This window comes from Pezoporus flaviventris, unplaced genomic scaffold (genome assembly GCF_033815535.1).
Source record: "Pezoporus flaviventris isolate CSIRO_AGI_PZ_B2104156 unplaced genomic scaffold, CSIRO_AGI_Pfla_v1 ptg000013l, whole genome shotgun sequence".
In the NCBI taxonomy this organism is placed as follows: Eukaryota; Metazoa; Chordata; class Aves; order Psittaciformes; family Psittacidae; genus Pezoporus; species Pezoporus flaviventris.
Window position 1 is genome coordinate 20882389 of NW_026892561.1, and position 59936 is coordinate 20942324.

Genomic DNA, 59936 nt, shown 5'->3' on the forward strand with positions numbered 1-59936 from the left:
TCTGGGATGGCCATCGTGCTTCAAGCAGATGGCTTCAGACTTGCCACTCGTAAAACAACATCGTAGGAGGAAGCAAGAGGGCTTGTCAGAAAGGAATGACCCAGGCTGTGTGTGGTGGTCTGCAGCAGACCTGCTCCCTACAAGGATGCTGGAGAGAGACTTTCCACTAGGGACTGCAGTGATAGAACAAGGGGTAATGGGTTAAAACTTAAACAGGGGAAGTTTAGATTGGATATAAGGAGGAAGTTCTTTACTGTGAGGGTGGTCAGGCACTGTAATGGGTTGCCCAGGAAAGCTGTGAATGCTCCAATCCCTGGCAGTGTTTAAGGCCAAGTTGGACAGAGCCTTGGGTGAGATGGTTTAGTGTGAGGTGTCCCTGCCCATGGCAGAGGGGTTGGAACCACATGACCTTAAGGTCCTTTCCAACCCTAACTATTCTATGATTCTATGGTTCGTACTCACCATGGCGTATGGGCACCTGCTCCAGCCTGGACAGCAGAAGGAACATGGCTTCCAGGTGGTAGCTGTGGAGCAGGCACATTTATACAGCCAGTGACTCCATGGCAGAGTGACACAGATGCAAAACTCCTGAGCTGGCCTTCCTTGCCAGGGCTACTCTCACCCAATGAAGAATACACAGCTGCTCATCTTGCACCAGGTTCTATGTATTATCACACTGGCTGACAGGTAGTAACACATCTTCTTTAGTAGGAAGCACAACACTGACCACTAATTATTGAAAACATAAAAAAGCCAAACACCACCACCATCACCACCAAAACCCAGCCAACCCAACCCAACCCAGCTGCTGCAACAGCAGCCTGTAGCTTGAGCTCTGTGCCTAATAGAGCTGCAGTGCACAATTCTATCACAGCTGTTGAGAACAGTACAGTTGACAATACAAACACTTCTGCAGGTTGATTTGTTTTTATAAGGATAGTGCAAGCAGCTTGTAAACAAACTGTTTAGATCCTAGAAGTCCTGTGCTTGGCTTTATGGCCTAATTAAACAGGCCTGCAAAGAGGTTGTTTTCCAGGCTTTGTTTTCCTGAATAAATTGAGATGGGGAAAGAAGCAGGACATGACACAGACTAGCTCCACCTGTGCTCCCTTCAGGCAGTGCAGAGATAAACCCTCCGCTTTCCCATCCAGCTTCCAAGATTTTAGACACGCCAAGACATCAGTTCTGGGCTGGGAGGCCTGTTTCGATGGGATCTAGCAAGTTTTGAAGTCTGCGGAGGGGAAGCTAGCAACACCTTTCTTTTGAGAGGTGATGAGGGAGCAGAGGCTACAGAGGAGCGCTGCTCCAGAGCACTCAACATTTCTGGAAACCATCTTGATTCTGACCCGGATCAGTTTCAAAACCAAAACCAAATAACCCAAATACTTGCCTGCAGCTTCTCTCAGTGCACACAGCTATAAAAGCCTGCAAACCTACAAGAAGTTGTAGTGATACAGCAGCCCAGTTACAGCTACCCAGAAAGGTATTAACACTTGTACACCTCTATATATTAATCTTTATAAATACAGTGTTCTGCATGAAGAACTATAGGAAGACGTCGTTCAAGGCTGGGGATTTTTACAAAAGCCTGTGAGGGCTTTTGTTCACATCTCTGCCTTTTTTCTGCCACTCTGGAACACTTGTTCTTTTTCCTCCTTCATCTCCCACCCAGTCCTAAGTGGCTCGGTTAGTTGAAGGGTCCAACCTCTGTGCTTTGCCATTCAAAGCAGTGGGAAGGAGGCCACGCAAAAAGCTGCTCTACAACTTTCAAGGGTGAAAAGCTAAAGTGTGAGGCAGGTTCAGCTGTCAACAGAGTCCCAGGGGAAGGGGACAGTCATAGCTCATCCCTGGAGGATGGCGCGTTGAGAGGTGACTGGGAAGGCAGAGCACCCTTGCTCTGGGCATCGCTGTGGATCTTGCCCTGCTGACGGGCTTTCCAGGAGTGTGCTCTGTCCCAGTCTGTTGACACAGTCTCATTGTCCCAGATTGTAGAGGTCTCTGTGTCACTGAGGTAGCCTGGCTGCCCGGTGTAGTGTGTAGGGTAAACAAGAAGGGGTTCTGCTGAAAAGGCTTTCAAGTCTCTGGACTCATAGTACTCCATGTACTTCGCTCTAAAGAGGAGAGAAAAATCACCCCAGTAACAGAGTTCACCAGTGCCACTGCTTATGACTGAGAGATACAAGCCAACCCACCAAGCAAACTGATCCCAGGGAGTGGAGGTAGTTGCTGGGTGGCGTTCTAGTAGAGAGTTCTGACTCTCTACAGCCAGAACCTCCCATCTTACAACCACACACAACATATGCACCCAACACCTTCATTACCAGAGATAGCCAAGTGTCTCAGGACCAGTTCTTACTCAGTTCAGGGCCTGTGGACAATAACTCCTCTGCAGCAGGTCTGTCACCTCCTTTGACCTCTGTCAGGAGCTCTGCTCTAGAGAGCCAAAAAACCAAGTAGCCCTGTCTCCCACCAGCCAGGCTACAGAAGTGAGACACACCAATATGATCTGGCTTAAGGGTATTAGAAAGATCCAGCTCACGTCAACATAAGCAACAAAGACTTACTACTTACACAGGGTGCTTGTTGTACATAACTGGCAGAAATTCATCTACAGGCAGCATCTTGCTGAAAGGCTCAGCTCCAATGAGTTTCTGAGCCCCTTGGAAAGAGATTGCATACCCCAGGGTCCAATATGAGTAATCAGCTTCCACCAAATTCATGACATTGGGAACTGCTTTCTCAGGCTCTTGCACCTGCATCCTTTTCCGGCCAATGTAGCTTAAAGGGTGAAAAAAACAAGGAAACTGAAACCAAAGTGAATCTGAAGCAACTAAGACCAGAAGACTATTCATGTCAACCAAAGAAGGGCAACGGAGCAACCCAAGAAGTAATCCCTGACCAGGCCCACAGATTTCTATCCTGCACCCCTCCCAGACATCCAAGCCTTAACCCACTGAGTGCCAAAACTGTGAAAGACTTCACAAGGGAGCAAAGATGACATGGTCCAAACCTCAGGACTGAACTAACACCACCATTTCCAGCCTGCCCCAGAAGGCAGATCTGTCCTGATGGCAAGAGCCACTGAGAAGTCTCTGCCACCTTCCCCTGAACTCCAGCATTAACCTGCATCTCCACCATGACACAGCAGGTGCTGCTGACCTCCACTGTGTGCCCAGCAGTTCCCAGGTGGCTGAGGGACAGTTACTTACATAAGCTCCCAGTCTAGCTGGGCTTGTTGAACGTCACCCATCAGCTTCATGAGCTTCCTCTTAAACTGGTGTTCAAAGCGTACATCGTCCTCAATAACAAGCGTCTTCTCCAGTTCTCTGTTCACCACCTGAAAACAAAAGGTTCAGAAGCAATCACAGTGGCACATCCCCATCTGAAGTCGCACACACCATCTAGAAGCCAAGAGCTGCCACCTCGTATGAGCACAGCAACCACCTCCCCAGAGGAACATGCAGCAGCCTTTGATGCCAAAGCTGCTGTTCAGAAAACACTCCTTCTTAGGAGAAAGTGTTTGTGAAGTCTGAAGGAGGACAGTCGAGCATATCCAGTCTGGCCCTGACAACCTGAAGAACACACGTGCAAAGACATCCTGTACCTGGGTTCCCACATTATCATATGATTGCTGCACTGCCCGACTTCTCAGCACTGAAGTCACTCCTGCTGGCTCTACACTCTTTGGAGCAGTGCCCTGCCCTGCTGAGAAGTGCTGCAACTAACACCTCCCAAGGCAGAGGGCTGTCTACATCTGAGTAACCACTGCCATTGCCCAGTCTTCTTTCAGTACCAAGTCTTTCCCCCTGTCTCTGCCACACCATACATGAAATAATCCCTCCCGCTGATGTGGGGCTGTGTAACTGCAGCATCTATGACCAGCACAGCCCAGATCCTCTCAAGCTTTCCTCTTCAGGTGACCAGGGACAGATGGAAGCTTTTATCACCCAAGCAAGATCTCTTAGCTCAGGTAACTGAGGTGCCTACTATTAAGCATTTTCATGACATGCCAACTCAAAAAAGCCAGTCAGCAGAGTCACTGGAGCTTGCTTCAGTCTACATGCAGAGCAAGAGATAAAAAGAGGAAGTTTTTGAAACACCATTTGTTCTTCAAAACCTTCTTGCCTTTCTCCTAAACAAACTTGCTCCAAGCAGGCTACTGGATGGTTTGCAAACAGTCATGAAAATACTCTGATAAAAATCATTCATCTCTGCTGCCAAATGGAAAGCAGAGACAAGAAAGCTGAATACTGTGTTCAAGAAAATGCCCATGCCTGATCCCCTACAAACCAAGGAAAACTGTTCCATCCTACAATTCCAGAAACCAGCATCGTACTTAATGCTCTGCCTAGGACTGGCTGTGTGCCTTCCTCCTGCACCTACCTTCAGGAACACCAAGGCACCTGCAAACTCCTTACCTCCTTCCAGATGTAATAGTGACTAAGGAAGCAGCCAATCTCTCCTCTGGTTAGTGGCCTGGAAGAGTATGGGTCCCGGTATCCTGGGAGCATATCAATGCTGAGAGCTTTGAGCTGACTTGCGTTAAGTGCTCTGAGAAAAGAGAAAACATCTATCACCGTTTAAAAGAAAAGCGAATTCAAGTCAGGCACGGACACAACATGGGAAATGCTGCTGATGTTCAAAGAAAACCTCTATCTTGAGAAATGCCTGCACTGGTTTCACTCACAAACCCCGAGAAAAATTAACTTACTGATTTACATTTCTAAATCGATCCAACAAATCATAGCCTTAACTCTGCTAACAGCTTCTTGAGGAACCATCAATGTGGCAGGTGCTTGGCTCAGACCGTTTTCCTAAGAGGTCTTGATGGGTGCTGAAGTCTTCAAGACCGCTAGATGGCACGTGGGTTCCTATCTCCCTGAGGCCTTTTGCAACTCCCAGACCAAAAGCTGCTGCTTCGGTTTCTCATTGTAAAAAGGCCTTAACACACCTTAGAGTAAACTCGGAAAGGGATGTGTCAGGGTTAACGCTGTAACATAGCAGCTCTGCAGCGCTAGGGTGGACAGCCTTTCCCAGGAGATAATTGCTCTCACTTTTACTGCTGACTCCTTTGAACTGTGTGCAAGCGTTACAGTTCACAGAAATCAGCATGATTTTAACCCAATTTTTGCCTTAGTCTGAACCACCCTGCCCTGGCTCTCTCATGGAAACTGACTAATTGCAAAAGAAGAAAGAAAGAGAGCAAAACTGCCCCAAACAGACTGTTGCGTAGGTAAAAGCGATATTCACCTCTCCCCTCAGCCCAGCCTTCCCCACCAGAAAGGAGGCGCCAGGGCATCCAAGGAGATGGTGTTAAGCAGTTTTGCACAACCCGCTCCTTGCAAACACCAGCCCCAGCCTAAACTCACTTTCCATCCACAGCCTCCACTATCTTGACTGCAATCTCCTGCTCATAGAGGGTCCGCAGCATCCGATCCCGCCTGTCTTTCCGACGCTTCAGATTGATCATGAAAATCTGCATAGAAGAGAAAGCCATCAGCCTCCCAGTTTGGCACCGAGGAAGAAAAGGGAGTCCTGATCCACTCTTCTCCAGCAGCCCCACTGGAAAAGCACATCTTTTGAAAATATTGGGGGTGTTTTCATCCAGGTTACTTAGAATTTGCAACAAAAGATTGAGTTGGTTTTGAGTTGAAAGCTTAGAGGCTACTTCTCAATCTTAAAACCATTTTTTATGGACGCTCACAGGGGAAACTTGCTCTTTCAGGGTCAATAAAGTTGAGGGGGTACCAGTCACAGCAAAGTCTGTAACTTACAAAGATATAGGATGCTTTGATTCATATTAAACACAGAGTATCACGGTCATCTCCAGCCTCAGTCCTAGGGGAACACTGACCCACACGTTTCTCCACAATGCTGCCACTGCCTCTATTGAGTACTATCAGTGGGGCCACCTTTCAAGTACAAGGACACAGTAAAGAAAGGATTTTTGTCATTACTTCAGACACTGAAAATCCACTGCTACCCCTGCCAGAGCAGAAAGCCTAGCAGAGAGCCAACACTGGGTATAGACTCTCTGGTGGAGGGCAGAGGACTTAAACCCTCATTTGCAGGTACACTGAAGAGGGTCAGAGATATTTTTCAGTCCCCAGCAAGCAAGTGCAGCCCACTAAGGAGCAGATCAAATTCCAGCCCAGTACAAATGCAAAAATAATAAATTGGATAAATAAAGTGCAGCCACAAAGGACAACATGGAAAAAACTACACCAGCTGTGTCCTCAACACAGACACTCAAACACACAGAGCCAAATCAGGTTCAGACTTTATGATTCCTATAAACAGATGGAGCAGGATACACCATGAAAACAAAGGCTCCCCTGATCACCACAACTCCCTGGGCCACAGTGCCACTGCCACCCTGGAAGAAGCATACGCAGGGGCTGCTGGCTCTGTGAATAACACAAGCACTGGTTAATTAAAGCACAGCAGAGCCCTATCCAGTCTGTTCTCAATGCCTGCCCTCTTCACAACATGAGCCAGAGCTGGGAGAGGAATTTCTGCAGCTTTTTGGGGCACTACCAGTGTCAGCAACCGTCTTTGTAGTTCACTGCTACTTAAGGCCATAGCAGAAAAATGTGGCAACCAAGAAGGGCAGGGGGAGGAGCTGCCCCAGTAAAGAGACAGCATGCATGCTTTTCATCACTCCTGACCATACCCAGCTTGGGCTAGAATCCAGGTGGCAGCCTGCATCCCACAGCTGCTCCAGAGGTCCAGTGTTTCTCTCAGGTGAGAGAAATCACTCCCTTCTGTCACTGGAAAGCAGGAGAGTTTTCCCAAAAGACTGCATCTTGGCACAGAATGGAAGGACTGCCAAGCTGCTCCGCAGAGTCACATGTAGAGGAAACACACAAGAACTGGGGAAATAACCTGCACTTCAGCCCAACTTCTCCATCTCCCCCTGGCTGGATTCAAACATCCATACCTTCAAGACAGGAGGTCCAAAGATTTGCTGGGCATGGCCCTTGCACACAAGTCTACACTTCTAAACATGGCTCTCGTAGCAGGTACTAAATGCCCACAGACCTGGCTGTCCTTGTGTCTCTAGAGCAAACACCAGAGGGAAAGAGCACGTCCTGAGCCCTTTCCATTCTGCTCCCCTGAGCTCAGCACTTCTCTCCAAAGAAAAAAAAATGGCTATTTTCTCCTTGCAAAATGTTTAAGACCAAAAGAGGAGTGATCAGGAAAGAGCTAACTACGTGAAAAGATAATATACTTTGAGGGAAATAGCTAGAAGCTCAGCAGCAGGGAGAACCCAGGTCCTCTAGGTGATGAATGGGAAGACAGTAACAGTAAAGTAAGTTCCTTACTTCATCAAATCCCATCTTGTCGGGGTGCTTTGGAGGAACAGAGACATACTGAGAGGGTTCAATGGGAGGACGATCGACTGAAAGAGATGAGAGATCCCAAGCATTACCTTCACATACATGTTGCATCGATACAAGGTACCGCCACGTGTTTTCATCATTGGGCCAAAAGCCCCAAGGAGCCGGGATGTGAAGTCAGGCCAGGAGCGAGTACAGCAGAAAGCATCCATGGTGCAAAGCAGAAGCCAGCAGCCATGTGCCAGACAGACATCATGACAAAAAACTGAGTTCTGCAGCATCTGCTCCACATTAAAGATGCATCTTTGCTTTTGATCTGGGGAAGCTGAGGGATTTTGTGAATGGGGTTGACCTGACTGTGAAGTGATTACATCCCCGGGGAGAAAATGGAAAACCACATATCAAAATCGCATGAGAACAATCAGATCAGGATGCAGGCTCCCAAGGGGAAGAAAGCTGGGCTGCTGGCAAGAGAGTTCCACAAACATCAACTGGGGGTACTGGGAGTGAGGGCTGGCATCTGTGGTGTCCATCATGGCAGGGCACAGCAACTTACTCATAGCCTCTATTAGCGTGTGCACAAAGTTCTCAGTTTCTTCTTGCAGTGTCTGCTGTGATTTCAGGGGCATGGGAAGGAAACCATAGTGTTCACGGTTGCAGATGAACATCTGTATTCCTGGGGATCATACAAAAAAAGGAAATTAGAGTCAGACCTTTACCAGCACCTCAGTCCCAAGAAGATCTGCTTCATAAGCAACCAATCAAAAGCACCACAGTGATATTTTTGGCTTATTCGGCCAGCAGCAAGTGACCTCCCCTACAAAATCAGTTTTTACTTGCTCCCTAACAGCAGGTATTTTTACCCTGCAATCAGTTTCCCTCTAGGAGAGACTGGAAACCCTCCTCTTAGAACAGATACAGGGTCTTTTGCAGCCTTTGCCTTCATGCTACAGAAACAATCATACAGCAGAGGCATAACTGCCCATAGCAAAAGCAGTGTCTGATACACAGGCACATACAGAAGGATTCCTGAGGGTACCTGGGGAGTACCACAGGAACCCTCATCCCCAAAACCCCACCTGCACTGCTCAGACCTGGCACCTCACCTGACAATCCCTTCATAAACCCAGAGCCAAAAGCAGCAACAGGTTTTCAGCCTCTGAGTAAGCCAGCCTCAAGTGATGCAATGGGCTTTCACCTGCAGCTATGATGAAGGAGATGCAGCAGCGATCCTAGGACATGGGGCCTCTCTCCGTGCTCAGGGAGAGCTCAGGGAGACCCAGTGCTCAGCATCGGCCTCCAAAAAGGGGGTGAGGGGCGGAATGTGACAGGACAAGGGGGAATAGCGTTAACACAGAAGAGATTTAGACATTAGGAACAAGTTCTTCACTATGAGGGTGGTGAGATACTGCCACAGGTTGCCCAGAGAAGCTGTGGCTGCTGCATCCCTGGAAGTGTTTAAGGCCAGGTTGGATGGCGCTTTGAGCAACCTGATGTAGTGGAAGGTGTCCCTGCCCGTGCCAAGGGGGTTGCAACTAGGTGGATCTTTAAGGTACCTTACAACACAAATCAGCCTATGATTCTATAAATGGGGCTCAAAGGTAGGGGAAACACACAGGTTTCAAAGTTCAGAGTGAAGGGTGGAGGCAGTTTTCTTCAGCTGCAATTTAGGTAGATGGCATAATAAAAAATACTACCTGCTGACATTCATGGATTTGGCACTGACCTCATCAACTAACCTTACCTGGCTCACTGAGCTCTGTTCTTATCCTCTGCTGGCTTAAAACACAGTTGATCTGTACAGATTCGCACCACTATTTCTTTTCCTTCTGGGATAAAAGCTGTTTTAGAATGGTAAAGCTACCTTAAAATGGGGAGGTGGACTTGTTCTTGGGCTCTGTTTTTGTAATCAAGTAAAGCATTGCTACCAGGGACAGAAAAGGTATAGCCAGTTGTGTAATGATCAGCCTTTGTCAGGCAGTGATGAGCATTCACAGCTATGCCCTAAACCCACAGCCACATTTAGGCAACTTCTATTTCCCCCAGGGCCCTGTGAGCAGACCTTCCTGCTGGCTGGCTCCAGTTCTTCAGAGCCTCAGGCTGAAAGGAAGCTCAGGACATCTGGCTGGCTAAATGCTATCTTGCATAGAGTGCAAGGGGCCCTACAGAGCCCAGCCACACTGAGATTTTGGTCTGAGTCAGTACTCCCACCACAGGCCACATCCTCCCAGCAGAGGTGGGATGGTCTCTTCGGAGCATCACAAAACAGTTGCTTTGAGCAGTAGATCCACTGTGGAAAATCCATGGTTTGACCCGAGGCGTTTTCCCATCTCTGAACTTGGATGTCATCCTTTTACCCTGGGTGACAAAACTCAGCCCAGGACAACAATCTGAGCAGATCAGTGGGCCAGGGTGTTGAAGCAAAGCCTTTGATGTCATGGGTCAATCCTGGGAAAAGCTAAAGTGCTCCAGGATGGAAGGGGAAAATGATGGATTTCAATCCCTAACGTATTTCTTACACAGATGGGGCTAACGCAGTGCAGTTACCACACTCACTGGATGCTGTGTTTCTGGGAGAGCTGTCAGAGGGAACAAGTGGGGCAAGTAGATTGGAGGGAGCCTGCTTTGCTAGCCAGGCTTGAACTTCAGTTCTCCTCTGGAGCCAATATTTCCGTGTCCTGACCATGAAAGTCAGGACCCCACCTCACCTCTGCCTCCCAAGGCTCCAGTTTCAGCTCTTGCTGCCTCTGCCATTTGTCTCTCTGATTTGATGCCCCTCATGCTCTCATAGCTGAGTTTTAAAATGCCTTGCTTAGTCAGCCAAGACAATGCCATCTTTTTCAGTACTGTCAAGAACTTCACACCAGAAACATACCTAAAGGAAAGCTACAGACATCTGGTGTCTGCTGTGCTGGTCTGGAAATGGTGGGAAAGGCAGTTTTCTCAGCCCGTCTCTTCTGCAGAAGCAACTGCCAAATCCAACCAGCTACACTGCTGCACCTTCTCTCTGCTTGCCTGAGGGACAGCCCTTCTTGCTCACCTTAACTTTGCCTCCTTTACGAACAGCACAGGTAACACCGAATGCGCATCACTCGGAGGACCCACAAGCCATTTTTCTCCACTACTTCACTTCAGTAAGTCAGAAAACCACTCATGAAGCTCTAAACAGAAGTGCATTTCATTGGTGCCAGTGAGCTTTCATCAGTCCCTTTTGCCTTATAAGGCCCCAAACTTTCACTTTTTCAACACAGCAGGGCAAAGAACAATATAGATGGCCATTACAACCATATCCTTCCCAGGAGCTCCTTTCAGCTCTGACACTGCTATACACACGTCTGCTAGCCAGGACTTCACAGGAGACACAATACCCACCAGATACACGCTCCGAAAACAAATGGGACTGAACATCTTCACCAGAAGTACAGCAAGATCAGCCCTTAAATTTTTGACAGTGATTTCTCAGACACAGCTGGAGCTCTCAGCAAACACCAACAGCCATTCCAGACAAGGAAAGAGGGCACTGAGGTTGTGACTTGGCCTGAAGGGACCCTTGTATTTCACATCTAACAGAAATCCTCCCATGGCCAAGGTGAAACCAATCATGGTATCAGCCAAAACATCACCCATTTTCTCTCTGCTATGCCCCAAGGGTCTCAAGGCAGCACAGTGCTCACCTGGTTCTCCCAAAGTACCAGTAATACAATGGCAATCATGCAGCGATTTTACTGCTCACACACCAGCTCTGACCCACTTTTGCCTGCAAGAGATTTCCTCTCAGCACAGCCCACAGGCTCCACATCATTCCCCTATAAGTTGCACTTTTGAGATGCTGCTTTCAAGAAAACCCAACCAACAAAAAAAAAAACACCCCAAAAAACCCCAAACCGAAACCCACCTCCCTCAGACAATTCTTGCTGAGCTGCCACGAAGCAAAACCTCATAAACACTGTGGATGATCATCTTGGGCTTTGTTTTCCACAAAGGCTGCTACATTTAAAGAGCCTCTGGCCTTCACCCCTTCCTCATGGATCTCCTACAAGTGGTGACTTTAAATACCTTGCCTTCAGTCTTCAGAATACTCACAGTATTCACCTTTGTTCACTACTCTCTTGCTGTGACACAAATTAATGGTGGATGCCACAAATTTTGTCTCTGAAACACTGCCCCTATCCCAAGAACAGCTCCTATTTCCTTTGAAGCTAGCTGTGAATCAAAAGTCCATTGCCAGTCCTGTGCTGCTGGCTATCCCTGAACAGGTCCAAAAGAGGAAAGAGAACAGGGTCTTAACTCACTACTGAAGTCACACAGGACTTCTGGCCTGTGAATTCAATGTAGAGGTCTGCATGCCTCTGCAAGTGAATCCTGCAAAGCGAAGGCTCCAGACATACCTGCTTGGCGACTGGAGAAGGCAAAGACCATGATATCATCAAAGCTCCAGGTGTAGTCCTGGTGGGGGGGATAAAACATCAGCTTGGTGCAGGCCTCCTTCCTCAAGTCGATGAGGAATGTGGAATGAATCATTGGGACAGCAAAACAGCCTGTCCTCTTCCATTCCCGTATCAGGGGATAATCCAGGGTCCTTTTGTAATAGCCCTGAAATCACAGCAAGGGGGCAGCTTGTTACAAGACATTAGCAAAAACTCTCACCCTTAGCCCTCCCTCAGCAGAGATTGATCAGCTTAATTCTCAGATTTGTAAATGTCTCCCATTTGGAAAGGGCTCAGTCAAGTATTTAGAAACTATCTCCATCCCAAAAGTTTAAGCTTGACCTTCTCTTTCCTTTTTTAATAGCTATTGGAAATCCAGGCCTTTCCATTGCAAAATTCCCTTGCAATAGTGCTTCAAACCTTGGACTATTTTCTCCTGACTCTTCAAAAAGCTTTTTTGCACATACATCTCAGGTCTGATCCTGGAAGCTACTGAGCATCCATGACATCCCCCATATTCAACAGGCACACAGAAGACATTCATTCAGTATCTCACAGAATAGGACCTGCAGATTATTTGCTTCACTGCATCAAAGGCATCATCTCAGTCTCCATCTTCTCCATAAGAATTCCCGCTTCCTCCACCCCAGGGCAAGCAGGTTTAATACTCACACCTGAGCTCTCCCCACACACTCTGGAGGAGGCACTTCAGCCAGCACATTTCTCTGTAGCCATGATCTTTGCTAGACTTCCAGTACTCACATTGTGTGGCTCACAGCTGGTTTTGCAGGTACAGTATGTCTAAAGCTACCACATTTGGAAATAAATACACTGAATTACTCCAGAAAGAAAATCCTAACAGACCAATATGACATCTGGTTGGATCCAGAGCAGATTCTGGTTTTTACAGAAATGATGAGTCACTAAAGTAAGTTACTTTTACATCATATTTTCCATGAGCATCCTAGCAACAGCTAAGCAAATCACTGCAGAACCACTTTACCCTGGTTTTGTGTAGAAACACGGTATGATGCATTTGTCTGATTATGTATCTGTCAATCCTCCCCTCTGCCCTTCAGATGCTTTCTCACCATACTGTGAGGACTAGGTATCACAGCTGGTCTGATTTTCATGAAAAGGAGTGAGTAGGCAGAGATCTTACTAACATTCCTACTGAAGGAGGGGTTAAGATATTCAACCTTTAACAGACATCCGAGAATGCCCACAGGTGAAAGGTGCTGGAAATCAATCTTACCTCCTCCAGAGGTAAGATTGATTTACTTAGTGAGTACCTCCAGAGGTACTCACTAAGGGGTATGGGGGGTTTTCACTGCTCATAAATCCTGTGTAGTCAAGAAAGACTCCAACTTGTCAGCACTGTTGCTGTGCTCTCCTAAGGTTAGCTTCATGACAACTCAATGTCAAGCAGTCAGTTTCTCAGTGCCAGAAGCTGTGTTTCAGGCCATGCTCCAGCTGTTACCCCTCTCACCAACTTCCCAGGGAGAGCAAGGCTGACAGCATGAAGCTGTGGGACTGAAAGCACAGAAACAAGAAGCAGCAACCAAGAATAAAAAAATCAAGTGGGAACTTTCCATTTGAGTAGCTTTTCACCCAGAATTCAGCAAGATGCATTTGCTGCTATGTTCCCCACACACACTTTCCTTTTTTCAGTTAATGCTGGTAATGACAGAAAATAGTTAACACTAGGGGCCAGGGCCAAGGCTGGTGCACTCAGGCAGAATCTACTTCAGCCTGTGGAACAATGCAGATTTATATCAGTGGAAAACCTGGCTGTCTCAGAACTTAACCTTAAAAACTTAAAGGACAATGCCTTCGCTATGAAATTTTTATCTCCATTTCAAAACAAAAACTGAAACAAGTAAACACCCCCCCTTTCCTATATATTTACTTCCAAGAATCTGGAAAGTTCAGGGACTATTCCTGCTATTTTTAGCTAGTTTGAACTGTGGAACTCCTCGCCATAAGATGGCGTGGGTACCAAAAAAAGAAAACAAAAAAAAAAAAAAAAGAGAGAAAGTAAAAAAAAAAAAAAAAAAAAAAATCACTGAGGGCTTTAAAGACAAAGACCTTCCTCAAGATCTCATGAAGGAGATTCCCAGAGGATGGAAAAATATTTTGGGAAAGTATCATTCACTTGTTTGCTGTGTTCTTATACTGTTCCTTAGGAATCTGCTAGGAACTGCTGCTAACAGATGGACCTTTGGTCTGACCCAGTACAACTGTTATATTTTCACCCTACGTGTGGTCGCTAGTTGTGTCCTTGATAACACTGGGAAGGAAGAATGATTTAATTTTTTTTTTTTTAATGCCAGGTAAATAGAAGGAAGGGGGAATGGAGCTTGCTTCTTCTTTCACTCCAGTGATGATGACAACAATTAGTATCTGGTTAGCTCTCTAGAACAAAGCAAGAGGGTAGGGAACAGCAGGACAATGGAGCCTCTCTAAAGTACTCCTACTCACATGGCTCAGGGAGGGCTCAAAGATCTATATGCAGCTCAGGCTTGAACTCACTTGTCTAAGCAGTAGGGCAAGCTTGTATTTATGAACAAGGAAATACAAGACTCAGGCTTGGGTGTAAAAAGGAAACCCTGAAGCTTTGCAGGGCCAATGTGGGCAAAAAGGGAAAATTTTCAAGAGAATAAAAGCCTTCTTGCTGTTCTAGGACACATGCAGATTAGGAACCCACTTCCTCAAAGGATGCCAAAACACATGCCAGGAGCAGACTGGCCAACAGGTCAAAAAGCTGATCTCATTATTGAGGCTTAGCTGGGATAAAAGAAAAGCATTAACTACAGTCCTCATTTCAGCTTGAATGTCTTGTGAAGTCCATCTACAGCTTACTTAAGAACATTTCAAAGGCTGAGAATGAAAAGGAGCAAAAAATTACTGTGACAATAGATCTGCCCTTCTATACCTTAGATTCTGCTGCTGAAATCTTTTTATGGACAAGGTGATTGTAATGGGTTTGGTTGGGATACAGTTAATTTTCTTCATAGCAGCCCACATAGTGCTGTGTTTTAGACTGGTGACCAAAGCAGTATTAATAACATGTCGATGCTGTAGCTGCTGCTGCTGAATAGTGTTTCCACAGCAGTAGGCCTTCTCTGTTTCTCACTCTTGTTCACACTTGCCCCCCACAGCAAGAGGTTCATAGAATCACAGAATCATAGAATAGTTAGGGTTGGAAAGGACCTTAAGATCATCAAGTTCCAGCCCCCCTGCCATGGGCAGGGACATCTCACACTAGACCATCTCACCCAAGGCCTTGTCCAACTTGGCCTTGAACACCACCAGGGATGGAGCATTCACAACCTCCCTGGGCAACCTATTCCAGTGCCTCACCACCCTCACAGGAAAGAATTTTCTCCTTATATCCAATCTAAACTTCCCCTGTTTAAGTTTTAACCCATTACCCCTTGTCCTATCACTACAGTCCCTAATGAAGAGTTCCTCCCCAGCATCCCTACAGGCCCCCTTCAGATACTGGAAGGCTGCTATGAGGTCTCCACGCAGCCTTCTCTTCTCCAGGCTTAACAGCCCCAACTTTCTCAGCCTGTCTTCATATGGGAGGTGCTCCAGTCCCCTGAGCATCCTCGTGGCCCTTCTCTGGACTTGTTCCAACAGTTCCATGTCTTTTTTTATGTTGAGGACACCAGAACTGCACACAATACTCCAAGTGAGATTTCACAAGAGCAGAGTAGAGGGGCAGGATCACCTCCTTCTACCTGCTGGTCACGCTCCTTTTGATGCAGCCCAGGATACGGTTGACTTTCTGGGCTGCAAGCGCACACTGCAGCCAGCTCACGTTCATTTTCTCATCAACCAATACCCCCAAGTCTTTCTCCACAGCGCTGCTCTGAATCTCTTCTCTGCCCAACCTGTAGCTGTGCCTGGGATTGCTCTGACCCAGGTGTAGGACCTTGCACTTGGCTTGGTTAAACTTCATGAGGTTGGCATCAGCCCACCTCACAAGCGTGTCAAGGTCCCTCTGGATGGCATTCCTTCCCTCCAGCGTATCAACCGAACCACACAGCTTGGTGTCATCGGCAAACTTGCTGAGGGCGCACTCAATCTCACTGTCCATGTCAGCAACAAAGATGTTAAACAAGACCGGTCCCAACACCGATCCCTGAGGGACACCACTCGTTACTGGTGTCCAGCTGGACGTTGAGCCATTGACCACAACTCTTTGCGTGCGGCCATCCAGCCAGTTCTTTATCCACTGAGTGGTCCATCCATCAAATTGATGTCTCTCCAATTTAGAGACAAGGATGTCGTGTGGGACAGTGTCAAACGCTTTACACAAGTCCAGGTAGATGACATCAACTGCACTACCCTTGTCCATCAGTTCTGTAGCCCCATCATAGAAGGCCACCAAATTGGTCAGGCAGGATTTCCCCTTAGGTTGGGAGGAGACAGCTGGCATAGCTGACCCAAAGTGACCAAAGTTATTTTCTGTGCTCTGTAACATCATGTTCAGCAATAACACTGACATGAGCAAGGACAGAGAGGGAGGGTGTTTGGGATCCAAAGAAACTGGTGCTGGGGGAATGGCTGGCCATCCAACTGGTGATAGTGACTTGTTTGTTTGGGGCTTTTCTTCCCCTATTCACTTATTAACCTGTCCATATCTCAGCCACTGAGAGCTACTTTTAGGCTTGGTCTTGGCTTTTTCCCATCTGGTTTTTGCCATTCCAGTTTTTTTCCCCATCCCACCAGGTGGTAGCAAGCAACTCGGTGGGGACTTACCTACCAGCCAGGGTCAACACACCACAGTAATGTGGAACAATTTATAAAGCAATAGCTCAGTCTCATTCTGGCTCTAAAAATAATGCTATTTCTACTATACAACATTTTTTATATCTGATACTTACTGCATTATATGTGATGTGAGAACGTAACATTAAATTTCTAGGCTCAGCACTTCTGTCCTTTACAGCAGTACCCTTTACATACACAATTCAGAGCACACACTCCCGACAAAGCAAAGGGTGCTGCCCCACTACATAAATCTTGTTCATGTGTGAGAAAAATAGCCTATCCATAATGGAGAGCTATAGAGAGAAAAGCAAATTTGTCTTAGATTAGCATTGCTATACAGTAAAAGCTGGTCTAAAATTATGTACCAAGAGTTTTAAGGCCATTACACAAACATATGGAAACAACTCAAATTCTGGTGGGTATGTGAGTATCTTTCATATAGTTAGTGGGATTGTATCACTTCCCAGAACTTTTGGCTAAGCAAGCTCTGCTTCCTCCAGATTCAGCTTTTTCACATGAGGAATCTCAGATAAGAAAGCAAGTTTCAGCTATGTGCCTGCACACCCAATATAGAACATGTATTCCTTTGCTGATACATACAGCTCAGTTAGAAAACAAAGAAAAAAGATTCATAGACTGAAATGTCCTCTCTACTCTTATTCTCAGATTCTCTATAAACACATAGGCCTTTCCCAAAGATACTCACCCAAGATTTGGGATGCCACCAACAAGAGGCACAAGGTGAGATGATGGCATGACACCACTATCCTCACTACATGCTAACACCACCTCTGCACGTCTCAGAGCTACAGCAGTTTCTTTCCAGAAGGACACTAAAAAGCAGATGGCAAAGCCCATAGAACAGAACAGAACCAATGCCCAAAGACACAAGGCAGGAGGCCTTTGAACACATAGCCTGCACAGTCACCCAGCACCGTTCATGAGGTCACTTGCCTGTGGGGTGATGCCACACCAGAAGTTAGAGTAGAGGGAGCGAGATTCAAGCATTGGTGCCACCAACGTCTTGTTTTCTGCTATCATCAGGTTCAGGGTTTGAGGGTTGGTCAGTAAATTATCTGCATCAATAAACTAAAGGAAGAAGAGGGGAAGAGAAGAGAAAAGGAAGTCTGTTATTAGATTAAATTATATGCTTCCCCTGACAGCTTCTTGGTAAGAGGTTGCCAAAAAATACAGCCAGAGGCAAGAGGCTGGCAAACCACCCCCCCAGAAAAGCCAAAAAACACTTGAGCTGGTGGTTTTGATACTACAGGGCACTGTTACAGTTAAGCCTACCAGAAAGCTATGAGATGAGAAAAGGTGGAGTTTCCCTCTGACTCTCCACAATGTTACTCCAGCATGGGGGAAAGGGAGCTGGAAGGGAAAAAAAAAACATTGCTGAAAATTCAGGACAAGTTTATTCTGTAAAGAGGATCACAAAACCTCTTAAAAACAGGCCTTATCCTTGCCTTGTTCAGGTGGCAACACCCCCATTAACTGCTGCTGTAGTGACCAAAGGCATGCATCTTCCCAGAACTTTTCTGCAGAACTATTTCCCCTATATTTCATCAATAACAAGTGGAGTTTCAATCTGGGGGTCCTTTGCAGGTACCTACTTATGACCAGGACTACATTCAATCCTGACACCTCTGGAGAAAGCCTTGGGCTTACCCAGGGACTTACCTCCCCAGCTGCAAAATCCCTTGCTCATCAGACCAAGAAATAACACGGAGCACCTCATTGCAGAGAGCTTTATCGTTAAATGGAAAGGAAAATTTTGACAGCCCCAAGTATCAAAGTGACTACCCGAAAAGCTTTTGCCTGAGGTCAGTTAATAAATCAAACCTTGTATTTACCAGGATGTAGTCTGACCACTTTTCTCGTGCAGCACGCAGGGCAGCCTGTCGGAGTTTCATCACATGAGTAAATCTGGAGCTTGGCCAATGTTTTGGCCCCATTTCTTCTGGGTAAGACCTAGCAAAGAAAAAAAAAGAAAAAGGGACTGCAAACCATGTCTGGGCTCTATTACATGAGCCAAAAAAAAAAAAACAAAACAAAACAAAATCCCAAACAAACAAACCCAACCAAGCAAACAAAAATAGTTCCCTTGCTGCCTTCTTTCCAAAAGGAAAACAGTTAGTCACCTCAGGCAACCCAGGAGAGGTTCTGAGAGAGAATGATTCCAAGTTTCATGCTGGCATGTGTATGCAGGGCACCAGAGAACAAGCAGTGCTGCAGCATTTCCTGCCAACTAAGCAACCGCAAGCACTGTCAAAACCAGGAGTTTCTTCTGCAGCAGCAGCCCCTCACCTGGCATAAGCAGAGGTTGCCCCATCAAAATGAACTGAAGTTGATTCACCTCATCTAACCCTCTGGCAGAAAGTCATCTGTCCACTGCTAGGCTTTCAGTTTAAGAAGGTAAATGCAGCTTTGCTACATCCAGTAGAATCAACAAGCTGAGGATGTGAAGATGAAGGCTATTTGGAATCCCTCAGGGCCCGGGCATTATTAGTACTGTTAACAGATCCCAATAACAGCTCTTAAATCTACAAACACCCAACACAACAGGACCAATCATGCGAGTGAAGTTATGAACATGTCTGTTTTCAGAATCAGGTCCAAAAGCAAACACTTTGTAACAAAGGTGGATGGAAACTTAGGGACAGATCCCTCTATGGAATAAAAATTACGGACTTTGAAACAGTGCCAGCATAAGCCAGTGAAGGAACTAAGAATTTAAAGAATTTTACAATACTTAAAAAAGCCAAGTTTGACAGGATTAAGAAAACTCAATTCCAATGAAAGTATTCAAAAAAGTCAATAAAACAAGCATTCCCTGTGGGTTTGTACCACACATGTTCCATCACTGCACCAAGGACCTTGAAAAGCAACAACAAAAACCAAACAAGCCTAAAGAAAGGGGAAACTGATGTAATCTTCTCTGACAGAAGAAATAGAAGAGAAAGAAAAAACAGCAACAGCTGATCTTGAGGAAAACAAATAAATAGATAAACCAAAGCAATAAAAGTCCAATACACCTAATGTCATATTTCAAAGCAATCACGCTGCAATTCACGCAATACTGAATTAAATCTAGTTCTGTTCTCAGAACTTACTGAATATTTGACGCATCTCAGAACTTTCACAGACACTATGGGAATGGGCTATGATTTCTCTGCTCCTTTGCAAATAAATACAACCACTTTTATTCCCCGTAGCTTCTGATGCTATTTGTTCTATTTGGTTACCATGCAAAGACAGCAGCTGCAGATACTAAATAACTGAACGGAAAATGCTTTCTTCCCTGAAGTTCTGCATGACTTGCTTCACTGAAGTTAGAAACCTTTCTACGGGCTCCATAAGAACACAATTTGAGTGGGGCAGACCCACAAAAACACAACCAAAAAACCCCAACAGAACAAAAAAAACCAAACCCAAACAACCCAGAATGAGCCCGCACACCAAAAAACCCACCACATTTTAATGCTTGGACTTTTAGTACATCTCCTAGTTTGAAAACAGAAAACCTAGAAAATTTGAGATATACACCAAACAGCTTTAGTCAGCCCCTCACTGCAGTACTCACTGGGGGTCCTCCACTGGCCTCCACTCCACATCATGGTAGAGGTTCTGCACATTCTTCAGCCACTCTCTAAGGATTGCCGTGGTGTTATCAACATTGTGGTCAGTGGCCACCCTGGGGAAACAAGAGCACAGAGGAAGCCTGTTAACCCAAGATTAAAGTCCTTTGACCTTTCCCAGCTGGTAAATGAGTCAGAGGCAGAACTCATTTCTTACAAACACATCCAGCTCCTGGCAGAACTCGGGGCAGCTCCACAGTTGTGTAAGTCCTTGCTAAGGCACACAGCAGAGCCCTACTTCCCCACAGAGACAAAGCACTTCCTTAACACAGGCTTGCCTGGATACTTCTCTGTTCTCGGTCATCTCCAGCCTCACAGGAATCACAGCAGCTTTATCATAATGCAGATGCAGGACTGAACTCTTCGTTCAGTACCTTCACTGGAAAAGACAAGACTGGCCACCTCAAGATGCATGGCCCAAGGTAAACTAACCACAAATACTTTATCTCTAGAAGCACCATGATTTTACTCTGCTTGCTGTTTCATCCTGCAAGCCCACTATTTAAGCTGCACAGCCTGGCTGAGAGCACATGTTCACTGTTGCCTCACCCTATGCCTGGGAATCACTCATGACAGGATGGGGGACTCTGTTAAGACACTGAGAGGAACCCCCACTAGCACACTGCTAGCCAGGGAAGGAACACATCACTTGATGCTCTACAGCATGGATAATTAGAGCCAAAGCCTTGAAAGCCACTTGCCTCCAGTTTGCAACCTGCAATTGGAACAGCCCCTCACAATTGTCCTGTGTATAGCCAAGCTATGAGCAGGTATGCTCAACATACCAGGATCAGCATCACACTTCCTTTCCCCCACCCTGCTACAGACAGCAAGCAGCAAGGCTGAGGCTCAGAGAGGCAGTTGCTTTCTTACGGTTTCCTGATGCAGAGGTTACAAGTTTGTGAAAACACACAGAGCTTTGCAGATATTAAAACGCTGCCGTAGCACCCAGTCTCAAACAGTGGGGTGAGAGAAACCTGCCTGCTTCCTCTCTGGCCTCTGCCATGCTCCTCGAAAGCAGCATCTGAAGAATGTTTTTCCCTTGGAATTGAATAGTATACCTGAACAAACTGGAACAGAAAGCACAGATCTGTGTTTCTGCAGTAATCATGTGGAAAAGCTCCCAAAAGAGCCACAATCTCTGCCTGTGACCCTCAAGACTTTGGGGTAGAAGGTGAACAAGCCAAATCACATCCCAGATGCTTCTTTCCAGCATGTGTTTCCCTGGGATCAGGACTACTCACATCCAATATCTGGCCACTCATGTGGTCGTGGCAGCTCCCACAGCAAATTCCCCTAGGTGAAAAGGCTTCTCATTTTTTCCTGGCCAGCAGGCAGAAAAGCACAGCCCTGTGGTAGGACACAGCTTGTGCAGCTAAAGCTTGGCAAGCTCCACTGAGAATTTACAACCCCTTTATATTCCTCTGGGAGTATAAATACTTTCAAAAGACCCCACGGAGAGATAGCAAAGCTGGTGTGAAACATGTCCCTAAATGGTGGGCACTGGAATTGCCTATTTTAACCTCCAGCTCCCGAGACCCCAAAGCACTTCCCATAGCATCTTCCACCCTACTTAAAACCTGAGATACCTGTAGTCAGGGGAGAGCACACAAAAGGGAGAGAGGGGGCACATCCCAAACCCTTGAGCTACTCTGAGCTATTCCAGGATAACACCTCTACCCCAAGTCATCATATGATCCTCCAGATGAGAATCAGGGCATAAACCATTTCTAGTTCATGCATCTGGAAGACATAACTCCCATGAGATTTAGCCTGCTTTAAATTAAAAATAATAAAAAAAAAAAATCAAATATTTAATTTCAAGTTTATAAATAAACAGAAGAACACAATCATTTAAGAACAGGAAGCTTTTTTGTTGAATATTTATTCCTGCTTATTAAAACTACAAATAACGGAAGTTCAGCAATTGAATAGAGGCTGATTTCTTTGCTTTTAACTGCTCTGCTATGACAGAGCAAGGCTGGGTTTAGTTGTATCTTCAGGGTTTGATTTTGACCAAGACCCTGGGTCAGACTGCATGATAGATCTAGTTTACAGTGTTTAACTAGACTAAAACAATAATAGTGCTGACTTGGTAGAACAGACTAAGTCAAACTTGCTCCATTTTATGGATCACAGCTCATCCACTTAACCCATGTTTTAGAACACTTGCTTGGGCCTCCCACAGCCACTGCACATTTCACTAGTTTTGTTCCACTTTCCTGCCACACTCCAGCTGCACAGTCACTCAACAATGGCTCCAAAATTCCTAAAATACCAGAGAACTGTGAAAATGGCTTAATGTGCATGATAATCACTGGAGTTGCAGTGGCACAAAGAAGCTTCTCCTATACAATGGGACCATACTGAAATGAGGTGTCACACAAAGCAGGTGAAGATGACGATGGCCACCCTGAAGACTGTCAATCTTACACCATACTAATTGCCAGGTCCAGGCTAGTCTTGAAGATCCCGCAAACCCTTAAAGTAAACATGCAATTCCCAGTGAGGTCCCATTTCTCTCAGCAAATGTCATGCCACTCCTTCTAACCCCACATAAGATCAGTGGAAACATGCGTGGGGGTTTGCTACAGTCCAGGGAGGGAAACGGGAAGCTTCAACTGAAGCATGTTAAATTAGCCCTGGCTTTATGGTGGCTGCTCCCTTGTCTCAGCCAGGAGATTAGGAGATTTTTCTCCATTCAGCTCTGTGCACACACAAGCCCAAAAATGTAATTGTAGAAAGCTGTTTGCCCAGACGTGCAACGGAAACCCAAAGCTCACAAATAAACCACCATTTTCTTGACAAAACCACACAAAACCAACCAACCAACCAAAACCAAAACACACACACACACACAAAAAAAAAACCAAACAAACAAACAAAAAACCCCACACACCATTCAACTTCAGAGAAAATTATTAACATGAAGGCTGTTTCCTCAGTTGCTCAGAGTTGCTTCATGAAGCCCAAAATTTTAACTAGCAGAAGAAACCTTGAAGTTGAAAGACAGTGGTTGAAGAGATATTGCAACTCCGCCCTCAAAAGCCAGCTACCCTCAATAGCTAAACCTTCTTTGTTTCCCCAAGCAAGACAAGGGAGTGAAGGATGCTTTCCTCTTACATCTTTATCTCCAATTCCTATCACGTCAGACCTCACAAGTTTTACCGCATGAACACACCACCATCCTAAGAGTGCAGCACACCAAAGACTGCTACCACCTCATCTTGCCCTGGGCTATCAGCTGCCTAGGGAAAAATTTTCTCAGTATTCATTTCAGATTCCCCACACCTGATGTTCTCCATCCTGCTTCTGGTAAGGCAGTATGCCCTTGACCAAATTCACCCCAGCAGACCCCAACAGCTAACACCCTCCAGACAAAAGTGAGACACATGAATGGGAGCCTGGAGGAACCCCTAGATCTACCTGCAGGGAAACCACTAGAAGAAAAATGGCTGTAATGGCATGATGTAGAAGGTTAATAACTTATCCCAGTAGACCTTTACGAAGACATTGATGAGGCAAAGCTTTGGCACAAAGACTGCTGTCTCCAACACTATCCACCCAGCAGCATTTCTAAGCCCAGAAGTTCTCAAAGGCAATAAAGTTTGCCACACCCTGGAAGGAACATGCCCTGTGACTAGCAGTTTGGCAAACTGTTTTTCCAGCTTTCAGCCTCAAAAAATTACCCAACAAAAAAAAAACAAAAAACCCCCAACAACAACAACAAAAAAAAACCACCCCAGAAAAACCAAGTAACCTAAGCTGTTCGTAAAAGCAATTATCACTGTTAGTTTCAGAACAATTCACACTTAAGAGCAAACAAAACTAGCACTCTGTCCTATCACAACATCTGAACCATTCCACCTAGGCACCATAAAAAAATTGCAGCTATGGTGTTTGCAGTACCACTGAATGGAAAAAAACAAGCACCTAGTGTTTTTTTTCTTTAATGACAACCCCTGCACAAGAAAAACAGGGAAATAAAAATGTGAGCAGGACTTGCCACTGGCAGCAAAAGCTCCTTAAGCCATGAGAGTCACGTCAGGATATTCCCCATTACGAGTTCTTCTTCTGTGATAGACAGTTTGTAGGACTTCAAGAAGCTGAGTACACAGTTAAAACTTCAGTGCTCTAACTCTGACTGGATGGACCAGCTGAACCCTGTTCATTCTTTGTGCATTTTCAAGATGCTAAGGCCATTTCTGCTGTAGATCTCACAACCACCAAAGGTGGTCTGTTACCCATGTTATACCTCCCCAGCTCTGTAAAACTGACTGCCCTTTCCAGGGGTCAGGAAGGATTGTGTCGTGTTTGGTACAGGAAGGCAAGGCCGTGGGATGAGATTACTCATGTGATAAACTGGGGTCAGATGGCATCACATGGAAGATGGAAGACACTGTACTGGCAGTGTCCTGTGATGGCTCCTCTTGAAAAAGGCCTACAGTAGGTGAGGTGAAGCAGTACCTTCCAATACCTGCAGAAAAGCAACTACAGTCTGCCCGAACTCTTCCTGACGGCACAAGACAAGGTGTCTTCTCTGCAAATCCTGCAAGTCTGATGGCAGGAGCATGCCATACATATGAGACATCACCACCTCTCCTCACTTGCCTGTCCTAAGAAAGTGTTGTTACTATATCCTCTGATCCTTACTGATGCATGCTGTGCACTTGACAGGGTGAGGAGAGTAGATCACCTTAACGCAGCTTCATTTAGCTCACCAAGAACGCAGCTTAGCAGTCCGCATGGCCCTTATACTAATGCAGTGCCTAATTTATATTTTTTTTTGCATAGGTTGGTGAGCACAATACTATTCTTTGTGTTTGAGTCTATCAACATTTTTCTTGGCCTGGCGTCAGGTTCAAGTCACATTTTTTGAGTGTATCAGTTTGAAACATTTGCGCAGTCAAGATGAAGCAGGAGCTACAAGAAGATGTACTAAGTACAAGGCCACAGGAAGAGGAGACATGAGCTGGCTGGCAAGGAGTACAGTTCTCCAGCATCATCTTCACGGTCCTCTGCTGGACTTGTTCATGCCTGTTAACATCTTTCTTCACCAAGAGGGCTCAAACCTAGATGTGATCAAACAGGTGCCTAGCAAAAGGGGAATAATCCCTCCCTGTGGTCTCCTGCTTTCCTTCTGTTCATGCTGCCCAGGATGCAGTTGAACTTTGCTACCAGGGCATACCCTGGCTCACATTCAGGTTGCTTTCCACCATAGGGCCAGAGGACCCCTGAGGCCCTTTCATCAGAGCTGCTCCCCAGCCTGCATGACTGCTAAGGGTTCTTACATTCCAGATGCAGGACCTGATGAAGTTTCTACAGTCAACCCTCAACTGAAAGCCAACACAGACTGCCTACAACCAGTAACTGGGGGAGAAGACTTAAACAGCAGACTTCCCTTAATATGGACAGGTTACATCAATGACATTGGCATTAAAGAGAAGGCAACTTCATGTTCAAGAGCTGATCAACAGCGTCTAAAATTTGAAAGAAAAAAGGTCTCCTGCAAGATCTACAAACTTAAAGCCCATGCAACACAGCCAGGGAGGACTGGTGGAGTGACAAGGCAAAAAGATAAAATTCCTGCCACTCTTTTCGGAAAAGAAAGTTTAATAAATTAAACTGGAACAGACCTCCAGATGGACACTCCTGTTCCAGTAACTTGGCAGCTTTTTCCACTCAGATGTAAACTCATTTCCAAAAGTTAGAAGTCAAACTTCAGAAAAGTTTGAGTGAGAATGTTCATGTAGGGGCTTCTGTCAGCATAACTATAACCACTTCAGTATTTATTTTGGCTTTAACCAGTACCCTCACTATGGACACAAGCCCTCATTGTCCGCGCTCAGCCTCCTAAACTGCCCCCTCCCAAAAAAAAGCTCAAGTACCATGAGTAGTGGAAAAGTAAGCGCAACATTAAGCACCTACTAAGTAACATGCAAGTACCAGAATATAAGGAAAACTGCTCCTTTCACAAACTGCTTGTATTTTTTGCCTGGTAATTCCTCCTCAAACTATGTTTGCAGAAGGGAGTTAATTTAGGCTGTAATGGTTATCCTCCTCCTTTCGTCCCTAAAAAAAGGGGGGGAATAAATCACACTTTTTTACTTCTTCACATCCCAGCCTGTTCTCCCAAGCTATTTACAGCTGATTTACCTCAGGCACTGGGTCAGAGGAGAAAATTTTCACCTTCACCATCTGTACAGGAAAAGTACTAGAGGACAAAAACATCTCTGTGTGCCTCTGGCTTGTCAGAGTACAGGGCACATTGTAACACAAGTTGTGGAAAACTCTACCGCCAGGCCCCTACAGTAATTTTCCTACTGAATTCAACATTTACCAACTCTTCCCTTGGGCAAACAGGGAGGGAGGGAGAGCTTCAAACGCAGGTAAGTACTTCATGGTCAAGAAGCATATACTGCAAAGCAGAGTCAGAACTGGAGGCAGCTAGCTCTCAAAAACAAAAGCTAGGAGAGGAATCCTTTCCCTTTCTGTCAGTGTTTTGAAGCTTGTAAGTCTTGAGAAGGGTGTTGGGTTCTCCCTTTACTGCTATGAGAGCCAAACTCAGCCAAGCACATACCACAGATGACAATGGTCAGAATGCCACTGGTGGTTAGGGTTGCAGTGAGAACGGCTCACACAAAGAGGACATCCATGGCTTTCCTGGGGTCTTGCTGCAGCACTGAGTTGGGTATGTAATCAAGTCCCAGGAAACCTCATAGATACCAATTTAAGCTGTCTCCCTCATTTTTTCTCTGCCTGCATCCAGGGATTCAATTACCCACAAGGCTTCCTACGAGATGTAGTCCAATACTGAGTTCCACTGAAACAAGAGCCGTATTTTGGCCACATGTCTTAAACTCACAAGGTCTTACCCAAAGCAAAGCTGAAAGTCAATGGAAAGAATGTTAGTCGATCACTCCTAACAACTGGAACATAGAAACTGGTGACAAAAGCACCAGTAGCTCACCTTGGCCACCTTCTACAGAACAGAATAGCAACAAAGCATTCAGAGATAGGTTTCATCTCAAACAGCAATAAAGGAAGTATATTTCTGTACACTGTGTTTTCTACAACTTGTGGTAACAGAGGTGCCCAAATACTCAGATTGGACCTAGAACCCCTCCACGTCCTCACACATTTGAGGTAGTGAGGCAGAATGGAAGGAGTTCACTTGCAGAGCCCTATCATTCCCCTTTTGTTAGGAATAATACAGATGCATAGGGAATATACAGTTCAGGCCCAGCTCTCTCACTGTTTGCTTAGCAAGGCCACTTAACCTGCCACCTTCCAGTTTATTAAGAAATGCTGAATTCTAGTTTTTTGAGTCAGCAGAGCTGTGTCCCCTACTCCTGGTATAATGGCTATAGCCAAAGCTGGGCTCACCAGATGGGAAAGCTCAGCCCTGAGAGCAAGACTCAGCATGTTTACAACTGCTGCCCTGAGCTAGTAGCATCAGAGCACCACACAGGGAGTTCCCCCGATGATTTGGGAAAACACTAGGGATTTCAAACCCCAGAGCATTAGAAAATCCATGCTACTTCATTCAGCCCTAGCTATTACTTTCAAGTTGCTACAACGGTCCAATGTTTTTTACCACAGTGCTAATGACAAGCAATGAATGGAAAACTATGTGAATTTTAACACCTTAAGTATAACTAAAGAAAAGCAAAAATAGGGAAGACAGCAAGGTACCTCTAGCTTTGCAAGGCTTGCTACAGGCCTCCAAGTTGCTTGGATCCTGCAGCAAATGCCTCCAGCTTTCAGTCACTTTAGGCAGATTGAAGAGCTCCCTGGTCTGAGTGGAGAACTGAGCTCATTGTCATACACAGGCTACCCTGATTGATGACTGTGCTTATTCTGGGTGTAAATTCAGCCATGTCAAAAATTACTGGGGAAAAAAAAAAAGAAAAAAATCCAGCAATGGATCCCTAATATGAATCAAATACAAATTTGGATTTAGATTTCCCAAAACAAGTGGTAAATTAAGTAACAGATGAGTCATTTCTCCCTGCCTTTTTGTTTGAATGCTGCCAGACTTAGAAAACCTATTCAAAATATAAGAACCACCAACCTGACAGTTTCTACTGTGAACCAGTGATGAATTAGCTTGACTAGGAAACAGTGCAGCTGGAAGAGACTGGAATGGTATGGATCCTTAAGGGGAGGAAAAAGATTCAAAACAAAAAAGAGGCAAAACACTTCCGAAACCCAGTGACAGAAAAGCTCCCAAGGCAGTAGAGAACTACCAGAAAGCAGCTGCACCATTACAACAGCCTGAGACAAAGCTTCCATAGCTATGGCTCTATCTTCCCCCTGAGGAACACAGCACACTATCCACTCTAAAGCAGCTGGGTTTTACTGCCTCTAGCATGGCTTGATGCGTGAGTAAAGTGTTGTTTAGTACCCATTTGGGCAATATACCCTGATTTCCCAAATCTTGTTCACCCATCATGGAGGAGACTCAGTTAATAAACAATTTTCTTGTAGTTAGAAACACTCTTGTGCTGCTTTGCAGATACTTGTGCCTCTCCCTGGGCTGCCAGCCCTATTTTTCATCTATTAACCCAAGACTTGATACCTCAAATCTCAACAGATATCAATGGGATGAGAGGACAAGACATCATGAGACACCACCAAGCTAAGCCCACAACAGTGCAGTTCAAAGAGACTGTACAGATTTAAACCTTCCTTACACCACCACTTATTTTAGTGCAATTATGCTCACACACTTCATTAGTAAGGTCTGAACATTCAGATAAAAGTTCAAAGAACTGTTTAAGCATTTTAAAAAGTTGCTAAAATCTTAATGTATGTGTAAGACTTCCTGGCGTTATAGGGACTTGGAATTTGTTCTAGGGTTTTCCTTAATTCCTAAATAAAGGACAGACTTCTGGAATTTGGAAGGTCTTTCCCCACACACCCCCCACCCCCCCTCCCCAGTTGTTTTAACTGGGCCCCAAGATGTCAGCCCCTGGTGGAGATGTGGTCTGAGCCCACACCAGTGCAGGGAGCTGCCTGGGGTGTGGAGCCAGCAATAAGACAAGCAACATTCTCCAGGCTGGGCAGCTGTACAAGAGCAGAACCTCACAGTACAGGAATGCAACAAATACGTCTCTTCTCTAACTCTTTCCCAGTGTCCTTCAGCACCTCATGGATAATGGATTTTGCTGGCAGCAGCGATTTTGAAACCTGCAGTGGTCTTCCAAGCCCAAGTAAGAGAATGAGTCACAGATGTATATGTGTACATTTGCAAACACCAAGATCTTTGCTCTCTTCACACTACCTCAAGAATCTCTCACTTTTCTGCTTCTCACTCCCTGAGATCCTCAGGTTGTCTCCAGTAGTACTATGACAGGAATGTGCTTAAGTTAGTGCACACAGACACAACAGGTTAATCAACTTCACCCAGAAAAGCCATGCCAATATATTAAATAAATAAATAAATAAAATATCCACGCTTATCAGCTTCTGTGGCACCCATATACAGGGAGTTCTCTTGGCGTGCAAGGGAGGTTTCTGCTGCCTCCATCCCAAGTCCTCTCTTTGTCTTGCTTTACTTCTCCCTGCAGTCGCTCTGTTCCAGGCAAAGCTTTAAAAGAAACAAAAAAAAAACATCTGCATCTGGCCTTGTGAATATTTCCAAGCAGACTTGGCTTGGAGAAAACAACTCCCCTAGAGAAAGCCCAGGAAATCTCACACACACAGGGTCAGGGCTGTGACTAGCTGCTGAAATAGATTTGCTCAAACGAGAAATTAACTGCAACAGTTCTGTAATTTCTGAAGGGATAGCTTGTTCCCACAAGTGCTAACTGAAACACCAGCTAATGCAGCTGGTCAAGATTAAGGGAAGTGTGTAAGCCACTGGGAAGGAACACTCGTATTTAGAAATATTCTTGGCTCTGGTAACAAAAAATAGGTCTTAAAGGGCAGAATCTGTTCAAATTTAGGTGCTCAGTACCACTTATTTTTAAATGGGGACGTTGAATATAGTCCCATACTGCATTAGTAAGGGTCCCCCAAAATAGGAACATCTGAAAAGCTCTCAGTCTGTGTATCAAGCCTGCAGAAAAATGAGTGAAAGGTTCCCACAGCCTGCCTTGCCTCCAGTAAGATGACTCAGGGCATGGCCCACCACTACATGCCCAGTACTGGAGAGAAAGGTAGGCCCAAGTCCTTCCACCCAATTGCTTACTTTCCAGTTTTCTTTTTTTCCCCCCAAAAAAAGTTATAGCCATGTGTCCTGGGTTCAGCAGTAGTACTCCTTAGTAGCTGATGCAGTGCTGTTGTTTTGACTTCCAGCCTGGGAACAGTGCTGATAGCACCGATGTTTTTAGTTACTGCTCAGTAATGTTTAGTCTCACCAAGGACTTTCTGAGTCTCATGCTCAACCAGGGAGGGGGGGGGGAAGCAGAGACAGGACACCTGACCCAAACTAACCAAAAGAGTATTCCATACCACAGCATGTCATGCCCAGTATATAAACTGGGGGCAGTTCCCTGGAAGGGCTAGATCGCTGCTCAGGTTGTGCTGGGTATCGGTCGACGGGTGGTGAGCGGTTGTATTCTCTTCCCTTGTTATTTCCTTTATCATTATTATTATTATTGGTGGCAGCAGTAGTGATTTGTGTTATACCTTAGTTACTGGACTGTTCTTATCTCAAACTCTGGGAGTTACATTCTTTAGATTCTCCACCCCATCCCTCCGGGAGTGGGGGAAGGAAGCTGGGGGAGTGAGCAAACAGCTGCATGGTTTCTGAGTGACAGGCTGGGCTTAAACCATGACACTGTGCCCTGTCTGCATGCATCATTAAGCATACAGTGCCTGTCTCCCAGCCCACCACCACCAGAGGTATATCTTTCACTTTTTACAGTTTTACATATACAATACTGAAATTCTCAGAATGTAAAAGTAGGTTTTGCAGCATGCCAGGAAAGAAAACCTAATTGCTCTCTACATCTTCCTTTACCTTCTCTGCCTTTCCCTGAACCTCACCTCTTTTCTCAGGTTACATTAACAGTCAAAAGCTTGTGTTACTACTTCAAACCAAGAACTCTCTTCTTTTGCTGATATACTGTAGTACTGGTATGGATCAAGAGACTTCTCCTCTGAAGCAGGAAAAGAAATATTGAGTACTTATTTCAGTATTATGTGGTTGAGACAAGTATTCTCCATTATTCCAAAGTGTTTAAGAATGTACCTTTCCAGACAAGAAATTTTTAGGAACTCTTGACTTAAAATATGAACGATGACTTCCCTTCTATTATGAACGGATTTTAATTCTAATCATATCCTACAAGACTTAATCAAAGTCATTTTAACACACAGAGAAACACTTTTTATTGTAATCCACATATTGTACAATTAAATGGCTACAAATAAAAGTAATTTTTCTTCACTTGCCCAGTGCAAGCTAACAGAAATAATATAAGAAAATAGGAAATGGAAACAGAATATTTTAAATCATGTCACTAAGTAGGAGTTCAAGCAGCAATAAGAAACACACCAAGTTAATTCTGGAGCAAAGGAACAATACACAATAATTGACCCTTTCTTGTGAAAATTTTGCTGATACACCACAATACAGACATTCTTCCTGAAGACTTTCAGCCATCTTTTCTTTTAGGCCACAGGAAATATAAAATAGGAACACAGTGGTTTGCATGTCAACCCAGACAAAGAAAAAGGAACAATGCTAGTAATAGTGGTCTTCAAGATGAAACCAAAATTTAGCATTTGAAGGTCTACTTCAAAGTAGGGAAGACCTGCAAGAGAAATGTAAGAACAGAGCATAAACTGTTCTTCCTACAAGCAAAGCGGCTAAGGATGCTTGGCCATTAAGAAAAATTTTAGAATCATAGAATAGTTAGTGTTGGGAAGGACCTTAAGATCATCTGGTTCCAACCCTCCTGCCATGGGCAGGGACACCTCACACTAAACCATCTCACCCAAGGCTTCGTCCAACCTGGCCTTGAACACTGCCAGGGATGGAGCACTCACACCCTCCCTGGGCAACCCATTCCAGGGCTTCACCACCCTCACAGGAAAGAACTTCTTCCTTATATCCAATCTAAACTTCCCCTGTTTAAGTTTTAACCCATTACCCCTTGTCCTATCACTACAGTCCCCAATGAAGAGTCCCTCCCCAGCATCCCTGTAGGCCCCCTTCAGATACTGGAAGGCTGCTCTGAGGTCTCCACGCAGCCTTCTCTTCTCCAGGCTGAACAGCCCCAACTTTCTCAGCCTATGTTCATAGAGGAGGTGCTCTCCACTCCCTTGATCATCCTCGTGGCCCTTCTCTGGACTTGTTCCAACAGTTCCATGTCCTTTTTATGTTGAGGACACCAGAGCAGGAAATGCTCAAAATAAAGTAGTCACTGAAAATCACTAGTATTTCATATTTTCACATCAGTCTCCCTCGAACTACCAACATTTACACACAGCTTGATGCAAACTGCTGAAAATAGAGATTTCTTTCACCTGCAGTGACCTTCACACTACAGCTCAACAACCTTCTCATGTTTGAAGAAATCCATTCAATCTGCTTAGTAGTTTACAATTGTCCTTTATCTTTCCCCATGTGTAAGCTTTCCCTTCAAGCTGCTAGGCAAGTGCAGCATAAGTGATAAAGACACATCACTGTCACATATCAGTAAGTCCCTGGGCGACATTCATTCTCAAATCAGATTTTCTCCTATTGAAAGCACAGGTATAAACTCAATGGAACCAAACTGCTGGGAGCTCCCACTAGCACATGAAGCAGGACTGGCAGGTTGCACTTGCTCTGCTAAGTGCTCTCAGCATCCTGCAGACTTTCTGCAAGTGACATGCAGGCTTCAAACCAACAGTCAGTTGCGGAGCAAGGAACAGACCCCAGCAAGAATGAATGAAAAAACCATCAGGCAACCATGACAAGAAGTCCCCAGTGGCCCTGAACTGCAAGGACATATATTGCATCACATGGTCACCCTCTAGCCTGGTTTAAACAAACCAGGGCTGCTCTACACCAGAAGTCACTACTTTTTGTTAGCAGCTTTTCAAGAAAAGCCCTGCACAGACCAGGCAATAGAACTGCCACCCCAAGTTATCTGCTTGAATTCAGATCTGCATTTAGGGCTGATTTCCATCCAGACCCTTCAGGTCTCCAGTGGACCAGAAATTCCTTTGCTGTTGCTGCAGGCTAAATAGGACTGTCAAATGGACAACAGCACCAAGCCTTCCAGACCTAGTCTCCAACAAGTTGCAATTTGCCTACATACTCAGGTGCAAGAAACATCACATAGAAACCTCAGCTGTAAAACATTTCATGAATGTGCAGCAATTTCTGAAAAAATGTGGCACAAATGCTAGGAGCTATCCTCCAGTTCAGCTGGTCTTGAAGACTTCTGAGGATTCAGGTACGTAGTTGCTGAGCAACAGTTTGCTGAATTCCACCTCTGTAGGCTTTTGGACAGTACAGAGCACTGTAACTGACTACTAAGCCTGCAGAGCTTACTGGAGGTCCTCATGCTTTTCTGCAACCCTAGTGTCCACCCCCTCTGAGAAGGGTCCTTGGATTAACAGCTGCAAGGAGTTAGAAAAAGCTGGGGCATACGTATGCCCCACGGGTACACGTCCATTCCACCAGAAGCGACAATCTGCATTTGCCCATGAAGGCTTAGAAAGCAGGAGTTACACGCAGGAAGAAATTCTGGACTCAGACACCATCCCAAGTCAGGACTGCCCGAGTACAGCAGTCTCAAAGAGTCTCCCAGTAACAATACCTGCAACCACAAGAAGGATCCCATCAACTTCCAGGAGGCTGGAATTTTTAATTCATGCTCCTGGGACATGCAGGCCAATGAGCCCAGTGCAAAGTATTTTATTTCTGTTGCACCACCATATGGAAATGTTTAATCATGAAAGACATCAAAACAAAGTGGAGGACACCCAGCATTTGGCTGAAGAACTACTGGCCCTCTGCATAACCTGCCCTCCAACAGAAAAGGGCCAGCCCTCAGCTCCACTGTCTGCTGGCAATGTACACACTGGTATTCATTTATACCTTCCCTGTTCCAGCTCTGTATGCCTCACTTGCAGTGTAGCTGCTGAGAGAAATTAGCTTGGCCAAGCTAAGTTTTTTGTCCTGTACTTCACATGAGATCCAGGCACTTGCCTAGCTCACAAGCAAATCTGTAGGCAAGTTGGCCGTCCTCCTGCTGCTGGAGCACCTCCTCTTACACAGACCACAAAGCACTGACCAAGCCTTAGAGCTGTCCTAAGGGGCAACCAACTCCAATGTTTCTGGAAGCAGTACCTTCAAGAAGAATAAATTAGTCTGCAAGCAAGGAAAATGCTATTATTGCTTTTACAGCCAGAAGATGTGTCAATTAAAGGCTTTGTCTAGAGCACAGAACAAGGTGAGGCATCATTAAATCACCTAACAGACCACCAGTCTGCCTCCTCACACACACACCAGCACTGCTGGGCACCCCAAGCCAGCCTGTACAGGAAAAGCGCAAACAAGAACGCACTGGTAGAAACCAGGAGAAAACCTGGCCCAAGAGCTCAGATCTCTGGGTGAACACTGGAGACAGCACAGCTGAATAAGCTAGGACAAGAGCTTCAGATGCCATCTCATGGGCAAGTCACATCACAGCTGATACTGGATTTGCATTATTTATCCCATTTAACATCACTATGTGCTGACGCACATTCTTGGCCACTCAGGGGCATGGCTGGTAGGAAATGTCACAGCCTTCCAAGAAGTCACAAGGCTAATATCTCTCTCCAACCAAAGGAAAGCATTTCTGCTTTTTAAAACACTTCTGAAGCTCACTTGCAGTATCAAAAACAAGAAAAGGAACTTCAAAACACAACAGCAAACATCTGTGTACCAGATGCTCCTGGGAAGACTAAAGCCCGAAACTCACCTAACACTATCTTCAGGTCCTTCCAAAGATATCCAAGTTGTTTACAACAGCTGCTACTGATGGGAGCCACATGAAGTAAACTGAACACACAGCTAAAAAACAATCATGACACACATCCCAGGATGTTGCTGCTTGCCATCCGGTAAGGCAATTAAAGGGCACAATGGGTATAGGCTAGGACAATATGTCTTTAAGGCAAGGTATGTGCACTGGCTTTACAGTCTGCATTAACATTATAAACAATGAGGAACCATACAGAAAAGAATGCAGGAAAAGTACAAATAAATACATAAATTAATAAAAGTTCAACATCGATCCAACTGGACAGTTACTGTCGCCAAATGATAAAACGGCAAATGGCTACAGAACTTTCATCTCTGCAGCAGAGGTTTACCCAACCAGCAGGATAACCATAGGAGGGGAAGATTTGGGAATCAGGTTGCCTCTTTAGCTATTGCTCAGTACCTACATGTGGATAAGCCTACATCTTGCATTGTATTGCACTCACCATCCAGGCCTTCAGGGACTTACTTATGCCTTCACAGACTTAATTAGTTCAGTATCCATTCCCAAGCACTTTGCTAAGTCCAGGAAGCTCAAAGTCTTTGCCACATTGTGTCTTTCCTGCACTGTTAAGCTAAGTTTGACATTTGAGGCCCGACTTCCCATCTGTGCCCATCTTCTGAACAGTCAGGAGACCCTCCTCTCCACCACCTATGTTAAACTCGGTCTCTACCACCGTCCAACCATGCCAAGGTTGTACACGGGGCCAGCCAGGGCTATGACTGAGATGCAGTTTGTTCCTCTAATACTCCACTAAGTAGCATAGCCAAAGGCTAAAGCACCCTAGGTAGTCACAGGGTCAGGAATAAAAGATTTTTGCCTCTTCATGGGTTATCAGAGCTTCAGAGAGCACCCTTAAAAAGGAACACAGCCAGAAACATTCATGTCATTTAACTTCTTATATTCTGGGATCAAGGAATCAGCAATAAAAAAAAAGCAAAACCAAAGTGTTAATGCTGGAGATGCAACCAGCACTTCTCTCCCAGAATAAGCCACACCCCTAACACTTTAATAGCCCAACCAATGCATAATCCTTAAGAACCTACAGGACGAAGTTAATCATATGCAGCATGTGAAGCATATCAATCAGACTGTACACTTCCCTTAATTTACTACAGATTTGCAGCAAACAGTGACTTTCATTGTCCTCTCACTGGCACAGGTTTCACTTGACATAAAGGAGTTTATGCCAAATTTTGCTGTCACCAACATTAAACTAAGGCTTACAGTCATTAGCAAGTTATTTTAAAGTTAGGCTTTGCTGAAAGCAGCATGGAACTTGAGACTTCATAATTTTGGCCTAATCCTTCTCTAGTAGTCAGTTACACTGGAAAATAGACATACTCTGAGTTGCATGGAATGGCACAGTGCTTCAAAATAAATGGATTATGTCGTATTTGCTGGCAAATTTACCCATAATTAAGTAAGACATTAGAAAAACAACTCTGCAGCCATGCAGGGGAAAAAAAAAAAGTAAAAAAAAAAAAAAAAATCAACCTTTACATGTGAAGTAGAGACTTTTCCTGCATGCCATTTGTAATTTTGTCCATGACATTTCAGATGAAGAAACAGCTGAAAAGGTGACTATCTCATAAGCTGAGATGGTTCTAAATATGGGGGGAGAAGAGAGAGGAAAAGGGAAACACTTTGCTAGCATGAAATAGTCACAAATTAAAATTTACTGAATTTTACCCATGGACACATTTTACAGCATTCTCACCTTGAATAGCTAAGTGTACCCATCTTCAATGTACTCTGGGAATTAGGCAATATGAATCAGACAGGCTAGAGGGTATGCCCGGAGGCCCCCAAAATCCATAGCAAAGGCCTCAACCTCCCCAAGCACTCCATTGAGGCAGCATTATAGCTTCATTTTACAGACAGGGAAACAAAGGCAAAGAGATTAGTGGATTTTCACAAGTCACAAAAAAAAGGAGTGGGTGTCAGGGCTGGGAATGATAAAACAAGCCTACACCCCTTCCAAAATATACACTGAAATAAGCTATAGATACCCACCTTTTGTAGAGCAGTTTACTTAACACATTCACAGAGTATTCGTCAGATGAGTGGTAAATTTGTGGCCATGGCAATCTCAACAGTTTTTCCTTCATGATGCTTTTAAACTCCTGCAAGCTTAAAGGCAAAAGTCTCTCTTCTTGACCAAGCATTTTGCCTTCCTCACTGAAAAAAAACCTGGGTTTTGGGGGATGTGGCTCTAGATTCTTTTTCTTTTTTTTTTTTCTTTAAGCAGTGAAGCACTTGTACTACAGAGGAGGAAAAAAAACACAATAAAACATCTCCAGGATTAGAAATACTTTCACATGCTTCTAAAACAAGTGGATGACTTGACCGAGGAGCTGAGGCCCTGACTCCAGCCTGTACAGTGCTAAACATGACTTAATACTGCTGTAGTGTCTCAAATTTAGGCCCAAACCTGTTGAGTTCTTTGCTCAACAGACTGCATCCTTTGCTGACGTGGTGATGTCTCCCCAGCTCCAGGCTCACAGGCACCAGGCATGTGGATAATAGAGGGCTGTGACTCCAAGTTGGTTTATTAATGGCCTTTCATTGTTTTGTACTTCCAACGGCGTGCTTCTAAGCAAGCTGTCAAACCTGGCAGGTAAACCTCTGTTCTTGCTGCCTGAGAACTCAGTTGGCAGGAGGAAATAAATAAAAAGAAGAGAAAAGGTTTTGTGTCATCTCAGCACAGAACAACATGGTCCTCTGAACTAACACCTCAAACATTAACAACCCCAGCACTAGACGCAGCTGTGTGTAAGCAAAGCATTTCTACTTTTAAGCTCCAAATACTGTGGGCTAGCTAAAATTTCTGAGTCTAAATCTTCCATTTGCAATGCCCTCTTTCACTCACAGCTGGAGGAATGCACGCAGCTTCTCCTATGGAAGGAGGCATGGGCACACGTGCAAGACACACACATGCAGGACACATGGCTACTGGTTGGTGAACACACATGAAATACTACGGGTGCTAAAATCAGAACACGTTTTCTATATTGGAAAAGACTAAGTCTAGACTTAGACTGATGGAAAACTGGTGCTATGCTGATGGCTCACTTAAAGAGAAACTGAGTTCTCAGCATTTCTCCAATCTTGTAAACTAACAGCTCTGCAGCCTTCTGTAAGTAATGCTGTGTATTTCTCACCCCCAACTGAGGAAAAGGGATCATGAAAACAAAGTGACATTTAAACAAAGTATGGGATTGCTTACATTCCAGTACACAGCATAGCAATTCTCATTTCTGCTGGTCTGTCCTCTTTGTGGGGGTTTCAGGAAATGTCACTGGAAAGGTGCAAATTTCAGGGAGAGCAAAACACTGAAGACTGCATCAGCACATGTGGTAAATGTACACAGAGAAGAATGCAAATAAACAATCTGTTTTAATTACTCAAGGTTTAATCTTGACCACAAGTGCAGTTTCAGGATAGCTAATTTCTTCTCCTTCACTGCCAGGATATAAACAAAAGAGAGGAAATGGGCACTTAGTTAATCTCAGTAATAATTTCCTAGTAAATTGACTGGGTAATTGGAAGCCCCATAAAATACATGTATGACTTTATTTTGTTCCCACCTATGCCATTTTCAATGTGAAAGAGTCCCAGCTTTGATACATCAATTGCAGCAGAAGTGCAGAAGATAAAAGTGTTTTCTAATCTCAGTGGAGAGACTCCCACACACATCTGCAGGCATTAGACTTGACTGTCCCAGCAGGGACATGCTCTGACCCAAAGAGCCCTTGCACGCATCACAGCACTTGTCCAGCAGCATTCTCATGCTTGGACATTTGAGCTCCCTGGGGCTTCGAGACAATTTCAAAGGCTGGGAAACTGGATTTTTTGAATACCTGATAAGCCCACCAGAAGGCACTGCTGTGATTGAAAGAGCAGAGAAGAAAGTGACCGCCCAGCTTTAATAAACACACAGTCCCTTAACTGAGTGTGCCAGAAAATGATCCCAGGCTCTCTCTCAGTGATAAACACTATCCTTACCATGATCCCAGCAGTGCAACAGAGAATAATAGATGATATGTAATACCTGTCATATGTATTACAAAATATGTATCCACTTCATATAAAACAGCATATGCTGGTTTTAGAGACTTTGGGTTTTACACAGAGATGTGATGTACAAGGAGACAAACTGAAACCAAATTGCTTAATTTATTTGCTGACACTTATTTTCTTAGAAGTTATGTTCAAAGGTGCCCAATAAATCGTTTAATCTGACCTATTACATACCATAGGGCAAAGTGTCACTTAATGTCCCCATAACAAAAATTTTAGCATCACCTCTTTGCCAAGCAAAAAACAAAAATCTCCAACACACCCCCCAAAAAACAACAACAAACAGAAAAAAACCCACAATCTTTCATTTTCATTTTTATGGTTTTCATCTCTAAACTGTCCCAGGCCCTTTTTCTGAAATCTTTCAAATCTTCCATCAAGAGTTCCATCTAAAATCCATACAACAGCAGCAACTGATGCGCAAAACCAGCTACAACTGTCATATAAGTAACTGGCCACTAGAGGGATTTCTTAAACGAGATAAAGGTAGTCAGCTAATTTCCTCTTGGAAAAACTGAGACACTAGTTCTGTCTCATTCAAGAAAGTCATTCTGCACTCTCAAACACCTACCAGTTTCTCAGTCACTGCCTGGGAAACTGACAGAGCAGATAACAGGGTTTCTAAGCTTCATGGCCACTGAGGATATTTTCAGTTAGCATCCCATTTCTCAGGCTCCAAACCTAACCACCAGACAGGCAGCCAACACCTTAACAAACCATTTCAGCATAAACTATTTTTGCCCTGTAGCAGTTGAGTAGAACTTTTGTTTTAAAATGTTTCATTAACCTATTCAGATCATGCAACCCAATACAAGATCCTGACGCAAGCTGAAATCTCAGATTCTTTGGCTCCATGTTTGGTTTCTTCCAAGTATATTCTTAACTTTTATGCCAGAGTTAGCACAGCTTTATAGCTCCGTGTTGGCAGTTCAGGAGACCCGGAAGAAATACACCCTCCAGAACAGAAAAGTCTGGAGTTTGGTCCAGCTATGTGCCTGAACTGTTACAACCAGATGTTTCTATCTATGAGCTGTCCCAAAAGCGTATGTGTAGCATGCAACTTGGACTCATGTTCTGCAGTAGCAACAGCAGCTGGTCAGATTTGTCAGGCAGGCGATTACTGCTGTTAGATGTAATACGCTATTACTTTTCCTTCGAGATCTCACTCTATTGGAGAAGTAAAAATAATTGAGTCTTTTCTCCTCAGCAAATCTCCTCTGTGGTACACTGACTTTACACTTGCTAACACTTGTGATTTAAATCTATCTGCTCTGCAGCGGCTGGGCAGTCTGCATTCAAATAAGGATGCCGTCTATAATCCAAGTGCAGCAATAAATGATGCACCTTGCAGAAGACAATATAGCAAACCTGAAGGTGACTGAAGCTCTCCACAGGTAGCAGGATCAACCAATACCATTGTACTGGCTTTACAATATGTTGGAGGGTAGAAAAGAAGTTACTGCTTTCCTCAGCCCCAGACTACCTTTGAACACATATTCCTCCCCCCTTAAATTTGCATCACATTTATAGACAGATGTAATGTTTGTAGTGAAAGCTGCTGGAAACACCAGCTTGATTCTTGTTCTATAAACCAGAGCCTCCTTCAAGGCTCAGGTATTAGGCAAAAAAATCCTGGCAACAGCCTTAGTCTGTGTGAAGTCAGAGCACGGTTCTGCCAGCAGACAGCTATGAGCTCACTAGTCTGAAATAACAACTCATTGACAAAACTTTTTGTGGAAGCAACAACTAACTTGTTTGTGTGAGAAAAAAAAAAAGGGGGAAGGAGGGAGCATGGAAGCATGTGTGTGCAAGGACTCATAAAAACATGTATCACAAGCCCACTCCCCCACTCCATGACTTAAACAATTATAATTTGCATTGAAATCCAGTTTTAAGGAAAAAAAAAAAGGCATTGTAAAAAATCATAAATTGAGAAGGTATTGAGCAGCAGTGACGTTTTCATATTCCAGTCACACACACCAAGCTTTTTTCAGATTAGTGTTTTGAAAAATGAGTGTAGTTAAAATGACAGCCAGAGCCAGAGGGGAAAAAAAATATTTGAAGAGGAGAAAGACCCAAAAGCGACTATTACTCTCTGCTAAACCATTTAGAAGAGTCCGGATCAGCTTCTCCAGAACCCTGGAGCCAGTCATCTCAGACAACTAAATAGAAACTCCACCCAGAACTTCCTACTGAAGAAGCATGTATCATTTGGAGCAAACACCAACTGCATCCAGAAACTGATTTATGCGAGTGAGTCAAGTAAATTTAATGGCATAAGACTGGGAAAACTGAGCATAGTGCTGGTCTACTACTCTGTTGTTCCTTGCTTGGTTACAGGGACTGGTTATGCTGATGCCTCTTCCTAACAGCTACCAGGACTGCACATTTCATTTCAGGCACAAGGAAATTTTGAGCCTTTTATTTTGCAAGGAGAACATCAGGCCTAAGACCCTACCAGCCCCTGGCCTCTTCCTCATTTTGTCAGCTCCATAGAACACTTTGGGGTCTGGAACAGTTGCACTCTCCATCCTTGCCCCTAAAATAGACACTAACAGGGTACACATCAACAGCACAAAAAAGCACACAGCACTTGGCTCCTATCAGCAACAGGCCTCTTTCTAAACCTCCAGGACTTGAATAATATGCTCACATCTCAGTTTGAAGCAGCCTGAAACTCCCAAGACCTAACCCTGGCTTATACTGTTCTGTACAGCAAAAAAGAACATAAGGAATTCACTTCTACCAACATCTCACCTCCATCTGACAGCACTGAAGAAGACAGAACCAAGCCAAACTATGGAAGCTATAAAGTTCCAGGCATTAATTCCAGTATTACCAGAAACTCCATACATACACTAATAGAGAATAAAATACCAAGTCAACACCAGCCTTCTTTCCAACTCCGCGGGTCACACAGAATCCAGCAACAATTCAGATTTCCAAATCTTACTCCTATCCACAGTCACCTAAAGAATCCCAGGGGGAATCATTCTGTGTAACACACACTCCACCATTATAAGCCCCTTTTCTCCATCTGTAGGATCTGCACAGGTCAGAAATAACTGGAGTTCTCAAAGTCTTCCACTCCCAAGATGTAACTTCAATTCAAAGCCTCATGTAGTGAGGGATCATGTTCTTAATGAAAGATACTACCAGACTTTGGTCCTTATTGACACTACTCCTTCTCCTGACTTTTTCAGTCTGGACAAACATAAATCAGTAAAAAAGGTCCCTGAATATTTCGTTTTAAAAATCTGAAAGCTAACCTCCAAGCTATTCCAGCTGTAGTACGAGGAGGTCCTTCCTGTATATCAGAACAGAATACATAGCTGCTCACTGACACCAACCCTCTTTCCATCTCCTGTTGCTGTGGTTTACAAGACCTGCAATTGCCTCAAACACCAGCCTCAATTACAACTATCAGACCCACCCAAAAAAGAACACACTGCATTGACAAATGCAGAAGTAAAATAAGTATAAAGGCTATTGCTTAAAAATGTAGCAATAAGATGGGGCTCTTGAACCAGGATTTGGTTGGAGTTTGTACTATAAGCATTCTAAGACACAGAAACCTTCTCAAATGATAGAAGAAGGGCATAACACCTTGGTCACCACTGGGCAACAAACCCCTCAATTCAGTAGCAGCAGAATCCAGCAGTTACCCAAGTGCCTGGACTGTTAAATTTCCTAGCCATAATCAGAAATAATGGATAAGCTGTATCATAAAGGAGAAAATAAGGTGCAGCCTTCCTGCTGACCACAGACTCCTTTCCAAGCCTTCAGGCTTCATTGAATTCAACAACCTTGAAACAACACATTCTCCAATTATATATAATCCCCTGACCCACCCGTAATCCTCCTTGCACACAGTAGAGCAATCTCAAAAGTAAAACAGCGCATAAGGCATTATCCCCCAATGGCAACAGCTTCCTACCCAAATATGTGGGCCCTGCACAATTCCAATAAACACTGGTTCTGAAGTTTGAATTTTGTATGCCCAAACCCTACCACCATCTCCATTGCCAGCCACAGGAGCACTTCTCACAGTAACAGAGAAGCTCAAGCTCCTGACTCCTATCCCTGATCCACAGAGATTTCTAGAGAAAATCTGAACTTCCCCTCTGTTTTTTGTGCCTTTTCAGGCTTCATTTTCTAAGTCCTAACACCAACCCTAATTTCAGTTATTCCTGCAGGAGAAATTCCCAAACACAATACTAATCTTCATCAAAGACAACATTTTTACCAAATATTAACCTTATAATAGTTGAGGTCAGGGACTCATTCCTAAACTATTAGGCCCTCAGCAAGGTAAACAGGCTTCCCAAACCTTTTTTCCTAAACCTTAAAACCACCCCACCCCTAGGTACTAACCTTAATCCCAGCCAGGAGATGGGTCTGTACAGAAAACTTCATGCAGACACTTTAAGGAGCTTCAGCAGTCTCTAATGGGACAGCTTTCTCCTCACTGGTTCTCCAAATCCTATTTGTGTTCTGCAATTGCAGAACCACCACCAAAGAGCCTTTGTAATGTTGTCAGAGTACCAGGTTTCCAGCCTCTCCCTCCTTGTGAGTCTTCATCCACTATTCTTTCAAGGGGGTCTCTAGCCATACCTCCTTCATTGTAACGCAGGGGTTCAGGACCTTTGTTCCGGACAGTCTCTCCGAAGATCCTGTTTTCCTTCCATTCATCCTCTCTTAAGGACACACAGCCGGCTCACCTGCTCCCACGGCTCTTTCACCTCCCTACCCAGCGCCTGAAGAGCACACCTCCCCCATGCAAGGCCAACACCAACATCATACTGTACCAACAATATAAGAACACAAAACACAGTTTCAATGAACCAAGTAACAAATCAGGCACTTCAATTCTCCTTTTCCCAATCCTTACCAGTAATTCTACGTAAGAACTGAGGAGACGTAAAACGCAGTCATCAGATCCTGAAGACACCAGAACTCTTTTTAATCCCTCTGTTTTCAGAGATGAGAATGAGAAAGCATGAGGCTTGTTGCTTTCCAAAATAAAAACATAAGCCTTTGCCCTAGTCATATAGTTCCTATGCTGAGTTTTCCTCTTTCAATATGTCTTTTTTGTTAGGATTCTTGCTATTCCAGTGTAGTGGCTTGTGCTTTTCACTTAATTTTAAATATTTTTGTCACTCTCCTGATGGGTTACAGAGTCAATTACAAGTTCTGGTTAGACTAGGAAGGGACATTTCATTTCAGAAGACTTTAAGAGCAAAAACATACCCTCAATAAACCTCAAGGGGAGTTAACAGCATTAATAGGCATACCAGCTTTGAAACTCCACTGAGCAGCAAATCTGCAGCTATAACTCAGGATCCTGGGATTTCACACTGAAGACAGTACCTTGGGACAGTACCGCACCCACCCTCCATCACTCCTCCCCATGGGCTGTGTCACTGTTGCAGCATTTATTTATCTTCACACACAGAGCTGCAGCTGGGAGGTATAGCTACCCCAAAAAGTCACTTCCCTACTGGCAAGCAGCAAGATGAAGCAGCCAAGGACCACACTCCAGCATGCATCACAGAAAACAACTAACCAGCTGCAACAAGCTGAGGCAGTGCAGCCAAGGTCAGTGCTATATGCACCTCTTTTCTCTGCAGCAAATATTAAATCACCCTGGCTTCTTTCCAATGAGCTTTTAATCTCACTTAAACACATTGGTTTGTTTTTCTTGATACAGAGATAACATAACATCCCTGCATCCTCACATAAACCAGTAAGTGATGACAACTGAAAGGGAATAGTCTTGCTGCAGAGCTTCATAGGCCACATTCCTCTTTGCCCCTAGACATAAACTATAGGAATGGAAAAGGTTTCTCATCCCTTTCACTTGTTGTCTTAACGCTCACACTTCCTGGTTAACCTTTTTCTAGGACTTGCCACAAGATGGCTTTTGACTATCTAAAGACACAGTGCACGCAGTAGTCCAACTATGGGAACTTGCTTATGTTCACTTGGCTGAAACCTGGTGGGGATGGATTCAAACCAATAAACTGGAAAAGAAAAAAAAAAAGAGCATTCAAGCATTTGCATTTGTCAGAGTTCAACATTTAACTTCCACATCACAATTAGCAGTTCAATGTATGAATGCTGGAAAACAGCCTTTTCCTCCAATTTTCCTAAGTAACTTGTAAGGCCAAAAATGATTGAAAATACTGAGGAAATAAGTAAAAAACCAGCCTTAAATTCCTATTCTATTCCCAAAGGTACCATGCAGCATTTGCTTTAAGAGCAGCTGTTAAGCAAGTAGCAAAACCAAGATTCTGATCTGTGAACTGAAGAGATAAACCAGCTGCTCTCAGGGTCAGGATATAAACTAACAATTCACAGTTATTGAACCTAGTTTTTGCCACTGGGCAAAATTCAAACCAGACTGCAGCCATGCATAACCTTTCCTCTGCAGAGGGATCAAAGAGCAAAAACAAGCAAACAATCCTTCTAGAATTAAGGGAAGTCTGTACCCTGGGGAGGAGGGGGAATAATAAATCGTATTTTTCCTCCTTACAGGGAAAAAAAAATTCTTAAGAAAAAAATAAATTCCTTATTGGAACTGAAGCCTTACAAAACTAATGTGAAAGAGCTTACTTATATGAGACCTACCATGGCACTACAGTTTACATGGACTCCCACTACCTTCTGCTTTGCCATGCAATTTAGATGCTCATGAGCCCCAGGGCCCAAGGTGGGGACAGCCTTAAACTTAATGCATTTTCTGGTTCAGATCAAAACCTGCTTATTTTTAGAAGAGGTGCATTATTCCTATCAGTGCACACAGAACGAGAGGGAAACAGACAGAAACCTGTACTACAAGCACACGGGCACTAGGGAAACACTGAAGCTGACATCTCCAGCAGTGACAGTGTTTTAAGAGTCCCTGGAAAAGGAGCAAGGACAGACTTTGTTGTAAACATATTCCCATCCCAAAACAACACCATAGGCTTTCATGCTGTTTTACCTGACAGTATATTTACATATTAGTAAAGGGGAAAGACATATTGACTATGTAAATGATTGGTCAGAATGAAAGCAGAAGATAAACCACCCTTCACTCCTTAATAACGAGGTGTTATTTACCAGTATGTCTTACAGCTATCTCAAATAATCCCAAAGAAACATAAGAAATACTGTATTAATGTAATTCCAGTCCTCTGCAGTGAAACTCCCTATCCAGTCTCTGGTACAAAATTAAATCATTCATTTAGCAGTGCCATATGTGTCAAGAAGAGGATCAACACATTACACTACAAAACATTATCATAACCAAAATGGCTCTTATAAAACCTTGGTATATGATTTCAAATGGAGTTTGGTCACTATAGTAAGCTAGAAAAAGTTTAAAATCACCACATATTTATTGAGTCCTCCATTAACTTACCAGGAATAAAACCAGAGTCATTCTACAGTAACAAAAGACCAAGGTGTCCAAGAACACCGATGGATAGATATCCATGTGCATGCGTGCACACATGTATAATGGAAACCAATCATTTCTATGTTTAAAACCTGGATTCAGGCCCCGAATGAAGCAAATAGTGAAGTTTCATTAAAAATAAATAAATAAATGTAAAAGTCCCTTTTTCTTTACTGATAAGCCTATTAGCAGTGCCACAAAGCTGTCTGAAAGAACTGGACATTCTGCCAGAAGATGGCAAAAAATCCACCCCGTAGTGAAAATAAATTTTGTTCTTCTAGCCTGAAGTTTTTATGCATGTGAGCCCCATTTAGATATAATCGACCCTTGGCAATGCGGATCTTCAATGTACATTATGCTTCAATAAAATAAAGGAAATGAGATGCACATAAACATGTTGAAATAATATTATGTCTGAGATATCATCCCACAGGAAGGAAATTCCAGGTTCTGACAGACAGCACCCTGCATCAGCTCAGACCTCTCTCTACTCTGTAGCCCATATGGTCTTTAGGAAGTTCCCCAGGACCAAAGAATGACAGTGAGCACTGGCTATGGGCAGCTCCCAATGTTCTGCACACCATGTGTATCACAGATCTAGTTTTAGAGAATCCCGATCTGGTATGTGAAGACTTTCAGTTTCAGGGGACTGAAACAAATAATTGCAGCTGTTGTGATACTTTACACAGAAGATCAAAACCACCCTTTGATCTGTGGTTCAGCATGCATCCTGAGAAGCAACAGGTCTAGCTGTCCTGCTATCCCCTTCAGTCCCTCAAGCAGAAGCTCCTTCTTTTCCTGTCTGAAGGCAGGCCCATGCCATACCTCCCAGGAACCAACCACTCTCCAGTTATACTCAAACACCTGCAATTTCTTCCTCAGGAGTCTGATAAGCAGTGACCAGGGAGCCTTCTGAAAAAAAAAAAAAAACCCACACTCAATTTAGCAGAAAGAACACAAAAAAGTAAAGAAAGCTACTGGAACAAAAACTACTAGAACATCAAATCTTCGTGCAAGTCTTGTTTTTATCCCAAAGGTTTTCCCCCCAATAGACCCACCCTCAGCCAACATAAATTTCCTTGCCCGTGACTACCACATGGGAACAGGTTGCCCAGAGATTACGGACTCTCTCTCCCTGAAGATACTAAAAACTTGAATTCAAATGGTACTTGGCAACCTTCACCTGAGCCTGCTTTGAGTAGGGGTTGGGACTAGACAATCTTCAGAGGTGCACTCTAACCTTAACCATTCTAAAATATCCATGCATGGGATACTCCAATTGGAGAAGCACTGAGAAAGGGAAGAGGCTTTTGTTCCTGTAATAACGGGATGACAGTAAGAATTAGGCAGGCTTCCCCTGCTTCCAGATTCACCAGAATTTGAGCTGCAAAGCTTGTATGCTAGGAACATACAGGTGAAACTGGCATTTTTTAAGGGGCAAATTAACTCCAGCACTTTACAGCCAACACTGGTTGCGGTTGGTCCTTTGACACATTCCCACAGCTGCCTTCCACTTCCCCCACACTTGAACGGGCCTCAAAAGACATGACAGTACACAAGTGCACTTGACAGACACCACCCTTGACTGGATGGGGAATCCCAAACTGGGGCAACAGGCAAATCAGGAATGAAGTATCTTGCCCCAGGCAGGAATGAATTGGATGACACCTTGGGGCCTTTTCACCCCTGCTTTGTACATATTATAAAAAAAAAAAAAAAAAGAAATCTTGAAAACTAGTTCTCCCTGAACTTTCTAAGCATCCAAAGTCTTGTAATAAACAACAGTCTCTGATACTGAACTTTGTCCTGCTGTTTTTCTGTGACATCTGTTTGACATCTAGCCTCTAAACACAACACCTGCATTACAAGGCATCAGGTAGACAATTACACAAATGACAGACATGGACAGACATGCAATAAAAGGGCAGACCTGCCTCAAAACATAATTGCCAAAAAATAGCTGACAAAGTAATGGCTGCATTTTCAGAGATATATAGCATGTAGGTTTCAAAAATAAAATTTAAAAAATAATAAAAAACCACAAACACACACAATGTATTATATTCACTAGTCTTACATAATTCCTACACATTTCAAGTCATATTTACTATATAATCCCCTCACCTCTAGAGGGCCACTTATTCATTTTATGAAAGATCCCAATACTCACATTCATGTCTAGTATAATGTGTGGGACAAAATGATCTTTAATGGCATCAAAAAGATATGAGAATCTGTCAATTTGTGAGCACAGTAGGAAAAATAAAGAAACTACTGCTACCAAGTAAACTGCCATCACACAGCTGATGCTGCTCCTATCATTCCTCTACAGAACAGCAAAGATTTTAGTGGAAGAAAAGTTCAAGTCTTGCCATGCAGACCTCAGTGACGCACAGCAGTAATTTTCAGCTTCCCTTCAAAGGATTCTACTGAACAATTTCATGATGTCATTTGCTTAAGTTTGCCAAGACTTAGGTGAGGGTGACAGACCCAAAAGACAGAAAAAAAAGTTATTGCAGATATTGGGATAGAATAATTTCTATAGCTTCCCCTGATTTTCCATTTCCTACATAAATTTAGCACACCTCAGTGTAAAAAAGACCGCAGTAAGTATGAAGAATCAAGAAATGTCAGTTATGAATACTATCTCCAGTCTTAATAATTCAAGAATCTTATGTCGGTTACCTCGATTTTCTAGCTGCAGAAATTGGGGAAGAAAGTTTAAGTATTTTGCTCCCATTTTTTCTTGTAGTCATCCAAATGTAAGTTCATTGGAAGAAAGTCTCTATGCATCTTGTACACCATAAACATCACCTTAATCATAACTCCAAGGCTATGCAAGTCCCATCTCACTCTTAGGCCCACTTGGTCTATGTTATTAAAGCTATATAGTAAATAAATTCAAACATCTACAAATATGAATGGGAAACTGAAATCCCACAAGTTTAAGTGACAAGCCAAGTGAAAAGTCAACTTAATTTTCCAAACCAAAATTTTAATATTGCCATGTGGAACTCTCAGCACAACAAGCAAATTTTAAAAAGATGCAAAACACCAATGGACTGAAGCAACAGACAAAGCCAGCAGACTGGAACTTCAGCATTCCTCAGTGATTAATACTGACCACGAAGATTAATGTGACCTTGCTACACAAATGGAAACAAGGACAGAAAACAGCACATTTGAAAGCCAACACTACCCAGTGAGTAATAACACCCACCACAAAAGTTTCAGACGATCCCTGCATCTTACCAGAAACTGTCCTCTATGTAAAATTTTTCACATTAGAAAAGTAAACTGTTGAAGAATAAGAAAATCCTCAGATACAGTATCACCAGCTAGTTCTAGACTAATAATACGTAATTATGAAAGTTAATTGTTATACTGAGCTCATCAATATCTATTTTCATCTACAACTAGTTCTTATATGTTGAAACCATACGCTCACTGGAGCCAGTGTTACAGTATATCCACCGATCTCTCGTCTGGGATTTATTCCAGCTTTCCACCAATCTCACCTATCATTTATTATTATTTCTGAAATATAAGCATACTGTGAGCTGCAAAGGAGGCACAGATTTTCAAGCACAAAAGAACCTAATTATTGCTTCCAAGCACCAACTCATTCATGCAGACACTTAATCCCCAGGTCTTTTCAGATGAGGGGGCAGATGGCCCACAGCTATGAACTATTGGGTATTTAAAGATGAAATTACAGACAACTTTCTTTGCTATACTGTCACTTAATCTGAGGCTAAGAAAAGTGTAAACCAGTGTGATAAACTGCTGAATACACATGCTTTCACTTTGCCAACTACAGCCAAGATGAACCTGTCTGACAAACACTCTTTACCTGTCATTGAATGGGTGTCATTGAGTCAGCATAGCTAATATTCAAAACAACAAAAAGAAAGCAACAAAAAAAAAACAAAAACCCACAACCCCAAACCATCCAAAAGTGGCTTGGGGCATGCTGACTATCACTTCCAGGTCTCTTTTTTCCAACATAAAGAAGAACATTTTTCCTTCCCTTTACAGTTGTCTAACACCAACACAAACAATAGCGCAAGTGTACCTAATGTGCCCAAGATTCCTAACTCAGCTGGGCTGGGTTCGCAGCACAGCCTCATAGACACAGCCTTGAGAAAAGCTAAGCCCACCCCGGTAAACACACCAAGCACGGCCACACAAGGAACGTTACTAGAATAACTTTCCCTAGCTGAAAAATAGGTTGACATAGATCCAATAGCCATGCTTTCTTAAGGCTCTCTACTGTTGCTGAGCATTAGCCTATTTCTCAGTGTTACATATTTTTCAGCCAAATGCTGGCTAGGGTTTCCACAAGCACCTGAGGGGAGGGCTGTGACCCCTTCCTCCTTTGCCAGAGGGGCAACTTCCATCTCCAGCATTACTGTTCCACAGCTACACATGCACCAGCTTGAAGAACAGAGAGGGAACCTGGGTTCTGCTAGTAAAGTGGGGAGTCTTTGCTGTTCCCACCTCAGTGGCCAGTACCAAAAGGCTCACAGACAGGCTGCCTGTGGCCAAGTCTACCCCAGCAAGTTAAGCAGGGCCAGTACAGAGCAGCGTTTCACAGAAATTCACACCATTATGTTATCAGTACAATCTTAAGATGATCCAGTACCTGGATGAGCCTGCACCCACACTGGTATTCTGACAAAAGGATGGCTGGGGTTAATACAGGCCAGCGACCATCCACAGGAAGCAGTTTGGATGCAGCTTCCCAATTCTTGAGGGGTGAAGGAAGAAAGAAAGGAAGCATTTAACTGAAAGGAGTTGAGTCACAACATGCCAGTTGGCCTCAGACCAAACGGCCTGCTCAATTCATTAGTAGCCAGCAAGTCCTTCTGAGGTTGGTCACTACCTCAGCAACTGAAGATGTCAGAATTAAGACCAAAGGGAAGAAGAGAGCATGAGAATGTCCAGCATACACCTTTTGCTCAGTTTCAGGCTGACGAAGATGAAGATTAACTGATACAGGCTACAAAAAGCAAATTTAGTGTTTGCTTCAAACTCGTTCATAGTCTTTTAACCCATCTTTACTGTCACTCATAAAACTTCCACCCTAGAAATCTGAGGAATCCACTGCTGAATTTAAGCCCTTAAGCAATTCAGAGAGCATATGGGAGTTAAGAGATGATATATGTTTTTAATTTTATTTTGCAAGACCTACACTTAGGCTTTTTAAAATGCTGACTTACTCGAGAAAACTTTGAGGTAGAATGTAAGTGGCAATGAAGTAATGCAACTTTTTGCCACTTCACTGCTCTTCACACCAAGCTCTCTCAGTAATGCAACACCAAAGGGACACAGGTAAATCATGGAATTTATGTGTTGAAAGGACTCGTCAGGCACAAAGTCTGAAATGCAGTGTGCTTCCAGAAATAGATTATATTGTTTCTTTTGTTCTCAAGAGACTCAATAGATACTGTATGTGAGCTTCCTCTTGGTGGGTACTTTGTGTCCTGAGCATTCTCAGCACTGAAAAAGCTCAGGTCATACCGGGCAGCTGAAGTGAACAGGACTAAACCTCTCCCAAGGAATCACTTCCTCCTACAGGCACTGATCCATCTCTCTGGCAACTCGGAGCACCCACAGAAGTTGCTTTTCAGCAGCCATGACATTCTAATCATTCTAATTTTATAAAGCTTGGCATTTTCAATAACAGATTTTCCAGTTCAACCATGCCTTGTGTCTGCATGCAGCCCTCTTAAATGGAGTGATATGAGAATTTTAGCGTATTTTAACTTATCTTACACTTGATATTATTTCATGAACAGTGCCCACAAACACTTTCACACAATATTGCAGAGACCTTAAGTAAGGATAAAGGAAGCAATGTACTCAAAATGCTCTGCTCGACTTCAAAAACCCCCAAACTTGTTCTGCACTTCTACACTGAAATGCATTTCAGAATCCACCCCTGCTTTGGTGATCAGGTCTGCACTTACTGTGCATTTTATAACACTATGTTTTATAAACACCAAGCTTTGCTGAATCCATGGTACAAACCACATGTAGGTTCAGGTAACATCTACTCTTACACTTGTCTGCTGTGATGAAATCCAAAACAGCAGAATTCCTATTAATATCAATGAAACAAGAGTCACAGACCTACACACAGATGAGTCCAGCATTCAGTCACTGCCATATGCCAGCTTGTAAATCCACAGTCACATTCAGGATGATATCACAATCTGGTTTGTGCACCCTAAATTCGAAACGGGGAGGGGGTGGGGTTGGGAAGGGAAGCAAAAAAAGAGCCATTCATGATTATACCAGCCCCTGCTTTCTGCAAAGACCTGAAGAGTACTTGAAGATAAGCAACAGGCGTGTTCCTGAAGCAGGCACAGAAACATCTAATGCTGCCTGCTTAATGACACTTCAGTATCAGTGATGAGGGGCCTCCCCGCATTCCTTTATACAAAGTAAAACTGAACTTCAGTGACTTTTGAAGGTAACAGGAATCTTCCCACTAACTTAAGTGAACTCTGGATAAGGCTCTACAGCATCACTTCCTATTTTATACGATTACCACACTTGGGTCTTCCCAATTAATTTCTGTTCCTCCAACATTTATGTCAGGTTGAAAGATGGTTTGTTTTGTTTTTCTTTTTACCCTTACATAAAGGCAGACTAACCAGCTCCCATATTGGTCTAATTTCTCCATCCCGACACACATTTGACTGCCACAGCTGCCCCCATGCTGCGACTTCTGAATACATCTTTGAATCCATCTTTCAGACTACAGCCTTGCAACAATGCTCCTTTTCAATGCCCATCAGCACCTACTCAGCAGGGCTACCCTCCAGCCCTGGCAAACCCTCACCATCTCCCCACAAAGCCCGGTATTTACCAGCTAGGGAGCGAAACGCCGCTCTCCCACCCCTGCTTTTCGCTTCGAGTCGCGAGTTCTTCGTGTTTGCGGATCTGGACAAATGCTAAAGCGACGAATACTCCCAGGCTTCAGGCCAGCTTCGCTCGAAAAACCTCAGCTCGCTATCACACTGCGTACCGCTGCAGCAAAGCCCTCTCTCCCCCCGCTGCCGTGATGCCGTGCGACCGTGTTCTCGGAACACGCGGGTCGTGGAGCCGCTCTCGGGAGGACCCGGCATCCCTCGCCCAGCTGCCGGGTGGGAGAGCTGTTTCCCGGCGTGCCAAAGACAAACGCCGGCTCTCTAGCTCCAACGGTGGGAGCTGCGCCCTCCGTGCCTCTGCCCTGGCTACCTGCGCTGCGCGGAGGCAGGACGGCCCTCTCTCCCGGTGGAGAGCGAGAGGGGACGCCCGGAGGAGCTGAGGCATCCGCTTCCCGCTTTTTCCGCACGGCAGTGCCTACGGCTCCCCGCAAAGCCCCCTCTCGCCGACGGGAGCGGGAGTCCCCCGCTAGGAACAAGCGAGGCTAGGGAAGCCGGGGCTCTACTCGCTCCCTGAGGGGCCGCAGGGTCCAGGCCACAGCCCTGCGCCGAGGTCCCTCAGCTTTGCTTCGCCCCCTTCCCCTTACCAGAGGGCTATCCTGTTCTTGGGGTAGTGCAGCCTCTCGACGCAGCCGAGGAAGTGAGGCAGTGTGTGCGCCGCGTTGCGGGCGATGATGGCCAGGAGCACGGTGGGCTTCTGCAGAGCCGACTCGGGCAGGGGCTGGGGCTCGGGCTCGGGGCTCGGTGGTGGCGGTGGCTCCGGGGGCAGGTTGGCCCCGCAGCCGCTCAGCAGCAGGAAAAGGAGGAGGAGGGTGAGGAGCCGGGGGTCGAGGGGCCCGGCGCACGCAGCCATGATGGGCGCGTGGAGCCGCGCCAGCAGTGCGGGACTGCCTCTGCAGCGCGCCCAGCACGGCGGGGAGGAACAGGAGGAGCAGCGCCGCCGCCTGCCCGCCCGCCCGCCCGGCCCCGCGCCCCTGAACCCGGCCCTCGTGGCCAGCACAGCCCAGCGCTCCCCTCCCGGCACCGTACGGCCCTCCCTCCGCAGGCTGCAGGGGCGCTGAGTAGGAAGCGGGGCGCGGGGGGAGAGACCGGGTGAAGATCCTCTTCTCCCCTCTCCTCCAGGCAAGCCCAGCCGGTACGCACCTGCGCAAGTTCGGTCCGGTAAAAGTTGTAAAACCTGCATTTATCAACCGAGTTTTTAGGTTGGAAAGAGCCATTTGGCAGTTCCTGCTATAGCCTACCCTCCAAGCACTGATGCTAATGCAAAGAGATCTTAGTTTGCTGCTTACGTGAAGATCTCGCCCTCATCTTTCCCGCCCATTAGGGATAGACTTTTTATGTCAAAAAGTATTTTGCAAATATCCCCAGGATGACAAAACAGGCTCACACACCGTCAGCATTCTACACTGCAGGAGGGATGTGGAGGGTGCAGTTCTCCAGCTGGAATATTGCTGAAATTAAAACATTCCCTGTATTTCACTGACTTGTCCACTATAGGAACGTTCCCATGAATGGAGCGACAGCAGTTAAACAACAAAATAAATAAAACACGTTACAGCAATTAAAATTATTGGGTCATGATCTTGAAAGGGGCATAGTAATCTCCGCTCTTTCAGAAGTTAATAGGATTTGGGCATGTTAAATCCTTTTCAGAATGAAATCTCTAATTAACTCTAAGGACCCCATCACAGTCTATCCGGTTTTTACTGTGAGTAAGTAGCTCCTGCAGCTTGCAAAGATTCACTTTAAGCAGGCAGCACTGTTGTCTGTGTGCTCGCAAGACTCAGAGGAAACATTTAGCAAACAGACAATTGTTTAGCAATTATCCCTGAATTCATTGTGAATTGTTTGCAGCCCAAGCATCACATATATAGTTCATGTGTGCAGTGTTCTTTGTTTACAGAACATGATTTATCACCCACACCAAATTATATTGTCTCAGTTTCCTGACCAGATGACTCTCCACAAAACTAGTGCAAAAAGAAACTTCCCAGGAAAACAGTTAACTTCAATAAAAAATCTACAGAGGACAAATCATCTGCACTAAAATTTGAGAAGCTTCTGTAATTTGTAAGCATCTTCCCCAACAATTAATGAAAATATGTTCCTCCAGTTTGCCCTTCACAACACCTTTATAATTTGTCCTTATAGAATGATACATTAATGAGGCTTTTCTTTCATGGTTAATTTGCCACATGTTGCTTTTATGCTTGGATTCATTAACCAACTAGAAGGAGCAGCTTTGTAGTCTGTATGAAGTGATTAGGATTTTGCAGGAGCCAGCCAAATCCACACAATGCCACTGTCTCCCATGAGACCACTTGCATTTGGAGGATGGGGAGTAATGCTACTGAATTATGCTTGATGTGGAAGGCTGAGAGCTGTTTTTTTCCACCCACATGGATCCAGGGATGTTCAAGCTGGGTCACAATCCAATTTTTAGGAGGTTGCGTGGCAGCTTTAGGAGAAACATTCACCTCCTGTAACACCTCTTTGCCATGACTCCTCTGAAGGTGCAGGTGCAACAACACAGTCTGTGTACCGAGTGCTCCCCTCGCAGGTGAGGGAATGTAGGCACAGCTTTCCCCTGTAGCCCAGAGCCACCGTGGCCAAGTCAGGGTCAGGGCCAAGCAGAGACTATTTCCCCCCAGAAACAAAGGAAGATGTGAGAGGCAGAGACTGCAGAGCCATGGCTCTCTCCTACATGCAAAGCAAAGTGTAAAGGTAAAGGTGCGATCCACACATTATTGCAATCAGCATGTTTGCAGAAGTTTGAGCATGCTTTTAAGCTTGTGCAGCTCTTGATGCCTTCAGTGAAATCAAAAGTACCTTCGTGTCTTTTCAGACTATTCCCTTCTTTTTTGTTTTGTGAGCGGCACCAGAATCGTAACAATTTGCTGGGGGCAAAGACAATGCCTTCAGCAGCATCCTACAAATGGTAGTTTTCTCTTCAAAACAATGTTCCCCTCAGTCACACAACTCACTTTGCTGGCTGCTTCATACTGGTACACAAAAGAAAAAAATCTGGCCTTACCCAGGAAAGAGAACAGTAGATGCCTGAAACATGAGATGCCTCTCTATGCGTAAGAGAAAGGAGACAGTTCAGCTTAATTTCTTACTCCCAGCATGGGTAAAAGTTAGGAAAGTTCAGGTAAACAGTTATCCTTACAATTCATGTCATTCTTATATCTATAAATGCATATATCTTTATGTGTATATACAAAGAAATCTATGCATTTTGACTTCTTCATCAGTGGCCAAAGTTATATCCTGTATTTTTTAAAGGCAACACTCAGTCCTGCTTTGACAGGACAATTAACTACTTTGTGGTGAAATATTCTAGCTTTGAAGAAGAAACAGCTTTTTGCAGATGTCACATAGAAATAAATTTAGGCCATTTTTTTCACCCTTCTCTAAATATCCGTGGCAAACAAGAGCAGTCCAGTTGTGAGAACTCTCTCTGGTAGTGGCATACTCTCTCTGGTAGAATTTGTTTGGCAGGTAACAAATTCTCTCGGGGAAGTTTTCTTGTGATTTAGACTTGATTCCCATGCAGCAGAAAACAGAGGATCCATCTTTCTGATAAAGCATATCATATATATGTACCTACAAGAGTCTATAGAAAAGACTATCTCCTTTGCTGAAATCATAGAATGGTTTGAGTTGAAAGGGACTCTAAAGATCATCTAGTTCCAAGACCCTGCCATGAGCAGGGATACAATTCATAAACTATCCATCAGTGGCCCATCTTAGTCCAGGATATTTTGGTTCTTTTAAAAGAAATTTGGCTCTTCCAGAAGGCTGACCTTTCAGCTAGGAAAGTAAGTCTTTCATGGGACAATTACGAGTATGATAAATGGGGAAATTCTCATCCACTGTGTCTGTGAAAAACAGCTCAGATGGCTGGTAGCACTGCACAGACCATGGAGGCTGCCATAACGGTCAGGTAGGAGGCAGTGGTCAGGAACAGAGGCAAACATTTGCTTCTTCACCTCTGACGACTCACATCCGTGCAGTTCTTTTGCAGCATGAGTGCAGCAGCCAAGTGAAACACTGTTGCCCACTCTTCCATGAAAGTCTCAAAGACTTTTTTATTTATTTGTTTTATTTTTATTTTGTGCCCAGAGAATTGAAGTGCTGGCTACAAACTACTCACCAAATTAATGTACTCAATACATGGAGATCAATTTTCATTGATGCTTTATTATATAATAATCATTAAGCCTATAAAGAAGATGAGGTAAAGGCAACACTGATAACTTTTTACTAGGACCTGCATCAATGTGATCATCTCAAGATCATACTTCGTGTTTCCTCTAATCAGTGTAGATGTTTTGCATTTTCCAGCATGAGCCAGATTTTCGTTAGGGTGGCCTCATCAAGAACAGGCGCAGCATACAAGCAAGGGCTTTGGAGTCTCTCATCTAATGTTACAATATGATCTGTTGTATATGTCTGTTAAAGACAGCACACAGTGTTTTGGGTTTGGTGTTTTTTTTTTTTTTTGTGCGTGGGGGGGTGGGGGTGGGGGTGGGTGGGATGTGTTCATGGACACAAGCTTGAAGCTATTCAAAATGCTGTAAAGACAGGCTGACTTCATTTAAGCCAGTGTTTGAAATTTATCGAAAGAGGTGCCAAGCAGATGGAGCTGGTAAGCCAGTCCTGTGATACTGCAAACTATATTTATGTTGGAAGTCAGAGATATTTCTAACTAAAGCAGTCCAAGATGCTGTGAGTAACAATAGCTTGAATATAAATCTCTTAACCAGTCTGTAAAAACTCTGGAAACCATACATTAATACCATGTTTTTGCTTTTGTTTCTGTTTTACTCTTCTCCCTTCACATTTTCTCTCTAGGTATCTCTCTCTCTCTCTCTCTCTCTCTCTTTCCAAGGGGACTTTCACTAATGTTACATGAAGGAATAATATTGCCACCTTGCAAAATAATATACCTTGTGATTAGAAAAAGGGACTGCCAAAGGACATACTGTGATAAGGTGTATGTGTCAGTCTGGCCGTAAACAGCGTTTAAATAGGGCTTAATGCAGCGCTTCTGGCCGTGGAGGAAGACTCTCGGCTCCGAGGATGGGGGACGCAGCGGAACAAAGTGGAGGCGGAACGGGAGCAGCGCAGGCTGTCGGGGAGTGCAAGGCTGCGTGGCGCTGTCCGGAGCCCAATTGTGTTGCACCGGGGAGAGCATGGAGCTGCCGGCCGGCTCGGCCGCGGGGAGCTGCGGCCTGGCGGGGAGCACCTCCGCCCGCACGCAGGAGCCGGGGGACGAGGGCGGCTGGGCCGAGGGGGCCGGCGGAAACTGGATGGCGACTCACCCCACGGTGGGCATGTGGGCCGCGCTGGGGCTGCGGAGCGCTTCGGTCCTCCATTGCCCGGGCGCTGGCGGGAGGTGGGGGGTTCTCAGTCACGCGGGGTGGGCGTCCCGCTTTCCTGCCAAGGCCCGTTGCCCCGGCTCCTGATTCCCTCCACCATGGCTTTGAGGGGCACCTCACGTAGGTGATGGCAGGAGGAGATTTTAATGTGTCGTGTTTGGTTGTATTGAGCCTGTTGAGGGGTCTCGGCTCCCGGCCCGTGAGGAGTACCGGTGGGGTTGTTGGGGAATGCCACTTGAGGTAGAGAATGAGGTTGTAAATGCTGAAACTGCACCTGGAAAACACAACCGTCCTAAACTTTTACTGCCTATTAATTGTTAGTATACTGAACGCATTTGAAAACAGTGTTTAATTTGGCTGTCATCCTGTGTTGGTGTGCTGTAGCAAAAATAGGTAAAATTCATAGCCCTTCTCCACAAAGCTAGGTCTGTTCCAGAAATAGTTGTGATTCCTTATTTTTATTTGGCTTGCTTTCTTAAGCACCGAAATAGGAGGAATGTGGAAAAACCCAGCTTGTCAGAAAACAAGTCCTGCTTTTTAATTGCTGTTGTTCCTTAAAGCTGGCTTCAGATTTCAGTGGCTTAGACAGCTCTACAAATTCTGGATTTGGACTGTGCGTTCTTAATATAACTTCTGCTTTCCTTCACCAACATTACTTTTTGGGGTTTCAGCTCACAGAAATGATGTCTCTCGATATATCTGACAGTTCTCAAATCTATGCTGCATTTGTGGTTTACTTGGACCTCTTAGAAGGTAATTCAGTGAATAATTTTTTTTTTTTGCCTTTAGGTGCTGTTGAAGTTTGTCCACTGTCAGGACCTTTCCTACAAAGTCTTTGGTGTTATTTTTGAAACTTAGTGGTGATGGCTACCTAAGAAACAGTATTTTGGCATTGAGGATTTCTATCCTGTACCCATCTGGAGCCTTTAAG

General features: G+C 44.5%; 2 protein-coding genes and 1 long non-coding RNA gene across 3 annotated transcripts in view; 2 read left to right on the forward strand and 1 right to left on the reverse strand.

Annotated features, from left to right (window-relative positions):
- Nucleotides 1-457: 457 nt before the first annotated feature.
- Nucleotides 458-54481, reverse strand: COLGALT2 (collagen beta(1-O)galactosyltransferase 2). Its single transcript, XM_061452103.1, has 12 exons — nt 54209-54481; nt 20133-20243; nt 18403-18520; nt 17504-17638; nt 11729-11933; nt 7897-8016; nt 7326-7402; nt 5370-5476; nt 4419-4551; nt 3210-3337; nt 2572-2778; nt 458-2111 (listed from the first exon to the last, which is right to left on the reverse strand). The coding sequence occupies exons 1-12, from the start codon at nt 54472-54474 to the stop codon at nt 1835-1837; spliced, it is 1884 nt and encodes a 627-aa protein (XP_061308087.1). The 5' UTR covers nt 54475-54481; the 3' UTR covers nt 458-1834.
- LOC133268188 (uncharacterized) lies at nt 25197-29086 on the forward strand. The gene is made up of 2 exons (XR_009742978.1): nt 25197-25875; nt 28706-29086. It is a non-coding gene; the product is annotated as an uncharacterized LOC133268188 (long non-coding RNA).
- Nucleotides 54482-58506: 4025 nt separating the features above from the next.
- The window catches only part of TSEN15 (tRNA splicing endonuclease subunit 15), a 10686-nt gene continuing 9256 nt past the window's right edge, over nt 58507-59936 (forward strand). Inside the window, exons 1-2 of the mRNA XM_061452104.1 lie at nt 58507-58954; nt 59677-59758. Coding sequence (XP_061308088.1) covers nt 58664-58954; nt 59677-59758 — 373 coding nt within the window. The 5' untranslated portion in view covers nt 58507-58663. The remainder of the gene's footprint in view (nt 58955-59676; nt 59759-59936) is intronic.

What these genes read in the sequence shown, in the direction of transcription:
- COLGALT2 (XM_061452103.1), bottom strand. Translation starts at nt 54,474, where the DNA reads ATGGCTGCGTGCGCCGGGCCCCTCGACCCCCGGCTCCTCACCCTCCTC. An exon ending in AAGAACAGGATAGCCCTCTG is followed by an intron (nt 20,244 to 54,208) that starts GTAAGGGGAAGG and finishes TTGTTTCCCCAG; the next exon opens with GGTGGCCACTGACCACAATG. An exon ending in CTTCTCCAGTCGCCAAGCAG is followed by an intron (nt 8,017 to 11,728) that starts GTATGTCTGGAG and finishes TATGATCCCCAG; the next exon opens with GAATACAGATGTTCATCTGC.